At 48.3% G+C, this 68,621-nt stretch overlaps 1 protein-coding gene across 1 annotated transcript; it reads right to left on the bottom strand.

Annotated features, from left to right (window-relative positions):
* Positions 1–14,731: 14,731 nt before the first annotated feature.
* Positions 14,732–54,197, bottom strand: SYT13 (synaptotagmin 13; the record flags this gene model as incomplete). Its single annotated transcript, XM_079708673.1, has 6 exons — positions 14,732–15,036; positions 16,852–16,981; positions 21,195–21,496; positions 22,970–23,104; positions 25,728–25,953; positions 54,018–54,197. 6 exons carry the CDS (start codon positions 54,195–54,197, stop codon positions 14,732–14,734), a joined length of 1,278 nt encoding a protein of 425 aa, XP_079564799.1.
* Between the last annotated feature and the right edge of the window lie 14,424 nt (positions 54,198–68,621).

Here is a 68,621-nt window from a genome sequence, read left to right as displayed (position 1 = left end):
CCCAGCAGGGCAGCGATTTTTGGCTAAAAACAAGTAAAATGAAAAGTATGTATTCAATTTACATGAATTATTTATACTCTGTCTTTATAATCATATAATGTGTTTGGGGGTATTTTTTTTTTTCCCTTTAATAATCAAGAAATGCCTGCTAGAGTTTAGTGGCAGGAGATGTCAATGCAAGTTGTGCCCTGGGTTATGCATAACTCCGATGAGAGTCTCTAGAGATTGAGTCCTTTTGCAGTGAGGCTGATGACAAGCCCTGCAGCCTGGCAGGAAGGTAGTGGGAAAGTGGGTAATGCATCTATGCCAGCGAATGCTTCTTTTTTTGAACAGGGTAGACATGTCCTAAAAGAAAGGAATACACAAGAGGCAAGACAGGACTCTCAAGGCATCAGCCTACACACACACACACACACACACACACACACGCACACGCACATGCACACGCGCACACACACACACCGAGATATAAGCTTTAGAAATAGCCACTCGCCTACTCCCTGAGGCAAGTAGTGGTTTAATCTAGAGGAGTCTTGATCAATGCTCTTTTGTTCATTTAATTACCAGTATACCTCGCAAGGGAGTTTTTTTTAAAAATGTGCGTGAGCTGTTAAAAACTTCTGTCCATGTTTCCACATCTGATGTATGCATATCTGATATGCAGAGATCCTACATCGTGGGTGCAGGTTATATTGGGGGGAGAGAGGAAGAGCTGCATTGTCTGTGGTCTGTCGGGAGCCATCCCTCTCAGTTGGCAGAGGGTGGGCAAAGGATGGTGTGATCTGGCCACAGGCATGGCTCCAGCGTGCCCCACCTGCTCGGCTCAGACATTAGAAAACTGTGGTGGCTTCCTTCCTTCTTGGTTTATCTTGTCTCCGAGGGCTCATGCCACCGTTGAGAACCGGAGTGGAACTGTCATCAACACTGAACATGTCACCCCCTCCTTCCTTGTCCTGCCAGACCTTCACCCCCTCCAGATCCCTTCCCCCCTCCCCATGGTCTTGGTGCTAAGATAACTTTAGAGTCATTGCTGCTAGTCGATAGCTTTTCATTATATAAATATATATATATTATATATTATTTTTGAAACTTTTTTGTTTGTTTTCAACAGTGATGTAGCATGTTAAAAAAACAAAAAACCAACTGGTTTTCTCCGACTGTCCCACTGCCAGGCCTCATATGCTGCCTTCTTCAACAAATCAATGCACCCCTGCCTGGTGACATTCACCCCTCACCCCCCTCCCCAGTCGCATGTACTTTCCCACCCTCCTCTGAACAAGGAGAGGGTTAGCAGGAACTTGCAAGGAAAGACCCAGAGCCCTTCCTCGTGCTTTGAAGTTCCCAGCTTCATCCACTTCTCCACTTTAGGCCGATGTCTTCTCTCCCCATCTGCCTTCTCCCATCAGGGTCAGTAACTGTGGTCGAGTGCAAAGCACAAGGGTCCACCTTTCCCTCCCCAACTTCCTCTCCACCACACACCCAAACCACCGTGTCTCTGGGAGCTTCCTTTGAACATCGCACAGACTAAGATGCGTTGAGGGCAGAGATGGCTGGCAAGGTGGGCCTCCGTAGGGGTCAGAAACAGTAGTCGGGATCCTTCCTTCTAGCCAACAGTTGCCTTACGCCTCGTCCTGCCCTCCTCTGCACCTCCCCACCCACTATGTCAGGAGATAGGGAGTCCTCCCCTAGACCACTCATTTGGAAACCAGGAGGAGAGAATCGCTGATGGCTGCCCGAGTACCACATCAAGGCTGCTACTGTTTCCTCTCAGGAGGCTGTGGCCAAAATTAGCTCAAATTTTTATCCAGAGGGGAAAAAATCCTTTGGGCCAATGCCAGTGTCTACCTTGTCTTTTTAGAGGGGCAGGAGCTGGCCACCTGCCTCTGGGCCAGAAGCATGAGCAGCTGCTAGCAGCATGAGGCTGCTAGCCATCACCTGCCCAGCTAGACTCCAGACCTCAGAGAGGATGAGCTCTCTGGCAGGTCCTGAAGTTTGGGAAGGCATCTCTAAAACTCCAGATGCCCATGACACTCTGAAGGCCACTTTGCCCTGGGACAGGGAGCAATTTGGGTGACACACCACTGCAATTGACAGAGTCTTTACCCCTTGGAGGCTCCAGTGCTTCTATCCTGTGAATGCTGCATGCAATTACCCATGATTTCCACCCCTGGCGTTTCCACTCTTCTGCGTCCTTGAGAAGGACTCTTGGGCTGTGGGGACCCTCAGGGTTTGGCCCAGGGAACCGCATGCTTGGGCAGTCTAACCTCCCTTTGATACGTACAAAAAGCTGTGGCCAGGCGGTCCTTGCATCCTCTTCCCTTCGGACGAGACAGAGCCCTTAAACTCAGCCCCTGGCTTAGGAGTGACAACCATTGGCTTAGAATGAAAGGTCTGTGTCTCTAGAACTGAAACTTGTCCTCATTGGGTTGGCTGATTAGTGACTTTCTTTGGTTCATGGAGGGGGCGGGAAGTGAGATCAGGTTCGTGGCCAATTGTGCCAAGTAGAGACATCGCAAAGCTCGGGAGCCAGAAGCCCTTGTGATTAAAATGGTCTGCTTTTCCTCAATGGAAGAAAAAAAAGACCCATTGCCATTTTGTACCTATCTGTGAGACCCGAGGACAGCCCAGCCCTGTCTGTAACTCTTGCCATGTCCCAATTTCCAAGTTTTGCCTGCCTGGTTGAATGTGAGAATCCAGGCATCCACAACACCAGCTTTTTTTTTTTTTTTTTTTTTTTCTTTCTTCGATGGCTGCGGGCAACATCCTATGGTGCTGAGCAGACCCTCATTTCCTCATCCTCACTGGAGGATGAGACCAGGCTCGACGTCCTGGATCCCTGGATGGTCGCGTTCGGTGCTGGGCCCTGAATCTAGGGCAGCTGGAGGTCTCCACCCTGCCCCTGCTACCTGTTTCCATGATGAGTTGTCTTGCTGAGGCCCCTCTCCTTGACTTGCTTATGTTGACGCTTTGATTTGGAGAAAGGACCTTGTAATTATTTAAGATGACGTTTAAATGTTTTCCAATCGTTTAGAAGTGTTATCAAGAAGGAGAAGTGTTATCATGCCAGGCAAAAGCATGTAGAGTGCTGAAAATGATCGTGGAGAGACTGAAATGGACCAGACGTGGCCCAGCTTGGGCTGTGGGGCGGGCATCATTTTAGCTGTCCACCTGGAGCCTCCTGGGGTCCAGGAAGTGGCTTGGGGGTTGAAAGAGAACTTCTAGATGCCTCCCCGCCTTGTTTTTTCTCCCACCCCACCGTAGGCACAGGAATTCTGTATCTAGAGCTGGTTGTGGTTTCCGGTCTGGGTGGATTTCCAAGTAGAATTCGTGTTCTTTCTTGGTCCCTGCACCCAGTTTGGGGAGAAGGCTCTGGATCCCCTTGCCTCTTCAAGCAGCAGGCCCAGCCAGGCCAGCCTGGGACAGCCAAAGTGGGGAGTGCCTTTTCCTTAGACAAGAAAGGCATGTTCAGAGGGCAGGTGAGCTTGGGACAGTCCCATTGCAGATGCCGGCCTCTGGGGGACGTGGTGCTGGGTCATGGGTTCTAGGCTGGCTCCCTCCTCCAACCTCGAGGAGGGAAGATTATGTCCAGAGATACACAGGGCCCTTCTCCTGCTTGGAGGAAGGCCTCTCTCTGCTCTCTGTGGACATGGTGCTTTAGCTGAGTGGATGGAGCTGTGATATTTTAAGAAGACTTTGAGGTGATCTTTGTGTGTTAGCCAGAGGGAGGAAAAGTGCCCTTTGGGGAGGAAAATGGTACGGCCCTCCTCTTCCGTCTGGCTCTCCCCATCCCCCCATCCCTTCAAGTGGTATCGCCCTGGAAATACCTATGCAATCCAGTCTCCCTAGGAGAGTGCATGGAAGCAGGGGTATGTGCAGTGTATGATACAAATGCTACAGCATATATATTGTATATATGGACATATGCAGTACGTATACACACAGAGTAAGAGATTAAATCCCGTCTATATATCTATGAATAATATCCTATATATTTATACATTTCTATGTTTAAATAGATATAAAAATAGAGTCTATAGAGAGCTGGGAGAGCAGCGGGAAAGCCTGTCGCTTGAGAAGAGGGAGGAGGCAGAGCCTTTGCAGGGGGGCCGGGGAAGCTGAGCAGGCAGGGTTTGCTGGGGACGGGCCTCCGAGACCCGCAGTGTTGGAGAGGAGGGGAGCCGGGCCCTGGCCCTCTCCGTGCACTTTCTCTTCTTTCCCACAGGCTTGGTCTGAGGTTGGAAGGAGATACTCAGCCCCTGAGCTCCCCCTGAAGTGCCCCTTTAGTCCCCACCCCCCACAAGCCCACGCTTGGGTGGTCACTGCTGCTTGGCAGTAGGATGTGGTCTCTGACCCCTGGTGGAGGGACCACTGCACAGTTTCCCCAAATACCCTCCCCCTCACAGGAATGAGCAGAATTTGTGGCCATAGGAAAGGTGCAAATTGGACCAAGAGAGGTCCAGGAAAGATGCCACCCGCTCCCCCTTTAGATGCTTTTTGCTGCCCCCTAGAGGCCAAACCTCTGAACTACAGCCGTCCTGGCCTCCCTCACCCACTCCATCGCTGTCTGCCAGGGCAGCATGGCCAGCCAGCGCTGCCCACCATCCAGAGGCTTTCTGGCCAGGGCAGGGGGCATCAGCTAACGGGGAAGGGTGAGAGAGACATATCCGCACACTCATAAATTCAGTAGCAACTCAAGTTCAGAAGCAGGGCTTTGGCCCAGCCCACTTTGCACAGCTGCTGCTGGCTGTACTCAGGACAACGCTCTTCCCTCTCTTGCACGGAGGCCCAGCGACCCCTCACCCCACCGGCACCGTAACAGGCAGGTTTAGTTCACATACACTGTTCTGATTCTGTGACTCGAGGCAGAGGCTAAGCCGGATGCCCCAAGCTCGTTCACTTCCTCTGGGGAGGGCGCCTTCCTCAGTTTGTCCCTGTTCCCACCCCTAGATGGCAGGGATGTCTGGGGGCCTGAGGGGGCACTGGTGCCACTGGCAGCATGACGAAGGGCTTGTGCAGCCCTGACAGAATCAGAAACCCGTTTCACTTCCAGGTTTCTCTCGATCGTTTCTTTCCCTGGGAGGTAGGGGAGGAGGGGTTGATGGGGCTACAGATGATGGGAGACGGAGGGCAATGGCATCCTCTGCTCGCTAGACCGGCCTCTGCCTTTTGGCTTTCAAAGGCGCTTATCTCCCATCTCCGAGCCTCCCCTGACCTCTGTCCTACTCTTCCCTACCATCTTACCAACGTACCTCAGTCCCCAGCAGACATCCCCATACCTACGGTCCGGGGCGGGTCTGTTCTGACAGTGCCCACCTCTTCTCCCCTCCACGTCCACCTGGGTCTCCTTGAGCCACAGCTAGCTGCCAACCGGGCCTCCAAACACCCTCCAGTGCCTGGCTCAAGAGAGACCAGGCCCGGCCCGAGCCTTCCTCCCTCTGCGGTGGACCAGACCCGTGGCCAGGGGATGGGCATCCCCGGGTAGCAATCCCACAATGCACTGTACCTCAGAGAGAGAGCATACCATGGGGCATCAAGGGCGCCGGGCCCTCCCTCCAGAGGAGGACAGCCGGTTACAATACTGCTCACAAAAAGACAAGGGCCAGGCTGCCCTCGGGGCACCCTCAGTCTTCACTTTTGTCTCTCTGGAAGAGCCAGCAGTCTGATTCCGTCTTTTTCAGCCCCGTCTCTCTCCTTCTCTCCACCCCCCACGCTGCTGAACCGTTTCATTTCAATCACAAAGGAAAAACACAGTGGGGGTGGGGGGAATACCTAGGAGTCTATTATCACATACATATTAATATGTTAATACTTTCTTTCTTAAAAAAAACAACTCTTGATGTTATTATTTTGCAGACTACGCTTTATAGTACCTGTGTGACGGGACCTAGAACACTGGATACAAATAGAGCTATGTTGGTTTATCATAATATGTACGCAGAAACTTTCCTTTTGTCATATTATCCTTGTAATGTAAGGAGATTGTTAATAAAAGCATTTAAATTTACCCACGGAGGTCGAATCTCTGCCTTCTTGCCTCTCTCCCAGCCTGTGCTCAGGGCAATTCAGAATGAGTCCCATGCTTGGGTGTCAGGTGAGATGCCTACTGCCTGCCACATCAGAAGGAACTGGAAGAGGCCTTTCAAGTCCCTTCCTGCTGTTCTCACTTTTCCCCCATTCGAGTCCACTTCCACCAGGTAACTTACATGCCTCACCCACCAGTCAGGCCAAAAAGAGGTGTCACCAAAACCATTTAAAATAAATCTCTCTGCCCTCACACACATTTAGCCCACAAAAATCTCAGGTTTTATTGCAGGTAAACAGTGTTCTAATTCTCCCTCCAACTACCTCGCATGATTCTCCACTGGCAGACTCAATCCCCAAGGAGGGGTCCTTCCCCAGTAGTTTGCTAATGGCAGTGGTCTGGGGGTGGGTGATAAGTGGTGGGGTTTTTTTTTTGTTTTAATTTTAAAAATTTTTTAAATTTTATTTATTTATTTTTGGCGGCATTGGGTCTTTGTTGGTGCGCGCGGGCTTCTCATTGCAGTGGCTTCTCTTGTTGCGGAGCACGGGCTCTAGGCGCGCAGGTTTCAGTAGTTGTGGCTCGCGGGCTCTAGAGCGCAGGCTCAGTAGTTGTGGCGCACGGGCTTGGTTGCTCCGCGGCATGTGGGATCTTCCCGGACCAGGGCTCGAACCCGTGTCCCCTGCATTGGCAGGCGGATTTTTAACCGCTGTGCCACCAGGGAAGTCCCGATAAGTGATGTTTTCCCCAAATTGTTTTAGAAAGAAGATGGGCATACATTCAAGAAAAATATGGAAAAGTGGTTGTATTGTTTCCTCCCGGATGCTGAACCCTCCTCCTCTCAGCCCCTTCTCACCCCAGCCCAGCTTCCTGTCATGGGCCTTCCCTCTCCCTTTTTCTGAACCTCCGCCTTCTCAGTTCCCACCATCTTCCTCCCAGCCTGTGTCCCTTCCAGCCCCTAGGTCACCCAGAGGCTTCCTGTTGTGAAAGCCTTTCCACAGTCTCCATAGAATGTTGGGGTTCTCTTCTTTTCCCAGGGGAGGGGGAGTGGGAAGGAAGGAGCAAAGGGGCACAGCTGTCCATGTCTAACCAGCTCCGGTGAAGCAGAGTCAGCCCCGCCCCGCTGCTGGCCATCAGATTGGACCCACATTTGCAGCTGGGAAGCAAGGAAAAGAAAGATATTCCATCTGCACTTGGCTGTGAGCTGGGTCTTCCCAAAGTGGGGCTTGGAGGATGTGGCAAGTGGGGAGGTCTAGTCCACTCCCTCCCCTCCCTCTTCTCCCCAACTGCCCCAGCTTCCCTCTCCAAGCTCAAAAGACAAGTTCACCCCAGAGAGAAGACTCAGGAGACTGGCCTGAAGACCCAAAGTTCTGCTGTGTGACCATTTCTACAGTGATCTTTTGAGAACACAGATCTAGTCATGGTATCCTCTCTGCTTAGAAAGTTCTAAGGGTTTCCCATTGCTCTTAGAGTTCAATCCAAAGTCCTGACTGTGACCCATCAGCCCTGCATTGTCCAGCCCCTGCCTACCTCCTGGGCTCCTGTGCCCTCCTCTGCCCGAGCTCCCTGGCCTCCTCTCTGTTCCTCAAGCTCACTGGGCTCTTTCCCACCACAGGGCCTCCCAGTACCCTGTGCCCCCTGCCTGGGATGGTCTTCCCCAGGATGGTATCTCTTCTCATCTTTTAAGTGTCAGCTAAAACACTTCCTTCTGAGGGGGTCTTTCCTGACCACGCCCTCTAAATAGCCACCCTCAAGGCACTATTCATTGTTTCTCCTGGGATTTTCATTCATAACACTTATCTCACTTTGGAACTGTGTAATTATCGTGTGTGTGTGTGTGTGTGTGTGTGTGTGTGTGTGTGTTCTATGTCTGGTCTTCCTCCTCTGTATTGTAAGGCCCATAAGGGAAAAGTAGAGCCTTTTTTTTTCTTATTTTTTATTTATTTTTTGCAGTACGCGGGCCTCTCACTGCTGTGGCCTCTCCCGTTGCGGAGCACAGGCTCCGGACGCGCAGGCCCAGCGGCCATGGCTCACGGGCCCAGCTGCTCCGCGGCATGTGGGATCCTCCCGGACCGGGGCACAAACCCGTGTCCCCTGCATTGGCAGGCGGACTCTCAACCACTGCGCCACCAGGGAAGCCCAGTAGAGACTTTTTAATACCACTGTGTGCAGTTCCTATCACATAGTAGGCACCTAATCAGTGTTTATCAAAGGGATGAATGAATGAATGTAAATTTCATTTGCCTGATAAAAGTACAATCCCAGCAATGCTGTATTGGTCACAGTAGAAATCCCAGATTCTTCCACTTTGCCTGTCTCTGTCTCAGTTTCCTCATTTGACTAGGATGCCCCAGCACTTGACACCCGGCTACACCTGGCCTTGACCCAGCCCCTTCTCTACAAAGTGGAGGCGGCCCTTCAGCTGCTTACTTCAGTTCTCCTCCACTCCAACCTGCTCTTGTCCTTTGGATAATGTTCCACCCCACCCAGGCAGGTATTCCAAGTTCCCCCAGGAAAGAGAACTTTTCCAGCTCCTTCCAGAGTGGCAATTCTGAGTCCATGGTTCCAGGTAGCATTGTGAAACTACTGCCTATGCACCTGTTACATTTCCAATAAAAACCCTTGGCCACTGGCTCTAAGTCAGAGCCTGAACTTTAGGGTTAGAGTGGTACCAGATTTAAGTCCCCCCTCTGCCTCTTACAAGCTGTGAGACCTTGGACAAGTCATTTATCTGAGTCTGCGTCTTCAGGGCTCAGTACAGAGCAGAGGCTTAACAACATGGTGACCAGGGTCATTATCATCGTTACTGTTACCTCTAACATCAGGTTGAAGTAGATGCTAGGAAGTTTAGGGTTCCCTTCTTTCACCCTGAATCCCAGGGTCTACCCTGGATGAGGGGTTGCCTGTGACTTTTTTTTTTTTTTGCAGTACGCAGGCCTCTCACTGTTGTGGCCTCTCCCGTTGCGGAGCACAGGCTCCGGACGCACAGGCTCAGTGGCCATGGCTCACGGGCCCAGCTGCTCCGCGGCATGTGGGATCTTCCCGGACCTGGGCACAAACTCGTGTCCCCTGCATCGGCAGGCGGACCTCTCAACCACTGCGCCACCAGAGAAGCCCGCCTGTGACTTTTAATACAGAGCTACCAATACCTATGCCACAGCTGGCTTGGAGACCTCTGCTTGACTCACCTTTTCCTTCTCAGCCTGGAGAGAGAGCCTCAGGGCACTTTCTTCTGGTCAACAGCTCAACTCACCTGGCTCTCGAGGGAAAAGGGACTGCAAAGACGGTTGGTTTGTTTGTTTTTGGCTGGAAGAACAGATTTGTCTTCGTCTGTCCCTGGTTTGAATCCTGAGTTTCTGAAATAGGATTTCTACCATCACCCACTTGCCCTGAGCCACCAAGAATGAGTGCTGGGAAATTGGGATGGGAAACCAGGCTCCAGCAGAGTCTGCCTTGAGAAGAGACCTCACCTGGCTGAGGACAAGCCACCAGTAGACTGGTTTCTGTGGTAACATCTGGCTTCCAGTCTTAAGACAGGCTTCCTCCCACCTCCTCCCAGGTAGGCACCTGCCCCCATCCCTGGCTTCGGGAAGCTGCCAAGGTCCCTGCCAGGGACCATCTGTGCTGGCTCACCTGCAGAAGATGAGGGAGGGGCACAGGGGGCCTTCTCCAAGGCTGGTACCAAGAAAACACCCAACCCCCTAAATCCATCCACAGCCACATCCCATGGCTCTATCCTTGCCAGGCATCTGCCCAGGGAGGGAGACAGAACAGATGCCAGGGTTCCAGGCCCTTGAAATGTTGGGCTTCTAACTGGCTCCGAAAAAATAGAAACTCTTGGGTGGGAAATTACCACTGGCTCCATTAGCAATTAAGCAAATGAGAAGAGGCTGACTCAGAGCCTCAGGTAACATCGCAAACTGTCTGGAGGAGCAGGTGGCTGTCAGGACACCAGGCCGGGGGCAGGGAAGGCAGGTACACGTGTACGTGGGTTTAGTCCATTTTATGCATGAGATTGGAGGCCAGAGATACATGTGAAAAGTCTCAATTACCAAATCACAAAATGTTCAAACTTGAAGAGTGACCATTTGGTCCAAATTTATTTTACAGATGCGGGCACAAGCCCAGAGGCAAGTGACGTGCCCAGGGCCATGAAGGTGGCAGTGACAAAGCCCAGCTGGGTTGCAGGTTCTCAGCTCCTAAAAGCAGTGCTCTAGATTTGAGTTATTGCATAGGCAGGAGCCGAGTTTGTTATTTAAGGCGGTTCAGGGGAAAGCCCCATATAAAACGATTCCTGAACTCTTCTTGCCTCTTCCATTTCCCTTTTATATAAATCCAGACTCTCAAATATTAGGTTTGGGCTCCAGGAGCCATATTCATAGTTCCCTGTGAAACATAGTCCACACAGTATTTGGCTACGTGGGATAAAACCCACTTCTATTTAATTATGGAAATTTAAATCCTGGCTGTAATTAAAAGATAACAAATATGTATATGATATAAAATAAGGAATTACTTGCACAGACTTGAAAAGCAAAGTCTTTCTTTATGGCTCATTTATCCTTTTTAAGAGCCTTTGGTTTTAATTCCATGTGACCTGGCTGATTGCCTACTGACTTGAAAATTCAGGCCCTTCCCCTGGCTTAATGCCTGAGCCCCTTCCGGAAGCCAGGACTGCAGCAGCCACCAGGAGGGCCTAAGATGACAGGATTCTGGAAGCTCCCTTGTCCCTGCCCACCACCTGGAGCACAGGTGAACCCCAAGCCACTGCCCTGACTCTTCCAGTGATGGGAGTACTACTTTGGGGGATGTTAGAGAAGGTCTCTAGTTTCCACCTGATTTTTCTTCTCAGGAATAAAGTTAAATCCCCAAGAGGCCTTGCCCAAGAATGTTCACAGCCGCATTTCCTCTAATGGAAGAAAAAAAAAGAAAAGAAAAGAAACATCTAAACATACGTCAACAGGAGAATGGGACTGTGGTATATTCATGCAATGGAAAATAATACAGCAGCAAAAAAAATAAAGGAACTAGAGCTAAATAAATGTGCATGGATAAAGCTCAAAATTTTAATGTAGACAAAAAATAATGTGATGCAATTTAAAATTAAAAACACGAAATATTCTATAGTGCTCAGGGTTTACATGTACAGGTAGTAAAAAGATAAAGAAAGGCTTGAGGTGAGAAACCCTAAATTCCAGATGGTGGTCTCCTGAGCGAAAGGCTGAGGGGATTTCAACTGTATTTGTCAAGTTTTATAAAACTTGGCAGGGATTCATGATTGTTTATCAAATTATTTTTTCTACATTTTATATGTCTAAAATCTTAAGTAAAAGGGAATAAAAGACACAAGGCAGCTGACCCTGTTGGAAATTATTTATTTACCACTGCAAGGTTTTTGCTCCAAAGTGTGACACCAGACACGTGACTACAATATCTCATGCGTCTTTTTGTGCTTCGGTTCATGATTGCAAAACAGACACACACTTAGAATTGACAACAGGAACACAGGCAGCAAAAACAAATCACAAGGACTAGGTCTCTCTTTTGGTGGTCCTCACCTCCATTTGGCTTAAGCTGCCCAGGACTCCTTTACATCCCAAAGGAATTGCCCCTGAAGAACTGCTCTCCCAAATTGTTCTCTCTACATAGCTTTGTTTGGGGTGATTTGCCACTGAATCCACACCAAGAGTCCCATCTTAGATCGAAATGGACAGATGCGTGCAAAGCCTTGATCAATAGGCCCTCAACAAATATATACTGATTTGAGGCAAGGAGTGAGTTGCAGATTAATGAGATTAGACTCCCAATTCTCTACCCCATCGCCGCGTATCTATGACACAGCCAGATCATCTTGTGGGCGACAGCCCAGTCGGAGATGGTTTCTCACTTTATTTTCACCTCTGATTCATGCACTTCTTAGAAAACGCTTCCTGGCAAAGGACAAGGTGTTCTTTCAAAAAAAAAAAAAAACATCAGATGCGTTCACACAGACTCAATTACTCTAATTTGGTAGTAAATTGCAAGTGTATCTGGTACAAGGTAAGCTGATGCAAAGATTAGTGAAGTTTTTTCATCTGGCAATCTGATATCTCTGGATAATTTAAAATTCACTGAGATGGAGTTTTGGTGGAAAAGCACAGCTTTTAAATCTTGTCTATCGTTAATTACATTTACATAGTGAGCTATAAATTGTCATTAGGTGAACGGTAATACTCAATGTCATGAATTTCTAGGCCAACTGCTGAGGTGTCTGATGACTTTACCGTTGAGAACTCAGCTAGGACTCTAAAAATGTGTCTTTTCCTGCCTACTCCCCTATCCAGTCTTCATTCATTAATTCATTCAACAAATATTTATTGAGGGTGCATGAGCCAGTTCTATTCTAGGCATTTGGAATATACCAGTGAACACAACAGGCAAAATCCCCTGCAAAATCTGTCTCATTTCTATACAACCTTGTTAAGTGAGGTGACGGCTGACATCTAACATGTTAAGCAGTGACATCTGACTCCCATCAGAGGCAACTTTCAGTTTGGATTCTGGAAAACTAAACCTTTGAGATCCAAAGAAATGAATGCCTCATGATAGAATGACTGTGGGTGGAGCTGATATTCTTGGATTAGGGGCCCCATTAACTCACCTCAAACATCCTTTGGTGTGACTGTAAGGCAGGCGAATGGACTTATAAGGAAGTAGAACCCATGTCTCCTGATTTTAAGTCTAGAATCCAGACTTTTTTAGATTGGAGTAGAAGATGTTACCAAGAAGAGAGTACTGGTCAGCTTACATAGGGAATGTTTTGTTCTGTTTGAGCATGCCAACCAAAAAAGGGAGACCAGAACGGTGAGGGGGATCTCCAAAACACGGCGTAGGAAACCACGAACAAATGTCTTGCCTAAAAAAACTTGGCAGACGGTGGCAAGCCTTAATGGGAGAGATTTCCAGTTACGTGAAAGAGTTTCCCATTTGAGAGGGATTAGATATTTTTCTGTTTCTTCAGGGGCTAGGTGGAAATTATTTCTAAATGCTTTTCCACTTCTGTCCAGAAAGGGAAAATAACGACCAAAAGGTGATATGTCTCTACTCAGATTCTCAGGGAGAGACCGAGAATGATTTGACTTGTTAAAAGGACTGAAGGAAAGGAATTCATTTTTAGGTCAGGGGCCTGGGTGACATCTGAAGGCCCAGAGTTTAGATGTCAGTATTAAAGAGTCCAAATGTAGAATCCATGGTTCTGGAAATGCCTGGGATGATTCTGGCACTTTCCAGGCGTGGTCAGTTGCCAGCATGAAGCTTAAAGATGATCTGCTGGTGGCCTCGGAGTTTGTCTCTAGCCAGGGATGCCTATAGCTCTCAAGCACAATTTCATCTATCACATCATTCACAGAGACAGAGCTGCCACGTCACTAGTCCTATTTTATGGATGGTCAGCAACAGAACCCAGGAATCCTCGTTCCCAGGCAAAGATTATAACCACCCAACAAGTCTCATAATATTATTAATGATGTGAACAGCTATTTGGAATAATCAGGTAGTGATTTGAAAGCTAGCTGCTCATAATTTACTAATGAAAGTGATAGGTCCTAAAAACAGAGGGACGGGGGCACATTTGCAAAAGACCTCTTTCCCTTCTCTACCTCCACAGAGCCAGACTAAATTAATATGTGCCCCAAACTGAATTCCTCCTCAGGTGGCTGGTATACTGAGAAGGGATGCGTTTGACTCAGAGGGTCACTTCGGTGATGCTGGTGGACATGACGACCAGCATCCAATAACTCACGGGGGATCCCACCTATTCCTGGTCAGGGAAGGTCTCCCCAAATATAATATAAACTGATTTTGAGATGAAACCATACAATTATTCAATAGAAAGCACAAAATTCAGTCCAAGAGCAGGATCTGAAAAGCACAGGTGAAAACATTAAGAATTCAAAGGATGACATTAAAAACGGAGGCTCCTAAATTTTACACCAACAGTTGAGATGTCCAGCCTTGGCACTGTCAGCCCCAGGGTGTTGGGGGCCTGACGAGGACTGTGAAACCCTGTCTGGGATGTTGTAAAAGGAATCTCTCCAAGTGCGGTGCTCCAACCTTGGCATGCAAACTACTCTGTGTTTGTTCAAAAGGCAGCCTCCTGGGGTTCAGCCAGGATTAAGGATTCAGAATGTCTAAAAGAGGGCCTGGGAATCTGCTGGTGATTCTTCACACACTAAGGTTTGAGAACTGCTGGGTTAGTTAGTGCCTTGGGTCAGTAGCACGATTTCATGCTGGCTAAGATTCCATCCGCCCTGACAATCTCTAATGCTTATGAGATGATCCAGGATACATCATTTCTGTCATCCTTTTTGACACACTTTTTTTTAAAAAGCCACATTCCTTGCATCCATTGTTCCCCAGATGAAGCTTTCTCTGCATCTGGCCTGACCCCCACTGCAAAAGCTGCACACAGACCGTATATGATAAACATCTCTTCAATAACACAGGTAAGCAAAACGCATTCCTCCTGACCCAAATGTCCCGTCTCTGCCCTGCCCTGCCTTGCTTGTTTTTAAGAGAAACAGGAGTGTGATGGGAGAGGAAGAGGGTCCTGCTCTTCACACACACATCTGTCTTCTGGAGTCAGAATGCGAATGGGGCACAAGAGGAGGTCGTAGAGGACAGTGGGGCTGGGAGCGGGCTGTGCCCGAGGAGGGTGGCGGCCTGGGCGGCTGGCTACAGGTGCAGCTGGTGCCACATGGCAATCTGCCGGCGCGGGTTCTTCAACATCTCTTCCCAGTGGCTGCGCTCGGAGCCCGAGGCGTGCAGGCCCAGGCTGCAGCGCCCGAGCGGGCAGCTCTGCCCTTCGGCGCCCTGGCCCAGCACGTCCAGCTCCACACTGGAGGCCCGCAGCAGGTCATCCGGCAGCTCAAACATGATCATCTCGTTCCACACGGGGTTGATCTTGTGCTTGGCGCGTTTCGTCTGCTTCTTCTTCAGCTTCCGAGCCTGGTGCTTCAAGGTCACCTTTACAGAGACATCTGGGGAGAAACAGGGAGACAGAGACAGAGAGAAGGGCCGAGAGTGAGCTTCTGGGGTGTGGTGGGGCCTGGGACGATATTCCCTCTTGGGGATGGAGAGACAGGGCCTCTGGCTCAAGATCTGCACTGAGGCACCCTCTCTACCACCTCTCCCCCACTTCATGGGCCATGTATTCATTCAACAGCTATTAAATGCCCACCGTATGGCAGACACTGATCTAGACATGGGGATACGGCAAAAGCTCCTGGCTCAAGTGTGGAGAACAGACCATAGCACGATATATATGGCTGGTCATCAGGTGGCCTATGACTGGGTCACGCTAAGGTACAGCCAGGAAGGTTTGTCATGAACTCTTCCGAGTGCCTTCATGTCCCACATCAAACCAAGCCCGGGATGATGGCTCAGACGTCCTGCAGCTTGATTTTAAACTCAGACCAGAAACACTAAGCCATCCCTGTGTCTTCATCCCCTTGGTTCTCCGTCGAAGCGTTTTTGTCTATTCCTAAGATAGTAGGTCTCCTGCTGGTTGGTTGAGTTCTTCTCATCAGTTCTTTTGCAGGTTTTACTTGAGGGTCCCAACCTCATGGGGAGGGGGAGGGCAGCCTGCCTTGACCCCCAGTAGAGCTCTTCACCCCAGGAGACTGGCCAACAGGTCACTAGACAAGCTTTCTCCTAACATCATGAGGCTCAGGACTCAGACTGTGTTTTCATTAGTCAGGGTTTCCGAAGCAAATGTGAGAATCATTGTTACTCTGTATTTATTGCTATAATTATCACTCCCAGGTGGTTAGTTTGTTATTTCAGCAGAGATATTTGAGAGATAAAGTGTTGAGCTGTAATTGTCCTGACAGGAGCTATAAAAATTAAAAAAAAAAAAAAAAAAAAAGAAGTAGGAGACAAAGTATTGTCTGGAGGGGATGAGGAAATTGCAATGAATTCTGACCTTTGGCTCAGGAATCTGTCAGCCAGACCAACTCTTCTGATTTCATTCGCCAAAAATCTCTTGCTCAAAGGTTCTGAATGCAGAGGCAATTCTTTATGTGTTTGCTGCTATAAATATCTATTTATTTATATCCTGCTCTGAGCACTTGGCTCCGGGTCCAGGTATCATAGGGCTGACCAATGTTGCTTTTCTGCTCTGACAAGAGAGGCTGTTTGGTCCTTAAGACTTGGGGCCTGTGCTGGGGTATCCAGAAGGAAAAGCCAAGGCTTCCAGAGTACTGAGGGGATGTTTATTTGGGTATATGCACAGACGCCTCCTTAGCCTGTGCACCCACACGCCGTCTGCTGTCACCCACGCTCAGCTGGTGTGGGGATGGCAGGCTGGCAAAGGCTGGGAAGAGAGGGGAGCCTAGGGTGGGTGTGGGGAGTAGAGTGGTGGCCAGCTGGACCTGGGGAAGGAGCACCCTGGCTTCCTGACACCTGCCTGCCAGCCAGGTCTGGTTGACGAGGGCTGGGCTAAGTTTTCCCTACAGCCCAGACACTCCACTCCCTGGCTACAGTCTGATCCCTGGCTTCCTATGACCCATGGGTAAGGCTGATTCTTCTCGTGATGGATCTACAATGTAGGGAGCCCCAGGTAGCTCATTCCTGGGCCCCAGTGGGTGGGATTGGCCCAGGAGTGAATGCATGTGGATTTAGAGAAGTGAGTGTGTCCTTCCAAACTGGTTTGTATGTTTGGGGTGGAGGACACAGCTGAGGCTGACTCCACAGACGTACTCACGTTCCACATCCCTGCTCACCTGTGCCCACTGCCTCCCAGCTGCCACCCGCCTCTGCACATATTCCTCCCAGTGGGAGGGGCCCTCACTCACCCTTCCCCAGGAGCTCCTTGGACTGATTAGCGTGGAGGTTTTTGGCCTTAATCAGCACCAGTAGGAGGCGGTTGGCAGCCGGGAGGTAGCTGATGGAGAGAAGGACCTCTCCCGTTCCTGCAGACGGCGCCTGAAACAGAAGAGGGGATGCAGGAGGTGAGTCTCATTTAGGGATGCCTTCCGACCCCCTCACCATCGCTGAGGCTGGGATCACACTAGCCTTGTATCCAACGAGCATCCTAGAAACCATTTACCCATCAGTACAGCTTTCTCCACCCTCGCAGAAGGGAGGAAGGCACAGAGGAATTCTGTGTAGCATGTGTTTCAATACAAGTTTTTTTCATTTGCCACAAAACGTGATTTTCCAAATAGTTTATATTCAAATCCAACATATAAAACAGATCAAAGAGATGCCATTCAGGATGTGGCAGGGCCAGAGGGCCTGGACCCCCTCTCACCTCCATCACCCCCACCCCCGGCTCCTGGGGAATCTGTATAGAGCCCTAGGGTTCTAGGGAACAGAGTTTGAGAACTACTACATTGACTGATCAGGTCCCTGGGGCAGCGGGCTGCTGTAAGACATTACTCTGCTTGAAAAAATAATCCCTTCCAGGCCCTGCAGGGCTGAGAGAGTCAATAATGCGATGTACTAATGCTGAGCAGGGCCTGGCTTGGTCAACAGAATGGCCAACCATGTCAACAAGAGGCCGGGCATATGAGGGGAGGTACCACACCAGAGACCCTGGCAATAACTGTGATTTGCAGGAGGTGCTGATGCCTCCGGGAAGCATCCAGCATGTCCAACCCCCATCTGCAGCTTTACAGAGTGTCTCCACTGAAATTCCTACAAGAGTTTGCTTGGAATTTCAACAAATCCATTGAGGGACAAAACGAGTGAAAGAGACACCACAGGAGGCAGGTCACAGCCCAAGGGTAGTGCTAAGAGTATAGACTCTAGAACTGATTGTCTGGTTTCAGTTCCAATCTTACCATTTACTAGCTGTGTGACCTTAGGCAAGTTATCTCTCTTTCCAAAACTTCCATTTCCTCATCTGTAAAATGGGAACAATAGTATCTCCACCCAGTGGGGTTGTGAAAATTAAATGAGTAATTATTTAACGGCTTAGAACAGTGCCTGGCACACACGACAGCATCTGTCCCCTTGCTTTGACGATTAGCATTATTTATCAAGGAAGGACAATTACTACTTCTTAAGATGATTAAGTGGGAACATTGTTTCTGGGTGAATGGGAGCCAGTCTGTGTTTAGGGATGGAGTAGCTGGCCAGCCCTCTGCCGGGGTCACACCTTTCATCCAGGAGACATGTCTTCAATAGGACCGGAACAATTCAACTAGCCCTAAGTGGCTAGTCATGTGATGGAATGATTCTGGGAGATGCCAGGAATTTGGAAATGGCATTAAGGGTAGCAGCTAACATTACACACTCTGTGCTGGGTGCAATTACAGTATCTATCCCCCGAGCCTTCATCTCCACAAAGCCAGCCCCAGCGCCTAGCACACAGCTGACACACAATACATATTTGTGAGAAGGAAGGGTGAGACATCCCATTTAATCTTGACAACAAGGGTAAGAGGGATGCTGACCTGGTTCCCATTTTAAGCATAAGACCCTGATGCTCAGAGAGGGCACTTCACTGCCTGAGGTCATGTAGCCAGTAAGTAGCAAAACTGAGCCTTGAATGGGGGTCTGGTCTGATCGCAAAGCCCCAGTCCTAAACCCGTGGTCCTCCAGCATCCTCGGTGGACAGACCTCTCATTTCACAATAAAGGAACTGAGTTCAGGCATGTGTACTGAGGGGTGGCAGCTGAGCTGGGATGGGCACCAGCCTCCTGATTCAAGATCACTCATTGGAGGTCCGCAGTTGTTGGCCTGGGCTGTGGCCACAGGGTGACCAAGTGAGAGAAGCCTGGACCCATCAGCCCGTGAAGGGCTCATCACCTCTGCCTAGGGAGCCAAGAGCCCCAGATGAGCCCAGCTGGCTGTGCCACAGCTGGAGAATTTTAACAGCCTCTGCCCCCTCGGCTGTGCTGACAAAAGTCCTGCTGACAAAAATAACCCTCTTTCCTTCTCCATCTTTTCTCTGTTTTTTCCCGCACCCACCACCCCTGCATCTTTCTCTTGGGCTCTCAATGAATCATTCCAGCTGCCCTTGGAGTGGGTCACTCTGTGGTCCCTGGTGATGCACATGACACTGTTGGCTGAGTGTCTTCCGGTGAGAACTGGGGCACTGCTGGCACCTCCCTTAACCCATTCTGACCAAGAGAAGAAAAACATGTGGGCTACAGCAACTGATGGCTCCACCCACTTTGTTCACATCAGCTCGCACCCTCCAGCTAGTGGGGGTAAGGGGTTCCCTAACCTGGCCTTTGGGGCTCTCTCATACACTGGGAGCCCCATCTCAGACTCCTGACTCCACGCTGCCCTCTGAGATTGTCCACATTCGTGGCAAGCCGGCTAGCGGTCCAAGTGGATGTGCGAGTATATTTGCGGAACAGTGACAGCTACAATGAGTGTGACGATTATTAAGATGGATGACCCGTGAGGGCAGGTCTTTTGTCGTCATCACTGCTGTGTCCCCAGCTCCTGGCACTGCGCCTGGCGCATGGTGGGAACCGGGCAAGGTATTTGTGGAATGAATGAATAACTTTTGTTCTTCTAGGGGAAAGGTTGGAAACAGGTTAGGTGCCTGGGGTTTCTGCCCAGATAGGCTGCATTTCTACCATTTTGGAGCAGCACGAAACTCTCCAAAGCCCTGGGGTGGAGCCCCTCCATCTCCTGAGGAAGCTGGTTTACCAGCTGAATAAACCAAAGTGTCGGGTTCCTCTTCCCTGGGGGGGCCCAGGCTGTGATTCCACACAAGTTCCAAATCACACACTAATTAGAGAGTGTGCTTGGGAACAGCCTGGGTCCAGCTGAGAGTGGCTGTCCGTGTTTATCAATTTTCTGAGGCTGGGAAAGAGAGGAAGATAAGGCGAAGAAGATATCATAGCAAAAAGTGGAGCAGGTACGGAGTGAAAGCGTAGTCCCCCCTCCCTCGGAGTTCATCAGGAAAGGCGCCTGCTGACTGCGTCTCGTGCATTGTTGGGCACTTACATCCCACAGCGGCAGGGGGACGACCCGGGATTTACAACCAGACTGACCTGGCCTCAAGGCCAAGCTTGCCAGGTCCCAGGTGGGCGACCCCACGCGGGTCATTGAGCTACTCTAAGCCTCAGTTCTCTTGCCTGTAAATGCCATAGTCCTGGTGTCACTTCCACCTGGTTGATTAGGGACAGAATTTTGGTAAAGTTCGAAGCATAGCAACTGATAGATGGTAAAAGCTCAAAACTTAGTGTCTTTGTTAGTATTTTTATTACTCCAGCATGGGGGTCAGCAAACTTTTTCTGACCAGATTGTAACTCTTTTAGGCTTTGTAGGCTATACAGTCTCCAGATAAGGCACTGACCAGCTGGTCGAGAGACTGGTCATCCAGAAGTCTCCCTCTAGGCACCATCATGGCAGACCCTTGGATGAGGCCTGGACCTGGGGGCCTAAATAGCCACACACTGTCCTGCAGCCCTGACCTTCCTTGACCCCCCTCAGTGTCCTGGCCTGTGGGGAATGACGGTTTGCTCTCCAAGGAACCTCTCTCTGAACAGCGAGGCATCTCAGCAGACACTTGTTTCCCACTCATGGCTTCTGCAGCAGCAGAGGGGTGGAGAGAACCATCCCAGGCTACAACCAACACCCCCTAGCCCTGGTCACTCCTTCAAAGCCCAGCACAAGCACCACTGCACACCAAGCCTTCTAGAACTCCCCGTCAGAGCGCTTCAGTTAGGCCCCTCTTAGATGTCTTATGTCAGATATCATCATCATCATAGCCATCATCACTGTCATCATCATCTGTTCCAACTTCTCCCTCTGGCCTGTACTTTCTACTGGTAGAGGGGCTCTGCCCGGCGCTCCTCTCCCCTGCACTGCCTGGCCCACACTAGGTGCATGGGGAGTATGAATGGTTTTAAATGGGGATAATATTGCTAGCACCAGAGCCAATCCACTCACAATGCTATGTTTTCCATGATGGCGAGGCCAGGGGTGGGTGTGTGCATGGCAAGCTAGAAGCAAAACTAGACACCAGGAATCCCCAGTCCTGAGCTATCAGTCTGCTCCAGCCCTCCACCCTATTCAAGACTCCACCTTACTTTGATATCCCGCCTCCCTCTCCAGACCCCCGCCCCTAGCCTGGGAAGTTCTCCGAAGTTCGTTCCATGAGCACTGGCCCAGTCCTGCATCCCATGCGCCACTAACAGGTTTTACCTTTCCCGGGGAGAGGCAACCCTACCTTAACTGAAGTCTTCAGCTCGCCCCACTGGGCGGCCCCTAGAGGCACTGACACCCCGTCGAGGCCCAGGCGCAGCTCCCCAGCCACACTGTGGCGAGAGAAGCGGTCGCAGGTCCTCAGGGTCAGTGTCAGGGTCGCTGTGGGGAGCTCCCCCTCTGCCAGGGGGAGCACGAGGCCTTCCTCCCACGTGGTGTGCAGCTGCCGCTTCTTCAGGGCCGTCTGGGCCTCCACGGAGCCCATCGTGTTGGCCACGCTGCCCTGGATATAGCAGTCACAGCCTCCATCATGGTCACTGGTCACAGCTGTAGCCGGGGAGAAAGCAGCCAGATGTAGGGCTTGTTGAGGACCAGGGGAAGGGAGAAGTAGGGCCCTGCTGTGAGCTGCAGAATCCGGCTTAGTCGTCATGACCTTGGGTGTCTGAAAGACCGCCCCCCGCCGGGGCTGACGACACTGGCTTCCTGGAATCGCCTTTCAGTAAGACATTTAGAAATCGGAGATCCTCCTCATGACTCTGAGATTTCCCCAAGGCGCCAGGGCCCACAAACTGCTGATGATTTTCATTAGTCTTGCTGCTGATTCCATAATTCGTTTGCTCTCTACATTAAATATTTACCACACAACTACCTGTGATATAAATCACTTGGCCGCTACCTCATGACTGCTGTTTTGCATTCTGAACTTTGGTGTTTTTAAGGCTTCCCCGTGTGGAAATTTGCACCTGTGGAGCTTTTATGACTGGTTCCTCAATGATAATTTGAGAAGTGGTAGCTGGCGTTACCCAGGCAGAGAAGATGAAGAACTGAGGCCATGTGTCCTAATAGAAAGAGCCCTGCACTGAGCTTCAAGGGAACTGGGCTTCGTCCCGGCTCTGGCACCAGTTAGTTGGAGTGATCTTAGACAAGTCACCTGATGTTCCTAGACTTCAGTTTCCGAACTGTAAAATGGGACTACTGTGAAGCCCAAATATAAGAAAGTATATGAAACACTAAAAAAAATCTTAAAAGAAGTAAAGATGAAAAACACTCCCTCAAAAAAATAAAATTAAGTACAAAAGTCCAATTTATCCTGTCCCCAGCTTCTAGCTTCCAGGAACCACAGAGCAGTGCATTTTTAGCCCCAATTCCTTTGCAAAGTCTTAGCTTTGTTTGCTGATGGTAAAGTGGATTGTCAGGGTAGGGAGACCAGGGACATCCTGACCCTGTAGGAAAGACTACCTGGTTCTAGGACTACAAAATCTTTGCTGACCATTCAGAATACCCCCTGTGTCTAGCACAGGCCCTGTCCAATGTCAAAGGCATCTATGGCAGAGATGACTAGCTGTTCACCAAAACCCATTCCTTCTTTTAACTGGGCACCTGCTAAGCCACATTTCCCAGCGTCCTTTGCAGTCAGTGGTCATGTGACCAAGTTCCAGCCAATGGGAAGTGAGCAGGCGTGATGCATACCTTACGTAGGATACAGCTTTTAAGGAACAGTTGTGCCCTCTCCCTGTTCTCCCCATCCTTCCACCTGCTAGATACACATGACAAGGAGGCCTCAGTGGAAGGAGCCTGGTCCCTGAATCACTATTTGGAGGAAAGATGTCCACCAACCAGGCATCTCCACTTTGGACTGGTATATGAGAGAGAGGAAAAACCCCTGTGTGTCTGAGCATCACACACGTCAGGGTCTTGTTTGTTACAGAGTGCTAATCTAGTACCCAGTGCTACCTCCAGCCACAGATGCTCTGGGGAGACAAGCACACAGAAGGCCGTGAAAGTCAGCTAAGAACATACCTTCCAGGTGAGTCACAAATAGTTCAGCCTTTTGCTTGTCGTAGTCCAGACAGTAGTGAAGTTTGGGAGCTTGGTTCCATCTGGCAGCCTTCTCTGGGTTCCAAGTCTCCATGACACAGACATCCTCCACCACACCTGTTAAGAAGGTAAAGCCATTACTCCCACCCACGCTGGGGTCCTGTTTTCCAGATCATGCCTTTTCCACCTCTGCCACAAATCCAAACCCAAAGCTTCCTAACCAGGTGCAAAATCATGGTGGCTGCACCAGGGAACCACCCGTGGTCCCGGGCATTACCTTTCAAGGGACCATCACAGCCCAGTGGGCAAGACATGGGCTTTGGCGTCAGACATGAGCTGTTACATAATAGTTATGTGACCCTGGACAAGTTACTTGACTTCTTTGAACCTCAGTTTCCTCATCTTTACAATGGGAATGATAGCGGTTCCTTCTTCCTGGAGTTCCTGTGAGCATTAAATGAAATAAAGTGAGAAAAGTATTTAACCCAGGGCCTGACCCCTGGTGAGCTTTCAGTAGGAAACTGTCACAGACTGTGTGGTCCTGATCATCCTGTATTAAGCAAATCATTCCCCAGCTCCATCTCTCTCACAGAGTCCAATCCCTGCTCCCCAGGAGTTCATGGCTGGCAATAAATGTCAGAGAATTAGTCAGGCGGGAGTAGATACTGGAGGGCAAGCTTGGAGATAGTGGATTTGACTTTAGAGCATGTTCAGTAAATACTTGCTGAATGAATGAATTTAATTCAGAAGTCCTGAAAACTACAAATATTGCTCACTCTGCCCCTCGCTTGGACAGGAGCCAAACATCTGGAAGATTCTCATTAGTCAAGCATAATGAGAATGAAAGGATCCAGCAGCTGAGGAGACTCCACTTGTAGCAAATTGGAATTTAAATTTTTTTTTTGATTTTCAGGACTAATCCAAAGGGCAGAAATATAAAGGAGTATTTAATGGTTCATTATTGGGTTCCTGCAAGCAGTGAAGAATCTCCCTGGTGCGTCTAAGCAAGGAATGGGTTGACCAGGATGTGAGCAGCAGTGTGTAAACCCAAACAAACACCCACCCAGGACCCGGGTGGCTTCCAAGGGCAGCACATGGACAGTGTCAGAGCGGGCTTGCCTGGCACCCAGAGCTCTCGGGTCTCAGACTGCTTCAGCCTTCAAAATCAAAACCAAACCGAGACCAAACCAAACCCAGAACCCCTGGGAAATGCGGAAGCAGTTTCAGCTTCAAAAATCAGGACCCCGTATATGTATAACTGATTTACTGTGCTGTACAGCAGGAAGTAACACAACATTGTAAATCAACTATACTTCCATAAAAATTAAAAAAAAAAAGAATTGGGACCCTGAGCTCTAAAAGGGGCTGATGAGGATCATTGATGATGGGAGTAGACTGAGCTGCGCACATCATGGGGACAGTGTCTAATCTGGCATCCTCTCCCTCTGCACACCCTGGCCTCTGGTCAGTATTTGCTGAACCAATCAGCTCTTAGATTTCAGCAGAATCAGAACTTGCTTGTTGCCTTCTGTGGTGGGGAAAGGAATGAGGAACCAGAAAGAGAAAACAAATGGATGTGTTCTGAATTCTTCAAAGTTTCAGACTCTGAAGTACTCTGATGCTGTCCTTGGTGGAGAGTGTCCAAGCCTGGCTTCATCCCAGCCTTGAGAAGTCTGGGGCTCCCAAGAAAGAGGAGCCCTCCTGTGATTCTGCTTCTGATTCTGATTACCACTCCCAAGGGGCCTCATGCAAATTGTTCCCCACCCTCCAAGCTTAAGCTCCCAAGGCCTCAATGGGTTTATTTTAATTTAAAATGTGAGCTGACAAACCTGAAGGCTAAAAGCCAACCAGGATTCGTTCCTCCCACCAGCACTACCTGTATTTGTTCTTGAAGAAATGCCAGCATAATCACTGTGGTTCTGGGCTGGGTTGGTGGGGGGCACCTGTTCACTGGCCAGCGTGGTGCTGGACCCAGGCTGGAAGATGCCTTAGGAGCCAGTTACGCTGCTTCTGTTTGCACCATCTCCCTCTCCAACCACACAAAACAAAACCCCAAACCATGTAACAATCCATTCTCCTGGCTGGATTTATTGTCTCCTTATAAAAGTCTGCATGCTCCCTTGGTGTAGGCACTGTCTCTGCCTCCATATCTGCCCCAGCGTCCAGCCTAGCACTGTACACAGAAAGGTGTTATATTCTTGATGTTGATGCTGATGAGGAGGAGAATAGAAACAATAATAATGATGATGTTTTGATTACATCCTTGGGCCAGGCTCTGAGTTAAACACTTTCTATGCATTATTATCTTTACACTTTACAACAACCCTACTGGGCAGGTGATAGTATGATCCCATTTTATATACGAGGAAATTGAGGCCCCCAAAAGATTAGCAACGTCACCAGGGTCCCACAATGGGTATATAAAAGGGGAGAGATTAAACCCATGGCTCTGAAGCCCGTCGTTTGACCACAGCTCTTTATCCCCTCTCTATAGTGGTGCCCACGTCTTGAAAGGGACTCTCTATTTCCCAGTGGAAAGTTGGAGGCCTTGGGGAGATGCAATATGGGAACATGCAGGGAATAAAGGGCTAAAGGGCTGTAATTCCAAGGTGCTGTGCCCACTGCTTGCCCAGCGTCCAATGCCGCGGACACTGGGGCTGGCCATGCCCGCCATCTACAGAGATGCTTTCACCCCTCGCTGAGTACTGCCCACGGAAGAGTGAGGGCCCAAGAGCCCTACCATTCTGAGGAAGGACGAACAGCTCCTCTGTGACCTGCCTCTTGAGGCGGCTGTCGTTCGGGGCCTGGGGGCTGGCAGGTGCGGCGGGCTCCGCTGTGGTCCTCAGCGTGTAGTCAGCGTAGTTGATGACCTCGGGGGCCGTCACAGCTGGCCTGGGGCCATAGATATCTGGGAACTTGAGGAGGGCTCGGGGCTGAACGGGCTCGGTGGACTTTTTGACGTTGAACTGCACACACAAATCACTCTGATTAGTCCACGAGAGGATCTCCTGCCTGTTCCCACCCCCAGAAATGACAGTAGATGACCTGAGCTTTCAGGGGAGGCAGGGGGAGGGCTGTGGCTCCTTTCCGCTCTGAGGACCATGACTTGGGAAGGCAAAATGTCATCTCCAAGCGCAGCAGAACCCCCAGCATCATGAATCATGCCAGGGCCTGCTGAGATGTCAACACTGTTCGTCCATCCCCCATGCATCCATCCCCTGTGCAGCCTACAGCTGTGCCCCAGGCCTGTCACGGTGGCCTTCCCTCCACTGCTCTCATCTGTGCCACCTGCCTCTTTGTTTTCTCTCCTCCTAGTCTTTCTCTCTTATTCCTCCTCCCCCTCCCCTTCTCCACCCCATGGCTCAGAAATGTCTGTGGTCCCACAGACATTTACAAGACATCCAAACTCCTTGCAGTGACCTATAAGTGCTTGCCCAGCCTGGCCCTGCTCATCTTTCTGACATTGCCCCCAAACCCCTTTCCAGCCACTGAGCAACCTGCTTCTCAAACAGGCAGAACCCTTTCTGGGTCTGGCTTCTGGCCCCCAACTCCTCCCCGCAAACCACTCACCCCTACCTCCACCAGCTCTAAATTAAGTCCCTCCTCCAAGCCTGTGCCTCCTTATCACCACATCTAGCGCTTTGCTTTACAGCATCTCTCTCCCCCTGTATTGTTTTCACCATAGCCTGGCCTGTTTGTGGTCAGTCTCTCCCACTAGTATGTGAGCTCCATAAGCACAGGGATTATGTCTCGCCTTGCTCCTGCAGTGTCTGCTCACAGGGAGCACACAATACATACTTGTGCCTAGGGCTGCCATGTTCAGTTGTGTGTTCTGTGCACTGCACAAAGATGTCTGGATGAGGAGCAAGTGGGGGCTGAAATGCAATTTGTGCACCCATTGCCCAGCTATGTGCCCTGGGGTAGGGCTGAGTCCACCTGGAGGAAAGCGCACCTTTTCTTTGCACAAAGACCCCCCTGCTTGTCAAGTCTTAAGTGAGCAAGGCTGCCTCATACAGGAGTGGAATCTCCTATCTTTGCCTCCACTGGGGACTGAGATTTCTCCTACTTGAGGGATTCAAAGTTATTTAACGGGCAGCAATACTGAGGACCGGCCCTGTCCCCAGGAAACTGAGGGTGGACGACCAGATCTAGAGCTTGAGTTGCTGGCACACTGGGTGGGCAGCCCACAAAACGGCCCTCAGTTTGAGGCAGGTAACAACCCACAGCAGAGCCCCCAAGGAGCTGCCTGCCCTCCATGCTGTCCTCCTGCCCCTCCCTGCTCTGCGGCTGCTGGAGGGGCTGGCCAGGCGTCGAGGCTGCTCTACCCAGTGGCAGGAGTGACTGAGAGGCTGGGAAGAGTGTGCAGTCCTGGAGGGGGGCGGTGGTTACACTGTTTCAAAGTTCAGGGTTAGTGTGTTTGCACTCTGTACCTTTCACTGCCCCAGGACAACTCCTGGACATTCTTCCCTGGTTGAGACTCTGTCCCCAAGCGTTCCTGAAGGAGGCTGGAACTTGATGACAGGAGCATTCCTAACTATCCTCATTGACTGGACAATGGACGGAGAGTCCATGAGAAGGTGCGAAAGGGGTGAGAAGCACGAGCCAGCCTCTCCTGAACACCCACTTCCTGCGGGCACCCTGAGGGCTGCAGCCCCTGCATTGCCTCACGTATCCTTCAGAACTCCCTAAGGGGCTTAGAGAGGATAAAACCTTTCATTCCCCGCTTGGAAACACTGCCCAGTAGGCTATAATGCAGCCCAAGCTAGGACACCTCTATCTTGATCTCTGCTGAGTGCATCTGGCACGCATGAGCTCAAAAAGCACTTCCAACCTCAGTGGACCAAGGTTGCCCTGGACCAGACAGTGCAGGCAGTGACAAGATCAAGCCTAGACCAGCCTGGCCCCAAAGCCCACTGCCCCAGTGGCTCCCAACCTTTCTTCTGCCTTCAAGCCTTTGCCAGGCAGCACCCACCCTTCAGAGATGCTTGTCATTATTACACATTTCGACTAGGCACCCTGGGAGGTGCTGTATGATTTGTAAAGTCAGGCCCCCTTTGCACCTCCACCACATTGAGGGTGTCACTGGGCATCCAGGGGCCTGGCTTCTAGTACTGACCCAACCGTCTGAGCTTGAGTAACTTTTGGCAGGTCATTTCACCTCTGAGTTATCACTCAAGAGACAACGTGATTTCAAGGCTTGCTTCACTCCCACAAGCCGAGCTACAAAGAGGTGGGAGACGCTGTTCTTTATTTGCCGGTACAGGTGAGTTGGGGAGACCATCACAAACAGGAGAGTAAATAAGAGTATATCTGGGGCTTCCCTGGTGGCACAGTGGTTGAGAGTCCTCCTGCCGATGCAGGGGACACGGGTTCGTGCCCCGGTCCGGGAAGATCCCACATGCCGCGGAGTGGCTGGGCCCGTGAGCCATGGCCGCTGAGCCTGCGCATCCGGAGCCTGTGCTCCACAACGGGAGAGGCCACAACAGTGAGAGGCCCGCGTACCGCAAAAAAAAAAAAAAAAAAAAAAGAGAGTATATTTGACAGTTTGGGATTCCCATACAGAAGCAGGCGGCAGACAGCCTGTGTAAATAACAGGTGGGAGAGAGCAGAGGACACCTGCAGGGGTCAGGCAGAGGAGTCCTGGAGGTCAGGGAGGAGCCAGGGCGTGAGCTAGACCTTGAAGGAGAGGAGGTCTGGAAGGCGTCGGGAGGGCTGGGGAGGGAGGCTGGACCCCGGGAGGAGACACGCAGAGCAGTGGCCGATGTCCCCATGTCCTTTTGTCCTCCACAAACTGGTGTCTGCCTCTAATATTGCGTCTGAGTTATGCTAATTATACTATTTCACAATAAAGCAACGGAGAATGGAGGAAGTTCAAGGTCATACAATGGATGAGCAGCATATCATCAAGCCTCCAGATATTTTTCACTTCCAATTTGTGTCATTTCCACTGCCTTGCAGCTGTTTTTCAAAAAAACAAGTCCTTGTTTGTTTTGGATGCTGGATTCTAAGTGGCAATTGCAGCATCACAGGCTTCGGGCTGCTAAGCCTCCCTCCCGCGCGGCAGCTTCCCGCAGCTTCCCGCAGGCCACTGGACCACATCCTCTTCTCAGAGTCACCCTGTTCCGTCACTTGTTGCGGCCAGAACTGAGGCTCTTGGGCTGGTCTAGGGAACACTTTTATATTTACACTTGGTTTCATCTCAGTTCAATCATTTTAGAAAAGGGCTATGTTGATTAATTCCCAGTTAGATAAAATTTGGCTGACTTTGCTTTTTTTTTTTTTTTTTTTTTTTTTTGTGGTACGCGGGCCTCTCACTGTTGTGGCCTCTCCCGTTGCGGAGCACAGGCTCCGGACGAGCAGGCTCAGCGGCCATGGCTCACGGGCCCAGCTGCTCCGCGGCATGTGGGATCTTCCCGGACCGGGGTACGAACCCGTGTCCCCTGCATCGGCAAGCGGACTCTCAACCACTGCGCCACCAGGGAAGCCCCTGACTTTGCATTTTTAATAGGGAAATAATCACTGGGCTCAGTTTTGAGTGAGGTCCAGTCTGTGTCACCTCAAGTCTCTGCAGAGCCTGAGTTTGAATTCCTCCCTACACAGTGGGTCTCACTTTGTGTGGTGCCCCTGAGAACCTCAGGAGCCTGCAACGGGCTAGGCTTTTCTCGGGTGTCCGTCAATATCCATTCCCTGCTCCCTCTACCTTCCCTCCAGGTCACCGGGCTTTCTGGGTCCCACCCCAGCTCCGGGGCAAGGGTGGGAAGGGGGGTTCTCTTTGGTCTGATTCTATTCGTTCTTGGCATCATCTTGGGAACTGTTTCTGCCCTGGGGAAGCCACCCCAGACAGAATGAAAGGACTTGCTTTGCACGGCACCGGAAGAGATTCTCTCCCCTGCTGAATAGGAGGTATGTGGCCCTGCCTCGCGACAGCAAGGTGAGCCAGTCTTAGAACAGAACCAACAAGGTGGACCACAGAGTAGAGAGGCAGAAGGAAGCTATGTCTTTGATGACAGTGTCATTAAACCACCGACTCAACTGAGCCTGAAAGCTGTCCTACCTTTGTACTTCTGGTTACATGAATAATGTTGTTCTTATTGTTGAAGCCCGTTTGGATTGGGGTCTTTGTGAGTTGCAGCCAAAAGCATCCTGAACTGATGCAATGCATTTTTTTATCGAGCATCACAGGAGATCATGACCTTGGTGTAGAGAAACTCTACCTAGGCTCAAACGTCTCCCTGAGCCCCTCTGCATCCAGCCAAAGGCATCCTCTTTTACTGTTCATCCTTGTCCTGCCTTGGTAAGATCCTGTACGGCAATGGCTGCCTTTAGTGGAGAATGATTTGTAGCCCTTGACCAGGTGAGAAGCAGAGTCTGCTGACCACTACATGAGCCTCTCCAAGTAGTGAAAGCAGGAGCTGATTACCTATCTCGTTCCCTTGTACAATCTTATTTGTTGAGTTTCAAAACCCTGGTTCCACCACATCTATGTTTCCACTTAAATAGCTTAAACTTCAATGCCCAAGAAGCAGAAAAGAAGTTTGGGACTTGAGGGAGGGAGCCTGGGAAGGGATTATGGGTGGAGCGGACGAACGCCTGGGAGGAAGGAGGTGCTCAGCAGGGCAAAGCCCGTGGGAGGACCTGAGTTCAAGCCTTACACCGCCAATGTAGGAGGGGTAAGATTTCAAAGTGGGATTCTCTTCCTAAATGCCCCTTGAACCCAGAAAAGAAGGTCTGGAAATAGAGGTGCAGGATGAATCAGGGAAGGTTTCCAGTGGAAGCAAGTGTTCAACGATTAGGGAATGCCCAGCTGTGCTTGGCATTGCAGGTACAGAGATGGGAGAGACACCCTCATTGGAGCATCAGCCCCTTCTGATTTATATCCTTGGTTTCTCCCTCCTCACCTGTCTCCGGGGCCATGAGCCACTTGCTTCTCCCCACGTGGCCAGCTCTGTGTGGACACCGACCACCTTCACATAGGCACAGCCCCAAAGTGTCTTATGTTACACCCGTGTCACACTCCTCTTGCACCTGCCCTGGGCTTCTCTGTGGCTGCTGAGGTGTGAGACACCCAGGGACACTCTGGGTCCACCCAAGGGCAACCCGGATGTGTCAAGAGTTAAAACTCCGTGGGGGGAATTCGACCACTGTGGGCTCCTCCCTTCGTCCTCGCTAATCCTCCCAAACAGTTCAGTGACATTTCAGAAGATGACACCTCGAGATCCAGCAGTCGCCCTTGACACCAGCTGGTGGCCGGCTCACTAACGCTCCCTGTGCGTGCCTCCTCCCTCCTCTCCTCCCTCCTGCATCCCTGGATGGCACTTGCTGATGAAGAAAAGCCCGGAGGCCTCTGGCAGGCTCAGCTTTCCTGTCATCCAGGCTAAGACAGATGGTATGGGTGGGGAGGCACAAACCTTCATTTAATAAACAAGTATTTATTGATGCCCTACGACAGGCCAGGTCCTACGCTAAGTGTTAGGAACATCGAAGTGAACAAGACAGATGCTGTCCTTTTTTATGGGGCTTATGTTGATAAAAAGGAAATTAATTATGTAGTTAATGATCTGTAAACAAATGTTTAACCTTACTAGAGATGTTAGGTGACCCCTTTTGTGACATGATTAATTTTTTCACCTAAAGACTGTTTATTAATTCGGGTTTTCACTCTGGGGCATCCATATTAAAGCATCACAGCATCCAGAAGTTACGGGTGGGGGAAACAGTCCCAACTGGAAATGGAAACGGATGGCTTTGCCCTTTATACTTGAACTTTAAAAAAAGAGATGGCAGAGTAAGAGAGAGTTGAACATAGAGTTTTCAGATGAGGCCAAACACAGGCCATTGTGGCTGGGGTCTGAGGCTCAACACAGCAAAGTCTCCTTCAGAGGGGAGCTGGGTCAGAGGACAGGGACCTGTCAGCCAGTGACAGAGGACAGCCCCTGTCACTCTGGGCTCTGATACTGGTAATTATGCATACTAACATGCGTACAAGAGTTTGAAATACAGCCTTGTGGTCAGAGTTCATGCTCTAAAACAAGACAGCTTGGTTGGAGTCCAGGCTCTGCCAGCTACTCGCTGTGTGATCTTGGGTCTGATTAATTAACCTCTCTGTGCCCCTGGTTTCTTCATCTATAAAAGGGAGTGTTAATAATAGTACCTATCTCCTGAGGTTGGATTGAGGAGTAGAAAAGACAACTGGGTGTAAGCTCTTAGCACACAGTCTGGCATGGCAAGCCCTTGGCGAATGTTGGAAATATTTATTTGACCCTGGAGTCTATGTAAAGTTTTTGATTTATGCATTGGGGCCAGTATCTATATTCTTTTTCATATTTTTTAGCACAAAAGAATATATATATTCTTTTTCATATTTTTACCATTATGATTTATTATAGGATATTGAATATAGTTCCCTGTGCTATACAGTAGAACCTTGTTGTTTATCTATTTTACATATAGTAGTTTGTATCTGCTAATCCCAAATTCCCAATTTATCTCTCTCCCCACCCCAATTCTCCTTTGGTAACCATAAATTTGTTTTCAATGTCTGTGAGTCTGTTTCTGTTTTGTCAAAAAGTTCATTTGTATCATATTTTAGATTCCACATATAAGTGATATCATATGGTATTTGTCTTTCTCTTTCTGACTTCACTTAGTATGATAATCTCTAGGTCCATCCATGTTGCTGCAAATGGCATGATTTCATTCTTTTTTATGGCTGAGTAGTATTCCATTGTATATATGCACCACACCTTCTTTATCCATTCATCTGTTGATGGACATTTAGGTTGCTTCCATGTCTTAACCACTGTAAATAACAACTGGTAGTTTCTTAAAAGTTAACATATATCTACCCTATGACCCAACAATTCCACTACTAGGTACTTTTCCAAAGAAGATTAAAATACATGTTGACAAAAAGACTTATACATGAATACTGATAGTAACTTCAGTCATACTAGCCAAAAACAGAAAGCAGCCCAAGTGTCCATCAACAGGAGAATGGGTAGGTACATTGTGGCATATTCTTACAATGGTAAACTCCTTAACAGTAAAGAAAGGAATTGTGAATATACTCAACAACAGGGAAAAATTGCAAAAACATGGTAAACAAAAGAAGGCATAATACATAAGCATCTATACTGTGTGATTCCATTTATATCAGTGGTTCTCAACTCAGGGGACATTTGCAATGTCTGGAGACATTCTTGGTTGTCACAGCTGGAGGTGGAGGCTCCTATCGGGTAGAGGCCAGAATGCTGCTAGCCATCATCCTACAATGCACAGGACCGCTCCCCACAACAAAGAATTATCTCACCCCAATGTAAATAGTGCCATGATTGAGAAACACTGATGTAGATGAAGTTTTAGGACAGGGGAAACTAATGAATGATGATAGAAATCAGAACAGTGGTTCTGATTGCTACTGGGGAGAACTGAGTGGTAAGAGGCATGGTAGAAGTGTGGGTTAGAGCCTAGAGGATAGCTTTGTCAAAATTGATCAAACTAGTGACTTGGGATGTGTGCATTTCACTATATGACAACAGTACCTCAATAAAATTTAGATAGAGATACACACACACACACACACACACATACACACACACAAAAACACATGCCTCTTGCCCACCTGCTGAATTAGGTTTTCTGGGGTGGGCATAAGAATCTGAATGTTGAGTGAGTGTCCCAAGTGATTCCTACACATGGCCAGCCCAGAACCTGTCTGTGGACCTGTAGTTAGGATCCACTGGTCTCTGGGTCAGTGTTTCTCAAACTTTCCTTCCAAAGCAGCACCAGAGGCAGACAAAGGTAACACGTACTCCAGAGAATGGGAAGTCTTCTGGAGTAATTGGGATTCTTTCATGAAATCTCCAGTTCTATCTTAAAGTTCACGTGACTTTTTGTATTTGACTCCATATGATTGTTTTAGTATTAAAATGTTTTAAATTACCATCAGGACAGAAAAGTTTCGCTTATTTATTTTGTGACTTGGGATATTTCGCAGGACACTGGCTAGTACCACATTCCCTCTGCTCCCCAACACACACACACACACACACACACACACACACATATACACACACACACACATGCGTACCCTAGTGGAGAAGCAGGACTCTTTCTTCCTATGTTGGACAACATGCAATAAATCAAGCTAGAAGTTAACTGAGAAAAACAGTCATTTTGCTTCCAGGGAAGGATGAACTCCTAGAGTCTGTGTGAACAACCATCTGTCCAAATTTTCATTCCAACTGTATAGATAACTCCTCTAAAGAGAATTTGAGGTGCGGCTATAGAAGCTCTTAACAACCCAAAGCCTTGATCCTCTCTGCCCATTCCCTCTGTGGAGCATCCTTGCAGGCACCTACAACTGATTGAACCTTCTTGGCTAGCAGGACACTTGTTCATGACCTTGTATTAGTCAGGGAAGACCACCTGCTATGTAACAAACAACCCCCAACCTCAGTGGCTGAACACAATAAAAGCTGATTCCTCTCAGTCTTAAAGGGTCTGCTGGCTGTTCTCCAAACTCAGAGTCCTCCCAGCCTCTTCCATCTTGTGGTTCTGCCCACCTGTGCCCTGTACTGTTCCAATATGAGCTCCCTGAATCCTCATAATAACCCTATCAGGAAGTGCTGCTATGATCAATCCCATTTTACAGGTCAGGATGCACAGCCAGCTAGTGAGCAGTAGAGGCAAGGTTCAAACCCAGGCTGGCTCTCTCCAGAGTCCTCTGTTTACCCGCTCTGTGGTGCTTCCAGCCCTTTCCCACCTCCTCATATCTGTAGTCATCCTTCACTGTTCACCCATGCTCTGTGCCCCTTAAACTGTTGCTTGGGCCACTGCCTGGCCTCTCCACCCTTTACTCTGCCCCTGCATGCCCTTTAGTCAGAGGAACAGAGTTGAAGCGCTGGTTCCACACTTTGATGTGTAGAAATTTCACCTGGGAGAATGTAAAAATCAGATTCCCAAGTGCCTCCCCTGCCTTGACTCAGAGGTCTTAGGTGGATCCTAAAGAATCTGTGTGTCTAAGAAGCTCCCTAGGGTGGCTGTGACACAGGTGGTCCCTGAGGCTCACGTGGGAACGCCCTGGTTTGGGGGAGGTCCTAGAACGCCAGGCAGGGTAGATGGAGAAACGTCCTCTTGTGTGGTGAGCTGCTCACAGGCACGACCTCCTTCTGTCACGTCCTCTCAGCTCCCCACAAACAGCTCAGTGATGATTGATGGAATCAATACGTGGATGGCTGGTGAAGGAGGGTGGGCGGTGGGGGGATTAGTATAATAATAACCACTATGACGGAGACCAGTGGAAACACGAGACAGAGTGCGTAGAAGCACATCAAACTTTGCCCGGGGAAGGGACAGGGTGGGGTGGGGTGTATAATGGGAGGAGAACTTCATAACGATTCAGAGACTCTGACTTTTGGTTGCTGCCCCCCCAGCCTCGCCCCAAAGCCCGGGCAGCAGTTTGACAGGTGCAGAAGTGGGGGAAGGGCTTTCTGGGTCAAGGCAGCTGCATGAAAGTCTGCAGTGTGTTCAGAGAACAGTGGGTACCACCAAAGCTTAAAGCCCTATGAGAAAAGGAGGGGCAATGAGTGTTGCCATTATCCCCATTCTTCTGGAAGACACAGAATTCAAATGCAGATTTTAAAAACAATAATTCCACAGGGCTGGAAACCACACAATGGCAAGACCCCACCCAGAGAATCTTGTAGGTAGTGCTGCATTGACTCCATCAGTTACATCACAAAGCCTGAGAGGGCAATATGGCCACCATCTCTCTACCACTTCCTCTGCAGCAGACGCTCTGCAAAGAGCAACAGACTTTACTTACTGCATTTGACCCTCACACAACCCTAGAGATAAGTGCCTACTCTTTTCTCTTTTCTATACCCTAGTGTTAATAAATAAAAATAACTTAATTCCTTTCTCTACAGAGGAGGAAGTTGAGACTCAGAGACATTGAAACTTGTCCAGGATCCCACAGCTAATGTATGACAGCTCTAGGCTTGGACCATGAGTCCACCACGAAGCCAGTGCTGCTAAATGACATTTTGCAACATGTTTCTCTGCGGACTATGTCTCTGGATACCAACCATAAACTGGTAAAAATGGAAACGTCCAGATCATTGCATTTGATGTGCTGTCACATCTCACATCATTAGATTGATGACCCCATGTCCCTCCCCACCTGGTTGTTGTGTAATGACCTGCCTGGGTGTTTGGGCATCAGCTTTGCTCCTGCTTTCAGTTCTGAATCTGGGTTTGACATTCCTTTTGCAGAAAATGTGTTTCACTTGTGACCTGAGCTACAACAAGGTCAAAACTATGTTATAACCTAATCAAGACTCGTCAGAAGCGTTGTTTCAAAGCTAGGTTATTTTAAAGGGGCACAGAAAACTCCCCTGGTCAGTAAACTGGGGCTCAAACCCAGCCTTCCCTTCCCATCTATCCATCCTTATCCTCCCATCTCCAGCTATCATAGCACGGCTGTTGACAATGGGTTTCATCTCTGAGCCAAGTCCCTCAACCAGCCTTTAACTTTTAAAATTCCACTGCCCCCTCCACTGTATTGGTTCACTAGAGACTTAAAAGTCTTTCTTTAAACTGAGTCCATGTGTAGGAGGGGGATCTCAGCCCTGTATCATCATCAATTTGGATAAGATGGGAACACACATGCTTACTTGGTATTGGTCTCGTGGTCTTAAGCAACAGTGTCCATTTGGATACTTTAGATTTTTTTTTCTCAGCTTCTGATTTATGGGAGCCATGTTTTTAATGTAAGACAGGCAGTTTGGTATTAAAGGTTGGAAAATATGGTTATATACCCTCTTGACATTGAATTCAGGATCTTGTTTCAGAATAGTTACAGGATTTCTTGATTCTATGATGCTTGGATAATTGATGAAACCATTGACAAAAGCAACAATTTCCAACCTTGTTATTATGCCACTATACTACATATGATGGCTGAAGTACTGAAATTTGATAGTTTTTGACTCATTTAAAAAATTGATTAGAGCACATTCAGGGTTTTTCTTATAACAATACCTCTTTCACACATTTGTGTTCTAATATGCTTTTCTTTCTTTTTTTTTTTTTTTTTGTGGTACGCGGGCCTCTCACTGTTGTGGCCTCTCCCGCTGCGGAGCACAGGCTCCGGACGCGCAGGCTCAGCGGCCATGGCTCACCGGCCCAGCCGCTCCGCGGCATGTGGGATCTTCCTGGACCGGGGCACGAACCCGTGTCCCCTGCATCAGCAGGCGGACTCTCAACCACTGCGCCACCAGAGAAGCCCCTAATATGATTTTCTGAGTGGGAGAGAAAGGAGATGAATTCTGCAGAACCCGTCAAGTATGTGAATAGCACCCATCAAAGGTGATGCAGCTCAGAAAAAACGTGCAGAAAACCACTAATTGAAGACTTCCTTCCACTCATGTGTAGACATTTGGAAAGCACATCAATTTCTAACCCAGTGGTATAAAAACTGCCAAGTTGTGAAACGAGGCTTCAAAGCTAGATTCTCCTTATATTTTGGTTTTAAGCCAAAACCCTCCAATTAACCAACCTTCAGATGTCTGCCCAAACAGAAATCAGCACACACTTGTTGCCTGCTAACTATGTAGTCAACCACCCTATGTACCACAGAATAATTCTCTGCCCTTGGGAAGTTTATCATCCAATGGTGGAGGTGAGATATTCCATAAATGGAAATATGAGGCTCTGATGCTACAACTCTTCTACCCTTTGCCCATGGCAGACATGACTAATCGATCAAAGTGTTCTTTCCTGCTGTGATCAGACACAGCTTGTTCAGATCAGGGATCCAGGAAGCCACTACCAATTAATAAGAATTGTTATGCAAGATGAAAGCTATTTGCTCCTCCTGACGCATACGTTACAAAAGGGAAATAAGTAAAGAAGGTAGAATTAAAAGGCCAAAGGTCTGGACTCTGTGCTACAGAAGACCTAAAGAGGAGTTCCTCAAAGTCAGTGAGATCAGAGAAGGCTTCCTGGAGAAGCAGCTTCAGCCCAACATTCAAGGATAACTATGGAGAGGAGAGGCAGAGGTATCTCAAATGGAGAGAAAAGCAGCAGCCTGAGTACAGAGGGGAGCATGCTCAGGGTGTGGTGAGTCTGGCAAACCAGCTGAAGAGAAAGGTTGGGGCTGAGGGATGGATTTGCAAAAGAATTGTGAGGCCAGGCTGTGAAGGGCCTCCAATGCTGAAGACTTCTCCCAGGTAGTAGAGTTGACAATGCTTAGGGGTGGAGCGATGTGTAGGGAGAAGGAAGAATCCAAGAGAGCTGCATCAAGGAAAAGTACCTCCATTATTATCTCTCGAGTCTCTTTCTTTTTCCAAAAAAACAATCCCTGAGTGTCACTGGATGTCTACAGTCACAGCAATGTTTGGGCAACAAATTGGTTCTTCCATGTGACTTTATTTATTTATTTATTTATTTATTGAAATAGAGTTGATTTACAATGTTGTGTTAGTTTCTGCTGTAAAGCAACATGATTCAGTTATATATATACTTTTTTTTTTTTTTTAATTCTTTACCACGGGACTTTCATGGAGATTTCAAGGGACAGCAGCAAGGAGATTTCAAGGAAGGGACAGCCACTAAGGGGCTTCTTCTAATATTCTCTTCCCAGCTGTCACTTTGGCTGACTCAAAGCTGGTGAGTATCATCCCTAGATGTAGCTGTTCCTTCTCTTAAATGGGATCCAAATCGATTGGATTTCCCTTCTGCATGACAAGGGCCAACATTCGAGCAGTCTACACAATGTTGTCACAAAGTATGATTAGATCATGGAGGTCAATAATATCAGAATATTTGATAAAGGTCCGATTTACTATAAAGATCAAATATTTTTCCTCAGCTCATTTCAAGCTTCAAGCCCTGAAGCTTCCAACTCACAGGTGTGTCTGTTTGGCAAGCACATATTAAAAACTTCGAGAGAGGGGCTTCCCTGTGGTGCAGTGGTTGGGAGTCCGCCTGCCGGTGCAGGGGACGCGGGTTTGAGCCCTGGTCCGGGAGGATCCCATATGCCGCGGAGCGGCTGGGACCGTGGGCCACAACTGCGGAGCCTGTGCTCTGGAGCCCGCGAGCCACAGCTACTGAGCCCACGTGCCACAATGACTCAAGCCCGCATGCCTAGAGCCTGTGCTCCGCAATGAAGAGCGGCCCCCTCTCGCCGCAACTGGTGAAAGCCTGCGCACAGCAATGAAAACCCAACACAGCCAAAAATAAATAAAAATTTAAATCTTTAAAAAAAAAAAAAAAAAACTTCGAGAGGTGCAAAGCACCATACTATATACTGGATCAAATGAGAAAATGGGCCATGATGTCAACAATACCCTCCCTTGCCTCCCCATCCTTTCCCTGATGCCACATGGTGAAACTCCAGTGGTGGATGAGCCCCGCTAAACCATGATGCTGCATCAAATAGCCCTGTGCTGCAAGAGAGTCACCTAGACAGGGTGGATGGTTCCATGATAAATTCAGGATCTCCAACCTGAAACTCAGTCCTCTCCAGAAATCCTACTGTTTCCCTAACTCCTCCTTCAAGCCCACATTTTGGAATTTCTCTCTCTCCTCTGACTTCCTTCATAGAGAAAAAGGAAACCAAGAGAACGGAAGCCCCTTAGTGTCCTGTTAACAGACACAGCGAGCTGCCCTTCTTCTCCAGACACATGCTGTGCCCGTCCCTGTCCTGTGACACTGCAGGAGGTGTCTCCCACTCTCCCTCCCTCCAGGACCAGTTCTTCCATCCGAGCCTTGTGACCCATCCGCCCATGTGGGATCCTTACACTAGCTTTTTTTTTTTTAATCTCTCTCTCCCTCTCTCTTGAACGTTCATCCTGCTCTTTCAGCTGGCTCCTTCCCATTCAGCTTTCAACTGTGCTCAATATTCCTTTGACGTCTTATCCCCTTCTCAGCCCCAGCCCTAGCCCTCTCCACCCCTTTGCAGTCATGCATCTCAAAAGAACTGCCTATACTCAATGCTGTTCTCATTCCTCACTTTCCAGCCACTCTACAACACTTTCCCAGAGGCCCCGTCAGCCCACTGAAGGTCACTGTTGGTCTCCAAGGTCACTGGTAACCTTCACTGTCTCATTCCTATGGGTTTTTTCAGTCTTACCTTACTTGATTTCTCAGTGATTCCCTTCTTCTTCAAAAGTTTTTCTCTTGTTATTGTTATTATTTTGATATCACATTCTCCAGGTTTCTCTCCTTCCTCTCTGGCCACCCCTCCTTGTCTCATGAAATGTTGGTGCCCTCAGTACTTGTTCTTAGGCCCTCTTCCCCCTCATTCTGCACTCTTCCCAGGCGGTCTCAGCCATGCTCATGGCTGTGGTTGCTATTCCCCAATATATATCACAGCCAGACTGTGAGCTCCAGACCTGTGGAACCACCAGCACAATTGACATCTTCATGGAGACAGGTCAAAGGCTCCTTACACTTGTCCTGCACAAAGGTGAACTCATGACTTAAAATCCATGGCCTCATCCTTGTTTCATTGATTGCAACCACCATCCTAAGTGAAACACTTAGCATCGTCCCTAACTCCTCTCTCTTCCTGAAGCCCACACCCAACCCACAGGCAAAGCCAGTCAATTTATCTTCTAAACATCTCTCCAAACTACTGCCACCATCATAGTGGCTCAAGTCATCATGGTCTATTTCCAGGGTTTCCTTGGTATCCCCAGTTCTATGCTTTCCCCACCCAAAAGGATGTTTTCACGGCCTAAATCTGACCACGTCACATCTTGCTTAAGACCTTTCAGTAGCTTCCATTGCTCTTGGGATAAAGAGCCAAATACTAATGGTGGCCCAGAAGGCCCGGTGTGGTGCTCTCTGGCCTGACCCACCTCTCTTGCTTGCAGTCACTCCCTCCTGTGCCCTCTGTTCTCTACCCACTTTGGTCTTCTTTCAGTCCCTCCTAAGTGATATTTCTTCTTTCCACAGGGACTTTGCACATGCCCTAGGCCTAGAAGACTTCAAACGCTCATCCCCAATACCTTTACCTAGTAAATGGCACTCACTGTATGCTACAGGGGTGTGTAAGACAGTCCATCTGGTGTATGGAAGAAAATTACAGAATCTCATTTTATAATTTATTTTTGCATTATTGTTTTAAAAGGTCCATGTTTGTGCATGTTTTATTATGGACACAATATATTAGTAGAGCAACATGTATACATAATATGAAGCCTATATATGCTTCACAAAGAATTAAATATACATGTATAAGGGGTACAAGCTCAAAATGTTTTTACTGAAGTGAGTCTCCAAATATGTTAAGATTGGAGCACTAATGAGTTATCACTTCTTGAGAGAACTCTTGCTTCCCTTACCACACATAATACAGTTAGATTTATATTCATTTGTACGACGGGGTAATGAAGATCTCTACCTGTAGAACATGAGCTGCAGGAGGTCAGGGATGTTGTCTGCCCAGTCACTGCAGTGTCCCTATTGCTAATTCAGTGTCTTGCACATCATAGGTCATCAAGAAATATTTTTTGAATGAATGAATATCCTAGAAGTGTAATGTTCATGCCCACCCTTCCCATCCCAACAGAGGGCTTTCATTTTTCACATCTGGAATACTTTTTATGAACTCTCTCTTTCCTATGTAACGAACATACAGACAAGCCATTGTTTTGGTAAAGGATAAATAAGAAAAGGATTCAGAGATACCTAAAATATACTCTGAGTAGTGACTGGCACTGACAGTGTTGGGCACTTTCAAAAGCATTATCTCAATTAGTCTTTAATATTACCGTAGAGAACCTTATTGATATCACCTCTGTTTTGTCGATGAGGAAAGTGGGATTTGGAATGGCCAAGGTCATTTAGCTGGAGAATGCTGGAGGTTGAATTCACATTCAGGTTTGGGGTCTAAGTCTAATTTGCTTCCTGTTATATCTCAGTGGCTTGATCCTGAAATGAACATTTTCATTCTAAGAGGTAATTTCCTCTTTTGAGTTGTCTCAAAAAACTAGATTGTTCTTACCTAAAACTAATACTGGTGGGTATCCAAAAACAAACCCAAGTCTACCATGTAGTGGTTACCAACGGGATACCTATGCTCCTGTTCATTCCTTGCTCCTGTTCATTCCTTTCCGTCCTTTGGTCCTTTGTCTCTGCAAGTTTTGTAATGAGGCTGTCACACAAAGGGCGACAGTCCTGTTGCTACTTAAAGGATCCATTGCAAGGTAAGAGATGGGCTTATTAGATGATGCATTTGCAGGGAATGTGCCAAAATGCCCTGAGACCACGTTGACATTTTCCTATGGAGTTTCGTCTCTTGAGGTACCATCACTGCCTTCACTGTATGTACATCTCTCTGGTATCCTTGCCCTTTCTTTGTGAACAGACTGTGCTGGAAATAAAAACGCATTCTAAGATGCTTGGGGAGTGCACTGTGAGAAAGGGTGGAGGGGAGGCGGGATGTGAAACACGGAATGAGCTTAGAGCTCTCTGAAGTTATTCTAAGCTTCATTCTGCAGCTGTTTCCAGCAAGTCTTCTAGTTGCCCAACCAAACTGCTCTTCCCCAACTTTCTCTTCATCTTCAAACGCACTCCTCTCCAAAACATCATTCTTTTTTCTTTTTTTGGCCGCACTGCATGGGATCTCAGTTCCCCGACCAGGGATTGAACCCGCGCATGGCGGTGAAATTGCTGAATCCTAACCACTAGACCACCAGGGAACTCACCAAAACATCATTCTTAATTCTGTTTGAAAAGCAAAGTCTTCACTCTCCGTCCTCAGTAACTTACATCTCTCTCATCAGGCCACTCTTAACAGCAAGTCCAAAACTACGTGGTTTATAATGATTTTCCAAGTAAAACGTGGTCCCCCCAGGGCATTATCTCATTCGTCTTTGCAACGGGAGATTTTTTAAACTGTCTCCAATGTCAGCTGCGTGAACAGAGGCTAGAAGAGAGGGAAACCAATACAAAGTGAAGACACCACACCCTCCAGGCTTGTCTTGATCCCATGCAGTGTCACTGAAGCTGAGCACAGAGATTCTTCCACAAGCTCAGCACCTTCCCCTGCATTTCTGTGCTTGTGATTTTTATTCTGGCTGCAAGCAGAGGCGGTGGCCCCATGAGTCTCCTCCCCATTCATCTATCCATCCGTCCAATGACTCATGCAGTCATTCAACATTTCTCCTCACCTCTCTTGCTCTCTGCAAAGCCTGCTCAGTTTTTCTATGAAGGAAAAGTATGTCTCGGATTTAATGAGTGGAGGGTGGAGGGAGTCAATGAAATATGTCAAGGTACCCTAGGGTCTCTGCCAGATGGACTAAGACTCAGTTTCACAGATTTTCCATGGGCTGTTCCTCCCCTTTCTCTCATTCATATATGCATATGTGCATATTCACATTTACACATGCATATGCACATATTCATACATGCAACCACCCCTCATTATTTGACTCTAATCTGCTCATGGAAACGTGCTGGCTAGTGAATTTCAGAGAGCAGTCACTTGTATTCCACTATTTTAAGTGGGGAAAACTATAATGCATTCCAAGTCCACCCAAAAACCTCAGTCAGCTTCCCAAAATATCACTGTGTATTGCTGTAATGCTCTTAAACACCATGTAAAACTCTCCCAGGAATGTTCTATAATATGAATCAATTAAAACACCCTTTGTTTAATTAGCACTTAGGGAACTCCTTGGTGGGAAAGTTTGTGTGTGTGCAGTGAATGGATACGGTAGGGGATCAAGGCTCCTCCTCCTGGCATCACACTGCCCTGATGATGCCAACGTGAGGAAATGATGTTGAAAAGTAGTAAATAGCACCTCAATTGGACCTGGGTTTGTAGGGCCCCCAGGAAACTAGGTGAAGCAGATTGGGACCCATGAGGGACTAAAGCTTGGGGCAGAGAATGAGGAAGGTGACAGTGATAACATGCATCATATTTAAAGGATGGAGTAGCAGGTGCAAATTTGCTGGGAGAGCAGGGCAGCCAGCACCGCTGCACACTCCACTCCTCTTGTGAGACTCAGGAACCATAACATGATTTTACGGGTGTGCCCATGTGGATTCGCTGTAATTGGCATTCAATACAGAGTAGAAATGCTCATCGAAAACGTGCAAGATACTGATGAAGATTTTAAAAATAAGAGTTTGGATTTTTTTAAAAAATTAAAAGCCTAGAAAGTACTTCACACCCACTAGGATGGCTATAATAAAGAACAAAAAATAACAACAAAAAATGGGAAAATAATAAGTGTTGGCAAAGATGTGAAGAAACTGGAACTCTCATGCCTTGGTGGTGGGAATGTAAAAGGTGCAGTTGCTGCGGAAAGCAATTGGAGGTTCCTCAAAAAGTTAAACATAGAATTATCATAGGACCCAGCAATTCCACTCCTAAGTATATACTTGAAAGCATTGAAAACAGGTACGCAAACAAATACTTGTACAGGAATGTACATAGCAGCCCTATTCCAATAACCAAAAAGGTAGAGTCAACCCAAATGTTCATCAACAAATGAACGGATAAACAAAGTGAGGCATGTACATATAATGGGTTATTATTCAGCCATAAAGAGAAATAAACTCCTCATACACGCTACAACATAAGTGAATCTTGAAAACACTATGCTAAGTGAAAGAAGCCAGGCACAAAAAGTCACCGATTTTAAAATTCCAAATATATGAAACGTCCAGAAGAGGCAAATCCATAAAGACAGAAAACAGATTGGTGGTTTCCAGAGACTGAAGGCAGAGAGAGAGAGGAATAGTGTCTGCTTAATGGGGATGGAGTTTTCTTCAGGGGGAGTAAAAATGTCTTAGAACTAGATGGAGGTAGTGAGTGTCCAACATTGTGAATGTACTAGATGCTACTGATTCGTATACTTAAAAATGGTTAACTTTATGTGAATTTCACCTTAACTTTAAAAAGCTTTGAAAATAACTGTAGCCTTCACACTGTCAGTACACAGGTCAGTGTCCCTCACGTAGGCCTTAATAAATGTTTGATACATAAATGAATAAAGGAATGGAGGAACCTGCCCATGGTCTGCAATACCCTGCTTGCCCAGGCTCCTGTCCACCTCCCAGCCTCATCATACACTGAGCATCCTTTCTCTCTGCTCTCAAGGCACACTGACTTTTCCCTGGGCCCTCCTAAGTGCTAGGCTGTCTCCTGTCCCAGGACCTTTGCACGGCCTCATTCCTATCTGAAACCCCTCACACCCCTCCCCATTGCCCTGGTTAACTTCCCCTCCTATGCCAGCTCTCAGCTTGGCCATCACTCCCTCCAGGAAAGCCTTCCCTGACCTGTTCACCTGGATCAGTTCCACCTTACCCTCTCATAGCACCAGAACTTTCTCTTTAGGTCACTTGCCACCATCACACATTTTCATTGATCTGTGCTCTTCTTCTGCTAACTCTGGTTTCCCCCATTACAATGTAAGTTTCATAAAGTCTGAGAAAGGTCACTGTGTCATTGAGGAGGGGGCGGTTCCTGTATCCCCAGCCCCAGCACAGTACCTGGCACAGGTCTGCACTCAATAAACATAATTGAGAGAGATAGGAGGAAGGAATAGATATAGCTTTTTCATCTGTTTTCCTTTAGAAATCTCCTAACTCATGATTTCTTAACAAATTGGCTATAGGGGGCCCTTTGTATGCACATGTGTGTTGATTCAGACACGTACATTCAGAATCCCTAGTTCTCTTTTTTTATTAAAGCTTTTTTTAAAAAATTAATTTATTTTATTTTATTTATTTTTGGCTGTGTTGGGTCTTCATTGTTGTGCGCGGCCTTTCTCTAGTTGCAGCGAGACGGGGCTACTCTTCGTTGCGGTGCTCAGACTTCTCGTAGCTGTGGCTTCTCTTGTTGCGGAGCACGGGCTCCAGGCACGCAGGCCTTAGTAGTTGTGGTTTGCTGGCTCAGTAGTTGTGGCTCGCGGCCTCTAGAGAGCAGCCTCTGTAGTTGTGGTGCACGGACTTAGTTGCTCCGCGGCATGTGGGATCTTCCCAGACCAGGGCTTGAACCCATGCCCCCTGCATTGGCAGGTGGATTCTTAACTACTGTGCCACCAGGGAAGTCCAAGAATCCATTAGTTCTTAAAACCTGTTTCTGTGAAGTTCTTCTCCTCCATCCTCAAAGCAGGGTTTCCCAATGTTAGCAGAAATAAGCTCCGGATGTAGTGAAGGCAGTAACATCAAGGAACAAGTCGGAGATGAGCTGTTACTGGTTTTGGGGAAATTGTAGATCAACAGCATGGACAGTGCAGGGATCATCCACACATATTCTGATTTCTCTCTCTGGTCTCTGACTCTGGGACGGTCAGTCACTCTTTAACTTGTCTCCTCTTCTTTGTCTTCTGGGTCTGCTGCTTCCCCAACCTGCCAGTCTCTCCCCTTCCTTCTGCCTTCAACTTAAGCCCCTCTGATTTCTCGTCCAGGTGTTTCTTCCATTGTGCTCTGATGGGCTCTCTATTCCTCTTCTTGTACCCCAGATAATCCGGGCTAGTATCTGAAAATCTAAAAATGTCAAAAGGTGCAGCAGTACTTTCCGCTGGAATTAACAAAAGGTGCTAGTGAACCGTCAATCACATGAAGAGAAGAGCCAGGAACATGAATTATCTACATGCTGAACCAGAGGAGAAACTAGACAGGGAAAAAGATGTGATGGGTCTGGGACCTGCCACCAGGAAGGGATTGATGGACACAGACCAAAAGTCCACATTAAGTATGTTTCAAAGGGCCAAGCATTACCAATGGGTGTGCGCTCATCTCCTTGAAATAATCTATGCTAATTTCTTGATGCAAAATTCATACTGTCTTCCCTGTTGCTAAGTGACCAGCCCAAACATGTTTACTGTGTAAATTTCTCTGGAGGGCCCAGGGCTGCACCCAGTGATTGAAGCATGGTAGAAGCAAGAGGGAGCAAAGACATCCAAAACTTTGGGAAAGGTTTCTGCAAATCTTTGACCTGCAAAGATTCATATATTGTAGACACTTTTATGCCATATCTGGGGAAACTCAGTGGCTCAAGTAAAATTTTGACTAGTTTTTTCTGCTAATCTTCAGCCTAGTGGTCAGACGTGTGGGCTCTGGAACCAGAATTCCTAAATTTGATTCCCAGCTCTGCCACTAAGTTACTTAACTACTCTGTGTTTTACTTTTCCCATGTGTAAAACATAAGTAGGGCTTCCCTGGTGGCACAGTGGTTGAGAGTCCGCCTGCCGATGCAGGGGACACGGGTTCATGCCCCGGTCCGGGAAGATCCCACATGCCACGGAGCAGCTGGGCCCGTGAGCCATGGCCGCTGAGCCTGCGCGTCCGGAGCCTGTGCTCCGCAGCGGGAGAGGCCACAGCAGTGAGAGGCCCGCGTACCACAAAAACAAAAAACAAAAACGTAAGTAATAATTATGCATATTTCATAGGGCTATTGTGAGGATAAAATTAATATGGTTAAAGAGCTTAGAACAGTGTCTGGCACACATAAAGAACCCAATAAATGTTAGCTATGCTATCACTATTCTTTATTATTCTGTGGAAATGGATCTATTTTTTGTTTGTTTATATGAACAGGAAAGTTTACCAGCCAGGAGATCAGCTGAGAAATCAATTATTTAAAAGGACTGAGAATCCAAGGAGGTCAGACCTTACGTCAGTCCAGAGTCAAATTAGTTCCAGGAGTGGTGTTAGCAATTCATGTTGGCTTCCTGCGATCACTGACGTAGAGGGGAGACCTCGTCAGAGTAGCCAGCGAGAACTGGAGAAAGTTCTACTTTGGGCCAAAGGTGGGGATTCCCACCCTAAGTGTTTCCCATGGCCCCTCATACCTCGCCTGTCATGGTAGCACTGTAACACTTCACGGCAACTGCTGGCTTCACTGTCTACCTCCCCACTTGCAGGGAACAGCATGCACCTGTCTTTTTATTGCTGCATCCCAGTGCCTAGCACGTGTTCATTAACCTTTAGTGAGTGAGCTTATTAGCTGATGAAATGCAGATCGGGGCTCTGATCCATCCTCACTCTGACAAGTCTGCATTCAGACAAGTGATCTGAGAGGATGTTGCTCCAGTGGTCTAAGGAAGAGGAAAACAGGTGGGAGAGTTAATCAGGCCACGTTGATGTTCTCCAGTCCCTAGTCTGAAGGAGGAGGTGGCTACAGGAGTAGCAGAAGAAGGCAGACAGGGCCGGAGAGGTGATGTATAATGGACCACAAAAAGGAGGGCCATGTCTCTTGATTATAGTCCCCAAATCATCCTGGTATTAAAAACACTAGCTTGACGGGGAGGTGGAAGGGTAAGCTGGGATGAAGTGAGAGAGTGGCATGGACTTATATACACTACCAAATGTAAAATAGATAGCTAGTGGGAAGCAGCTGCATAGCACAGGGAGATCAGCTTGGTGCTTTGTGACCACCTAGAGGGGTGGGATAGGGAGGGAAGGAGGGAGGTTCAAGAGGGAGGGGATATGGGGATATATGTATACATATAGCTGATTCACTTCGTTATAGAGCAGAAACTAACACAACATTGTAAAGCAATTATACCCCAATAAAGATGTTAAAAAACAAAATACTGGCTTGATACTAAATCAGTGTTCACAAACATTACATCACAACTTGACAAATAATAAAAACTTTACTGAGTTATAACTACATACAGAAAAGTACACAAATCATAAATGTAGAGCTGGATAAATTTTCTTTCATAAAGTGGACACAGCTGTGTAACCAGCACCACATCAAGCAGCAGAGCTTATAAACAAAAGCTGGGAAGCTCCCCGACTCTGCCCTAGTCATTATCTGCCCCCAGCAGAAAGCCCAGACATAAATGGGCTTGAATTCAAATCTTGTGGAAATGGATGCTTAACCACGTGCATTCTTTTGCATCTTCATTCTCTTATTCAGTGTTATGTCACGATATGATGATTTCACTCAAAATATACATTGAGGGGTTATCATGTGCCCGTTATCACACCAGCTATTGTCAGGGATACAAGGAAAATGAAATACTCTCCTTGATCTTGGGGGTGTGGGGGAAGACTCCACTATACATATGTTGTTTGATAAAAATACAGCATATGTTTAAATTATTTCTTAAAAACGTTGAATCTATTAGTGTTTGCTGTAGTCTGAATGTTTGTGCCCCCTTAAATCAAAGATGACACAAACAGATGGAGAGATGTACCATGTTCTTGGATTGGAAGAATCAATATTGTGAAAATGTTAGGAGGTGGGGCTTTAATCCATTTTGAGTTTATTTTCATGTATGGTGTAAGTGAGTGTTTTAATTTCATTCTTTTACATTTAGCTGTCCAGTTTTCCCAGCACCACTTATTGAAGAGACTGTCTTTTCTCCGTTGTATATCCTTACCTCCTTTGTCATAGATTAGGTGGGGCTTTTGGGAGTGAGTAGGCCATGAGGGTGGAGCCTTCATAAATATGATTAGTGCCCTCATAAAAGTGGCAGGAGAGAGCTCCCTTGCCCCTTCCATCAGGTAAGGTTACATCCAAAAGTCTAGGAAGCAGGTCCTCATCAGACACTGGATTGGCCAGAACTTTGATCTTGGACTTCCCAGCTTCTAGCTCTATGAGAAATAAATTTTTGTTTATAAGCTACCCACTCTGTGGTATTTTCTTATAACAGCCTGAATGAACTAACATGGTGTTCCATCAAAAGCCACTTCCCGGGCTTCCCTGGTGGCACAGTGGTTGAGAGTCCGCCTGCCGATGCAGGGGACACGGGTTCGTGCCCCAGTCCGGGAGGATCCCACATGCCGTGGAGCGGCTGGGCCCGTGAGCCATGGCCGCTGGGCCTGTGTGTCCGGAGCCTGTGCTCCGCAATGGGAGAGGCCACAACAGTGAGGGGCCCGTGTACCACAAAAAAAAAAATCCACTTCCCTTCTCAACTCTGCTGGAAGGAGGGTAGGATTTTATTGTTTGGTAGTAAGTAGCATTGGGAGCTAGGAGCTTTTGACCACATAACTTCAAGGGGACAGCAGCAGGGTTACTCTGGGAACTCTGAGACTCATTTGAGAAGATTCATGTAAGCAAGGTAAGCACCAGAGGGGAAGAAAGATCAGACCTGAAACGAAAGCTTTCTGAGAACAGGACTGCAACTCGTGCTAAAGTGTCAGGGCACTGAGCCGTGGGAAAGGGCAGTTCCCCTTACTTGCTCTGTAGTTATTTAGGTTCGCCAAAAGGAGGGCTTCCTCTGCAAGGACCCAGAAATGCTGTGAGTGACAGCCTGTGCAGACAAGCATGAAAAGGAAATTCTGGGGGAAGGAACCAGTGGGTCTGGCTGCCTCTTGCTAAGAGATGCGGCAGCAGCGGTGAAGCGAAGATGATTACAGACACACACACACAACCCGTGTCTGTCTCTCTGCTCTGTCTCCTGGCTCAAGCATCCAGTAACCACTGAATAATAACCGAGCTTTGAAAGCTGGGCTGACCACAGGGAGGGAGGTCCCAGGTGATGCTGCCAAATCACAAGGACAGTGTAGTGAAACTGAATCCCTTTCCTCCCTGGAAAGGCTGCACACAGGTGAGGGTGAGGGATTGTGTAAGAAGGCAGGATAAAGGGTTCACAGTGTATGTTTCAGAAAAGCCAAGAAAAATTATGAATTGAAGCTAGCTGGAGGCACGAATGGCGGTGACTGAGGGTTTCCAACCTCTGCCCCTCCCACATGGTGGAGATGCTGGATGGATTCCTTCAGCTGTCTGGAGAAGAATGTCTGAAAAGCAGCAAATAAAAGACATAGGACTACAACAGTACATCTAATAAAATCAATCGGGGAAATGGTTATATGTGTGCCTCTTTATTCTTTCATTAAATAATAGGATCTAGCAGGGGATTTAATAAGTACATAATTTAGAATTAGAGATGAGCATAAATGTTATCGTAAAGCATCTGCAACAGCTGTGATGTGCTCTGAAACTATCTGTGATTTCCCTTGAGGACCAAGTCACAGATATTGCTAATACTCCTGTGGTGTGTTGTTTATACTCCTACTTACAGAAAATGCTAAGTTTCATGTAGAAGTTAATGAAAAGAAAGATACAATTTTTTCCTCTCCAAGACCAAGAACCCCTTACAGTTTAGCTACAGACTCCTTGTTGGGGTCTGTGAACCTCAGGTTAAGAACCCTCAGGGAAAGCTTCAAAGTTCTTTTCAAAATCACTACAATTCATGACCAGAAATTGGATTCCCAGGCATGGCCAACAAATCCAAGGAATTTTTCCAGCAACCACAATCAGCGACTTATAGAGACATGGGCGGTCACTCTATATCCCAGAGAAATCCCAGTTCTCAGTGGCTACAGGAATCTAGAACCCTCTTCCGTAGCCCCCATGCCCTCTCTGTTTAAGGAACATCTTCAGAGAGCCTTCCTTACCTGACTCTCCTTCTCTTTGTCAACATGTGCCACGCCCATCACCCTGCTGCCATCTGCCACCCCTAATACCCACCTCCTTTACTTTTTTTGAAATGTCAACATAGTGTCTTTTCTCTGTGTACTCTATCTGGGTCAGCAGCTGAATCAGTCTGAGAACAATGGGAGCCAAAACAGCATTGTGAGATCTCAGTTTCATCACATTCACACCTACAGATTCAGCCCCAGGGGCCCAAATCCTTGTCACTGAGGGAACCAAGTGAGGGATGTGAATGGATGGGTCTCACATATCAACAAATGTTTATTGTGTCCCTACGAGCTAGCCCTGGGTTGCACAGTGGTTGCAAAATGCATCCACATTTTAAGAAATAACTCAACGGCTGGGCACTGGGATGCCTTTATTTGTCAACAATTGCTTATTGGGCACCTACTAGGTTCCAGACACTGAGTAGGTGCTGGGAATAAATATTGTACAAGTGAGCAGATACGAAAAATCACATCCAACTGTCCCAAGTGCTCCAAAAGAATTGGGAATGTATGGAGAACATATGGGCGGGAGGACTTTGTTACATGGGGCCGTAGACAAAATCCTCCTTGATGAGGTAAAATTCTAACAGAAAGAGACCTAAAGGATGAGAAGGAGCCATCTGTGTGAAAAGCCAGAGGAAAATGGGAAGGGTTGATGTCTTCAAGAAGGATCAAAAAATCCAGGGAAGCTGAGGCGGCCCATGATGCGGGCAACTGGCATGAGCTTGGCTGGAGAGGTAAACAACTGCCACATCAAGCAGGTGAGGAAATAGAGTGGAGTGGCTAACAGCACGGACTCCAGAACCAGACCAACTTGGCTAGAATCCGGCTCTAAAACTTCTCGAGCTGTGTGGCCTTGGGCAAGTCACTCACCCTCTCTTTAGCTTTTTCAGCTTTAAGTTGGGCTCATCGTATATGTCCTTCATTGAGTTGCTAAATGCATTAAGTGTAAAGCACTTAGAATGGAGCCTGGCACAGAGTACGTGCCAGGCTCCAGTTTGCTGTGTTTGTTCCAAGCTCAGTGAGAAGTTGTGGAGGATTTTAAGCCAGGGAGACACATGATCTTGTTTGTCTTTAACAGATCATTGGCCATTGCGCCATTGCGTGGACTACTGGTCCTCAGTAAGACAAAGAGTTGGAAGGGGCCCCGGAGGTCACTTACACCAACACTGTCCCCAGCGGTTCTCTCTGGGAAGGGGAGGAGACGGTGCCTGAAGAGCCACCATTGTGAAAGGCAGACGAATGGCTGTCCCTGAAGCGTGCCGGATGGGAAGGAGGTTGAGGACCCAACGTCTAGAGAAGAGCTCATTCAACACCCCCTCCTCTGCCCTGTGCCCGCCTGGAGTGGGTAGCCCACTACTCCCATTTCAGATGGTTCTGGGTCCCACATCCCACTGCCCAGTTGGCTCCTGCTCTTGCCGGTGTCAATGTCACTTTTCTCGGATTGTAAGTGGGTCAAGGACAGCAGCCATTTCCTTCCATTCTCAGTGACTGACACAGGCCCCGAGCCACTGGGTCTGAGCTTTTGAATAATTAATTGGCAAAAGGAAGGTGGAATCACAGCTTTATAGTGCCTCCCCTGGAACTCTAAGCTCTGGAAGGAATCTAGAGGGCCTTGGGAAGTCATTAAGTCACCCCCTGCCCCAGGGCCTGCCTTCCTCCAGTCTTTCCAGCCAGACTTCCTCCCGGGTCTCCAGAGGACATTTTGCACTCGCCCCCTTGGGAATGTGTCCTGGAGATCACAGCCCATGTAGCGCAGTCCTTCCAAACCTTTCCCAGACCCCTTCTGCTGCTCTGTACAATGGGGACACCACCCATTTCCTGCCCAGAGAGTCTCTGGGGACAAGCTGAGGCATGGGACAAAAGCCCTCCTGTCTCCAGGGGCATCTCCAGACACACCTTCGGGGAGGTCTCAGCTACTCGCTCAGTCTGGCTGGAGCTGAGAGCTGCTAGGACAGGGTGAGGGTCCTCCAGGCCCCTCCATATTCATCTGCCTCTCCAGACCCCAGGCACACCCAGCCCAACTGCCCCTCCCCAGCTCCCACTGCAGCGACAGCGGCCACCTCCTCTCTGGATTGTGGTGGATTTCCCCCTTCTCGACTCTGTCAATGCTCTCCCTGTGCCAGCCCGCACCTGCCCCCCTGTCCTCCCTCTCACAAGACCCCCTTCTTCTTCCCCCCAATTCGAGCTTCTCATTCTGCACATTCCCTTCTCAGTCTCCCCTAACCCTCACAGCCCGCTCCCCCGGCCCCCTCACAGCGTCCCGGTCTTATCACTCCTCCCAGATCCCCACGCTCGCCTCCCAGCCCCCAGCTCCCCTCCCAGCCCCATTCCCATCCAAGCCCGCTTTCTCATTCCCTCCCATGCCCGCCCCTTTAGCGTTCGCTGTCCCGGTTCCTCTCCTGTCCCCCCCATACCCTTCATTATCCTCCCCGACCCCTCCTCCACCCCCAGGCCTTCAGCATCCCCCCCCCACCAGGGTCCCCGAGCACGTCCGCCGTCCCCACACCCCGCCATGCTCTATCGCGCAAAGAAGAACGCCGACCATTCCCTGCCACCCACTCCCGCGCCGCTGCCCGGGAGACCCCACCCGGCCCGGGGAGACCAAGGCGCCGCCCCCGCTCACCTGCTGGGACCGGAGCACGCCGGGCTTCGCCTTCTCCGGATCGGGGTCCAGGTCCCGCTGCAGCACCCCCTTCTTGGGATGCATGTGCCGGCACAGGCAGGTGACCCCGCACAGCGCGAGGATGCTGGTGGCCGTGCCCAGCGTGGCGCCCAGCGCGATCACGGGCACCGACAGCACCATGGTGCCCGCTCCCCGCGCGGGGCTCTGTCCCGCCGCCGCGCACCTCCCGGGCCTGGGATCCGGGCGCGCCAGCCGCTCCCCAGCCGCTGGAGGGGCGGGGAGGGAGGGCGGCTCGAGGACGTCAGAGCAGGAGGCTGGACCCGGAGCGAGCTGGTGCGCCCGCACTCAGCTCCGCGTCAACCAGCGTCCCTCCCCTCCAGCATGTGACCGGACCCCCGACCCTAACCGGAGCCGGAGCCGTTCAGGTGGAAGGAACGTGAGGGTCGTCTCGGGCCATCCTTCACGCTTTACGTAGAAGGACACTTGGGTCCCAGAAGGGCAGGAGCTGGCCAAGGTCACACTGTGCGTTAGGTTAGCAGGGAAACCGGGGCTCAAACCCAGGCCTGAGACTCCGTCGGGGTAGGGGGTCATTTTACCAGACTGCTAACCCTTTGTTCAACCTCTCTGGCCGAGGAGGCTGGAAAATCAACAGGAGCTTTTTCTAACACACAAAGCTGGAGATTTCCTATCTCCCAAACTTGCTGTGTGTTTACCACCAGGGAGAGGGGCTGTCCGGGAGATGATTGCAATGATTCTTTTCACATCTGCACTTCCTTTAGCCGTGACCCGGTAATCTACCTTTTTTTTTTTTTTTTGCGGTACGAGGGCCTCTCACTGTTGCGGAGCACAGGCTCCGGATGCACAGGCTCAGCGGCCATGGCTCACGGACCCAGCCGCTCCACGGCATGTGGGATCTTCCCGGACGGGGGCACGAACCCGTGTCCCCTGCATCGGCAGGCGGACTCTCAACCACTGAGCCACCAGGGAAGCCCAATCTACCATTATTACCTAATCAGATTTGCAGGTATTCTCATCTCCATTTACAGATGAGGAAGCCGGAGGCTCAGAGGGGATGTGGGGCAGCTAGAAAAATCCAGTCATCCTGAACCCAAACTCAGGTATGCAGATTCCAAGTCCACATGCCACCCTCAAGGAAAGGACTTCTCTTAGAATGATAAAAGAGTATCACATGCAGCAGCTAGGAGTACACACTTTGATTCAGAGAGGGGGAAAATAAGTGTGCTTAGAGTGAGGGGAAATTAGAATTCCAGGCATGAGGAGGACTGTCTTAAATCACAAAACAGGGATTTCCAGTGTTTTTCATTATGCAGGGTTTCGTTTAATTCAGCAAGCATTTGCTGTGAGTCGGCTGTGCTCTAAGCATGCTGGACATGTGTGAGAAGAAGTAGAGGTGATTTCATTTGAAACAGGGTTCTCAACTTCCCGTGAAGCTGATGACTCCCAAATCTATGATCATTCCAACCAAACCTTTTCTGCTGAGCCCAAGACATGACCACCATCTGGTACCTCCCAGTGTTTGTCATCTACTTCTGCAGAATAAACCCATGACGTGGTAAATAAACCCAAGAACGATTCTTTTGTGACTTCTCATGTTGACTGGGCTCAGCTGGGCGGTTTTCCTACTCAACTTGATATCTTCTGGGGCATCCAAGATGGCATACCTCATGGCAAGCAGTAGGTGCTGGCTGCTGCCCAGAGCACAACTGGGCTGTGTATTGAGCACTTGGGTTCTCCTCCACGTGGCTGGAGCTTCTCACAGCATGGCAGCCAGGTTCTAAGAAGAAGGAAGCAGAAGCTGCCAGTTCTCTTAAGGTCTGGGTTCAGCAGTCCTAGAACATTGTTTCTTTGGTCAAAACAACAGTCTCCCTCTAATCCTTTCCCTACAGGGCATCAAAAAGGATGTTTCTGAAATGCAGAGCGGATCCTGTCACTCACGTGCATAAAAGTTTTCAAAGTTTCTGCAGCAATAAACCCGAGAGACTCCAGTTGAATCCAGAGCCCTTTGTGATGTGATACCTGCCCTCTACATACTTCCCAACTTGCCCTCGAGCCCAAGACAGTCCCGGGGACATGGGATTCATTCAGCAAATGAATACCGTTAGAGCCTCCATACTATCACCCATGGGTGCATGCAGCAGGCACTCAGGAACTGTTGAAAAGGGTGAATGGTTCACATGATCTCATGCAGGACTTCCAGTGGCTCAAGAGGAATCCCATTTGCTAAATGAGCTTCATTTGATTAAACGGACTCTTTTGCAAGTATTCATTTTGTGCCTGCTGTATGCCAGGCATATTTTCCTACTGAGCTTCATTTGCTGCCAGCTGTGGAGCTGAAGTGCCTCTTTCCCTGGTGGTAGAGTTAGCATTCTCTCTCATAAGAGCTTCCCTGGGAGGTTTTCTTGGCTCCTGGGCCTGGCAATGCAAAATGTTCTGGGGAAATAAGATGTTTAATTAATGCTCTCAGTCCAGATTTCCCATGCCTGAGCTGGTCCCCTGGGAGAACTTCAATGCCACCTAACAAGATCTGGGGTGGGGGTGAGGGAAAGGATGAAGAACACTTAATACCAGACATTTTCTGATGGAGATCAGACATCTGTCATGTGGTCCTCTGTTACTATGGTTACTGAGATGTTAGCAGCTGCAATGACCTTCATTTTTAACAGGAAGAGGGACCCCAGCCCAAGTAGAGCAGCTGGGCTTTTGCCTCTTTCACACACAGTGAACCCATGGCAAAGCTAGGCTAGACCTCAGGAGATTTGAAACACAGTTAAGTCATTAGGACTCTGGGTCACCCTGGCTACATCTCATCAAATATGTGACTTTTGCTTCTTGGTTACTGATATCCAGGCAGCAGCCCTTAATGACAACTCTCTAAGAAAATGCATTAGTGGGATCCTTTGAAAAATGAGATCGTCTCTATTGAGAAAGGCCGTTGAGAGAGTTGGCTAAACACAGAGTCTGAGGATGAGGCTTGCAAATAATTGGAACGCTGGGGCCACCAGACTGACAAGGGAAGACAGAGCAGGATGCTTGTGGGGGCTTCTGGAAGGCTGAGGAGTAGATCTCTGACAGTTCCCCAGCCTCTTGATGAGGATACCACCATTGTGATTTTAATGGATATTTTACTTGCTGGATGCTGGATGTTGTTGTTTAAATATTCTGAGCAACTGCTTTGAATTTCTAAGATACTAAAATGCTTTTATCTGTGGGGAAGGATTTCAAATGTAAGAGGTACTCTTATTTAGCAAACATTTATGGTGTCTGCCTATAGTGTTAGGCAGGAGGGAGGAAATATACAAACAGAACAACTGGAATTTAACGTCAGAAGGATTTCAGAGATCACTGTGTGGAATCCTTTCATTTTTCCAAGAGGAAACCTGGGGCCCAGAGAGATTGTGGCTGGCCGCAGGGTAGAAGGAGTTAATGGCAGAGCTGGGAAGGTGTTTTACGTTACGGTAGATTAGGTTGTGCCACAATAAAAAATAACTTCAAACCTCAGGGATTAATTCAATAAAAGTATATCTTGCTCCTATCATAGTTTAAGGAGGGTCAGGGGACCTGTGTGAGCAGTTCATCTCTAATCAGTGACGCAGGAATTTGGGCTTTTTCTGTCTTGTAACTCCTTTGCTTCCAGACATGCAGACAGAGAAAAGAGAGGGAATTGAAGACCACTCGTGACATTTCAGAGGCCATGGCTAGAAACAGTACATGGCTTTCTCCCCATTGATCAGTCAGAATTTGATAACATGACATCCCATAACATGGCAGAGGAGACTGGGAAATACAGAGGAGAAACAAGTAAAAGTTGTCTTTGCCACAGAAGCCAGAGCTTAGGACTTCCTGTCCAGTGCATATTTCTCTAACTCATTCACTCACTCAACAACATTTTTGAATTTCTACCATGTACCAGGCACCGTGCTCAGTGATAGAACAAAGCTAGGGGACAAAACCAAGCATGGTCTCTCTTGCCATGGAGTTTACATTCCCACGGGAAAGACAGACAATAATCATTCATCACACAAATACATGTGAAATGACAACTGTGATACAAGTTAAGAAGGAGAGTTTCAAGGTTGAGATTTGACTTTGAGACACCAATGAAGGCTTCCCAGAGGAAGTAGCACTTGGACTTCGGTCTAAAAGAGTTAAGTTAATGCAGCTAAGAAGGAAGAGTGTTCTAGGCAGAGAAACAGTACATGCAGGGACCCTGTGATGGAACTGCACAGCGGGCAGGGGGCAGCAGTGTGCTGGCCAACCAGCTGGGGGGCAGGGATTGATTTTTAGCATTTGTTGATTTCTCTGGTGTAAATACTTCCACCATGGTCAATTTCCAGCTGTCAAAAGATTCCTGAGTATTCACCAATAGGAGCGGCACACAACTGGCAGAAGCTCCACGTGAGATGAGCCTGGAGGGAGAGGTGCGGGCCAGGCTACAGGGCCTGTGGGCCATGAGGGAGGGGCACTCAGTGTTTTCAGGCAGGGGAGCATGATGCGATCAGATTCGTGGGTTTTTTTTGGTTTTTGGGGGGGTTAGCGGGCCTCTCACCGTTATGGCCTCTCCCGTTGTGGAGCACAGGCTCCGGACGCGCAGGCTCAGCGGCCATGGCTCACGGGCCCAGCCGCTCCGCGGCAAGTGGGATCTTCCCGGACCGGGGCACGAACCCGTGTCCCCTGCATCGATGGGCGGACTCTCAACTACTGTGCCACCAGGGAAGCCCCAGATTCGTGTTTTGAAAAGACTCTTCTGGCTGCAGTATTGAGCACAGATGGAAGAGGGACCATGTGGATGCTGGTGCACTGGAGAGGAGGCCACAGAGGGCATCCAGGAGAGGGCTGCCAAGCTTCCTCCACGACACGTAGAGCCGTATGATGGGCCGGCAGTCTGTGGCATGAGCAGAGGGAGGTATGGGGGGCCAGTCACTTTCCCTCTCTGCCGGAGCCCACTTTTCAGCTCTGCACTGTTAGCTTGCTCATTTGGTGACCTTGTGGTTCTCCAAGCTGGACCACTGCTAACTGGATGTTCCCCAAGCCCTGGGCCCCGCTAAAGGCAAGATGTGCAGTAGGAAGCTGCCTGGGATAAGGGGGTGGGTATCCTGGCCCCCAGCTGAGTGATGCAGCCCCCAGAGGGCTAGACACTGGCAGAGGGGCAAGGAGGTGAGGGGCTCCATCGAGGTCCAGGAGTGAGGCCCACTCCCAGGACAACTGCCACCAGCTTCGAGCAATTCTGGGGCCACATCATAAGGCAGAAAGGAGGAAAGGGTTGGATCTGTGGGTCCCTGATACAGAAATCCAAGTCGGCGAAAGGTAGAAAAATATTCTGGAGTTGAGCAAATCACAGCCTCGCTTATTGACCACTGCTGATGCCACATGCCCTGGCAGGTCACCTTTAACAGCCCAGTGTTCTTTCAAGACCCCGATTCCATATCAGCACACGATGAAGCAACATATTCCTATTCTCGGGGTAGAGTTCCTCAACTACATCCAATATCTCATGGAGCTGACCTAATGGCTCCCTTTCTTTCTAGATTTCTGGAATACATGAAGATGACAGGGCTTTGTCTGGAGGGTTTTTCCTGCCTGGCTGGGAGGAAGAATTGAACAAGAGCTATTTCCTTCTTCAGAAAAGTGTTTGTATGCAATATATATGAAATTTTGTATGTCACTCTAAATTGTTCAAGGACCATGTGACACCTTCTAGAAGTTCATGGACCCCAGAACCCCAGAGAAATCTTTGGCATGACTGAAAGAATAGTGGACTTGAAATCAGAAGAAATAGATTCAATTCCCTTGTCTTTGTGTTCGCTAGACTATATGATCCATTGGCAGATAAGCTTAAGTTTTCTGAGCCTTGATTTCCTTATCTGTAAAATGGGGACAATCATCTTCACTTCATGAAGATGTCGTGAGGATAATCTAAACCTGTGTAAATAATAGAGGATACTCAATGAATATTAAAATGATCCCATTTGCTCCAGACCCTTTAATTTCTCAATAAAACAGCTTAGCTTAGTGGAAAGAGTAGTTATTGAAGTCCCACAGGTAAGTTTTAGTCTATCTTGGTTGCTTATGAGCTGAGAGACCCTGGATAGATTAGTCAGCTTAACCTGCTTGAGCTTTAGTTTTTTCATTTATAAAATTAGTGTGGTATATTTGCAGAGGTGGCTGCAATTATTCCCCTTCCTATGCCCATAGTTCTTTGCAATAGTGTGACTTTCCAAAAAAGTGAGGGTCTCTTGCTCCACGCCTTCATCTGGGCTGGCCTTGTGACTTAATCTGGCTGATAGACTGGTGGAAATGACATTGTGCCAATTCTAAGCCTAGGCCTAAGGAGACCTTGGATGCTTCCACTCTCTGTCATGGAATCCTGTCCAGCCAGCGTGTGAAGAAGCCCAGGCTGGCCTTTTGGAGGATGAGCGATCAAGTGGCCCAGTTGTCTACATGACCCCAGCCCACACAGAAGCAGAGCTGTGCAGCTGCCTGACAACTTGCCACAGACACAGGACTGAGCCCAGCCAACACTAGAAGAACCACTCAGCTGGGCCCAGCCAATGTGCCAATCCACAGAATTAGGAGCTAAATGAAGATTATGAGTCATTTTAAGCCACTGACTTTTGGAGTGTTTGTTCCACATCAAGAACTTCAAGTGGTTGATGATATTTTAGCACTCACAGAATTAATGGGAAGATGTGGAAGACACCTAGCACAGGGCCTGGTGCACAGAAGTGGTGTAATGAATGACTTTGATCATTATTCCTGGCTCCCAAAGGCAACCTTGCCAAGCACTTTCAGCAATACCTGATGGGTGCACTAGCCCATTAATAATCGTGTAAGAATCAATCCTGGGGACCCAAATACTTAAAATGGTAAGTAATAGCTCTCTAATGCAACCTCCACGGAACCAACTTCCCAGATTAGTCCAAGCCCTCCAGTCCCGTTGTGTTCATCTCCAAATCTTTTTATGCCAGTTGATCTCATTATTGAATTATATACTTTAATTACTTTATATGTCAACTAATGAGATAGAAGCGTGAAGAGAAATACTTTGGAAAGACCTATAAAGGTAAGTTACCTTCAGAACTTCTATTATAATAAGTATCAGCAAGTTATCTGCAAAGGGTTGGGAGGAATTGTAAAATTCTAGGATTCTGCCGTCAAATTGTTAGGCAAGTGTATCTAAGCTCTTCCTCCACCGTAAAGAAAGTGAGACTGGACATCACAGGTGACCCATCATGGTGTGTACAAAAGGAAACGGTGTTGGGCTTCCCCGGTGGTGCGGTGGTTGGGAGTCTGCCTGCCGATGCAGGGGACGCAGGTTCGTGCCCCGGTCAGGGAGGATCCCACATGCCGCAGAGCGGCTGGGCCCGTGGGCCGTGGCCGCTGGGCCTGCGCGTTCGGAGCCTGTGCTCCGCAACGGGAGAGGCCACAATAGGGAGAGTCCCGTGTACCGCAAAAAAAAAAAAAAAAAAAAAAGGAAACGGTGTTAACGTTTATGAAGTGCTTCCCACATGTCATGCAGGGCTCTGAGCATTTATCTGTACGAATACGTTTCAGAAAGTTTAAGAAAGATGGCACGGAGCTCTAATTAACAAGAGATGGGATAAATAATAAAAACTATGATTTACATTAAAATAGAATCCTTAAGTTGTGTGTGTCATTTTTAACTTTTTATTAAAGTATGACTCATGGGCAATAAGAGCACGGATCATAAGTATAACTTAGTTCATTTTACAAAATGAACACACCCGTTCTATCCAGCACCCAGATCAAAACACAGAAGAAAACTCACACCCCAGGAATTCTTTGTGCATTGTTTTCTAGGATTCCCCATTTTAACCAGCGTTTTTAGATGGGCCCAGCAGCCCTGGTTCCTAAAGTGTCAGACTTAGACAAGCTTCCCCGGGATAGTAAGGGGGGCTGTGAAGAGGACCCGCCAGTGCTGTCCACGGATGGGAGGATGCTGCCACCTGGAGGACACAGGGGGAATGGACTCTCCCTTCCAGGGCTTCACTCCCTGCATCACCCTCTTTCTCTCTGAGGCCTCTCTGTTCTAAAATGACCAGCCCTCTGCCCTTTGCCCCATCACACCCTACTCCCCTTTCCTGCCTTACTTTTAACATTATTTAATAGTCCACATAATTTTCCTTACCCTTCTTATCTGTCTTGATGGCCTGAGTCTCCACTTTGGAATATAGGCCTTAGGAAGGTAGGGATATGGGTCTGTGTTATCCGCTGATGTATCCCAGCCCTGTAACAGTACTTGGCACATAATAGCACCTCGGTAAATATGGGGAGTGGGCAAAGAGGACCCTGATCTGCCCCACAGCCCTGCCTGAGGGCCTTGACCCAAGCCCTGAGGCTTTGCTGCACCCTCGTGCACAGCCCTATGCAAGTTCCCTTCACCACTCCACTCCCTCCAACCCCGGCCCTATTCCCCACCCTTGGGAGGGCCTGGAACCCCTGGACACCTGGTCTGCGGCGGTCTGGGCCAGTGGTCAGTCTGGTAAGTAGTACCATGAGTGGTCAAGCCAGAGGGTGGCACCAGCTACCCCAGAGGGAATCCAGGCCCCATTTGGGAACCAGCTGGGTGGCCCCTGGCAAAGCACTTTATCTTAATGAGGCTCATTGACATCTGTAAACGGAGAGAATTAAGTAATATAACGGATGGGAAGTGCTTGGCCCCATGGTTAGCACTGGACTGTTAGAAATTATTACCTTTCTACTGAAATGCTAGGGCTGAAAGGAAAACTAGAGGTCATATGGTCCAGGAGAAGCACTGTTTTTTGTTGTTATTGAAAAACATTTCCCCACACACAGTTTTATGTGGAAATTCAACTTGTGAACCAAAGCCAAGCTGCTCTGGTAGAAGGGGGAGCGTGGAGAAGAATCACGGCGGGGCCTACATTACACAACAGCACCTCCGAGGAGCTTCAAAGCTGCTCCTAAGCACCCATGAAGCCACTGATGGTGGTTGATACCCTCACTTCACAGTTGGGGACACCAAGGTCCAGAGAGGAGAAGGGCCTTGTCCGGGTCACAGGACGTGGTAGCTGAGCTGGGCCGAGCTTCCAGACCTTGTGACTTCACATCCAGGGTTCCCCCCAGGCTCTCTGCTGCCCCCCAGACCTTTCACAAATTTATTTTTTGGCTGTTTAGTGAAGGGCCTAAGGGGTTCTCATGAAGGAAAATATCCTTTCCCCTCATTCAAATCACCTTGAGCTTCCAGGTAGAGGTAGAGCAGGAGGAAGTGAGGAGGTGTTTTGAAGGAGACTTAATGTCATGTTGGAGAAGAAATCTCAGAGGCAAAGTCAAGTTGGTGAATTTGAGGACCTCTTTAGACAAAGCCAGAGTCAATCTGATGTCACAGAGGAAAGACACCAAAGGAGGTTTGGGGAATTATTGTGAAACTAAATTGAATAATCAGTGAAAAGTACTTTGAAGGTAGCTAGGTGCTAAATAAATAACAAAACGTTTACTGTCATCAATATCATCTTGACACTTTATATTAATCAAGAGGCCTGGAAGGGATTCTAATTAGGAGAATTAATGCTATGAATAAAAACCGTGAATAAAAATGACAAAATGCCAATTTCTGGGCCCCATCTCTACTAAGGAGGCTGCTTTGGGGTCACTGGTGCACCCAGTGTTAAAGATGAATGAGATCTCTCCCTTACTTTGCTGCTCATAAGGAAAATTCCTTACCATCTTTTGCTCTGGTTCTGTCAGAGAATTGAGAGTTATTTATTGATCGCTTGTAACACTAATTACATTCTAGGTGTTACCTTCAAAATTTGAAGTGTTCATAATTAACAAAAGTATCTCAGAAAGGAATGAAGGTGACGTCCCCTCTTTTCCATAATTATAGCAAGAGTGAGGTCTTTCTTCTGCAAATAATCTCACTTGATATGATGTAAAACTGAGATCATTTATGAAGATACCAATCTTGGTTCCATGCATTGTGGAGACTGGTGGATGTGACTGTTAATCTCCAAAGATGGCCATCAATTCCTTCCCTCCCCACCATTGCTAGCTGCCCCACATCGAGAGGTGGAGTCTATTTCCCTCACCTTTGATGCGGGCTGGCCTTGGTGATTTGCTGGACAACAGAATGCCTGGTAGTGATGTTCTGAGACTTCCCAAGACTAAATCATAGGAAACCTTCCAGCTTCTGCCTGGGCCTCTTGGAATGCTCACTGGGGATACTCCCTCTAGGAGTCCAGCTTCCAAATTCTGGGAAAGCCACGTACATGGAGAAGCCTTGTATAGAAGCTCCAGTCAACAGCCCAGCCGAGCTCCCAGCCGAGAGCCCATATAGGCTGCTTTGTGAGTGAGCTATGTGGAATGTCCAGCTCAGTCGAGCCTTCAGATGACAGCAGCCCCAGCCGCTATCTGAGTGCAACTGTCTGAGAGAGTCCAAGGGAGACCTGAGTCCAATCAACATAGAGGCATGAGAGATAATTGCAAAGTATTGTTTTAAGCCACTGAGATCTGGGGCTATTTGTTACATCACAATAGATAACCAGAGCATGTCAATATTTGTGAACCTATTGCCCATGTATTCTGTTTCCTGTTGATATAAATCTTTCGCAGAAATACAATTTGAGCAGAAATATAATTTGAACAAAAGGATTTTGTAAAACTCCTGAGACTTCGGAGATTTTTTTGCCATGTCCTGTGAAAATAATCTTCAAAGAGAAACCTGCCATTTGGACCAACCATTTCCCTGATGATAATGCTGTAATGGACATCTCTGTATTCGTAAAGAGCATAAATGCTTGTAAGATGCTCTGTCAGATCAGGACAGGACTGCTGGACTTTCTTCTCCCACTTATATAATGGGACAAATATACAAGCCCATGACTCTGTAAGATTTCTTATTTTAATAAATAAGTCTTTTGTCATTTAAATTCACATGGGAAATATATATTTTCCAGCAAACTGCTCAGGTGGTGCTGGTGTGGGTGGTCCATGGACCATAATTTGAGAAACATCAATACGTTGTCTGTGCCTGGGGAAGGGGGCAGAGCAGAGCCCTGGGTTCTTTCTTGTCATTGTCTCCCTACACTCCACCAACTTTCTAGCTCCATCTTTGCACACTACCCGTATCCCTGCCTGTGTCTGTCTCCAGGCTTTTTCTAGCTGCCCCGAAGGCAAGTCACCTGGATTCAGGATAGAATCAAGGACCAGATCCTCTCTGCTCTCCTGGGGCCCCCACCTCACACTCCGTCCAGAAAGCTTCACCCTCCCTCCACTGCCTGCTGCTGCTATTGCCCTTGCCTCAGTTCTGGGCATCTCACTGTGCCCTCCATCCATAGCCACCTGCTCCTTGGGAGCTCCATCCGCTGACCTCAGAGTCTAAGAGATACCCAGCATGGGCCTGAGCTTGCGCCCTCTCTGTGGGTCTCACTGCAGGAAATGATAGCAAAGTCATTTCCCTCTCCCAGCCCCTGATTGCCTTAATCAACCTCATAGGGCTTTTTTTTTTTTTTTTTTTTTTTTTTTTTTTTTTTTTTTTTTTGCGGTACGTGGGCCTCTCACTGCTGTGGCCTCTCCCGTTGCGGAGCACAGGCTCCGGGGCCATGGCTCACGGGCCCAGCCGCTCCGCGGCATGTGGGATCTTCCCGGACCGGGGCACGAACCCACGTCCCCTGCATCGGCAGGCAGACTCTCAACCACTGTGCCACCAGGGAAGCCCCTCATAGGGCTTTTTAAAAAAGAAAAATAATATTTATTTTATAGTTAAATAACTAGGATTACTCAGTAATGAGAAATGTGTATCTGTGCACACTGCCCAATTTCTTAATCCTCATTTTATTTCTTTTTTTTCAAAATAGATTTTAGGGTATAACTGATATTTTAAAACTCCACATATTTAATGGGCTTTTGTAAGGATTAAATGAGTTAACACAAGCAAAGGGCTTAGAACAGCAATCGTTGCATGTGAAGGGGCTCACGCATGCTAGTTGTTACTATTATTGTTGTCGTTATTATTAATCAGAGTTTCTCTAAGGACTGCAGTAAACGTACACTTTCTTGGAAGTCTCTATAGTTTTATCCTAAAGAAGTAATGTGATTTTGCACTTTCATCCACCATAGATTTTTACTGGCCCTGAAGTAACGTGTTTTAAATTAGACCAGGAGGAGAAACAAAAATTGGCCCCAGGTTTCTTCTATGGCTTCTGTCATTGCCAGCCCAGCACCGGAAGTGGAAATGCTCACTTTTAAATTGCTCACGTCTCTCTCACTAGTTTGCCCTGTGCTTTCCTGTCACAATCTCGTCACAACTTCTTGACATCCTGAGGGTGCAGTTTAGGCAAACACGCTGCTGTTTACAGAGTGTTCATGATTAACAGGGCCAGGTCCGGAGTCAGACTGCCTGGTTTCAAATCTCAGCTACTCTACTTACTAGCTGTGGTGAGTTGCTTAACTTCTTTTAAGCCTCAGTCTCCTCATCTGCCATATGGGGTGAGGATAGTTAATACTGAGGTTGTCACGTTGTAAGGAATAAATCAGGTAATCTATGCACAGTGCCTGGCAACAAAATAGGGTTAGCTCTGGTTAGTAAGGGTCATGATGGCAAATCCTGGGACCCAGCATTTGTCTAAGACCCTCTCTGTGGTGAGCCTTGTGTTAGATGTATTGTCAGGGGTGTGTGTGTATGTGTGTTTCTCCAATTCAGTGGTTCCCAGCTGGGGGCAATTTTGCCTTCCAGGGCACATTTGTCAATGTCTGGAGACATGTTTGTTGGTCGCTATTGGAGAGGGGGAGCGGCTACTGGGTAAAGAGTGGAGATGCTGCTAAACATCCTACAAGGCACAGGACCGCCCCTACACTCCAACAAAAAATTATCCAGTCTAAAATGTCAATAGTGCTGAGGTTAAAAATCCCTGTTCTGATTAGAATATAAGCTCCATGAGGACAGAGGCCGCTTCTCTGTCCACCGATGTATCCCCAGACTGGAGCAAAGTGCTTGGTCCGCAATAAATCCCTGCTGAATGGATGACTGACATGAATGAATGACAGTCAAGACTCTCAGGGGGTAGAGACCTCTGTGGGGCTGGGTGAGCAGCGCACGGTTTGACTGCAGACCTGTTCCCCTGCTGGAGGATTCATCAATCCTGGGACAAAGGGTCCCAAGCCTGAGTCGGGGTAGAGGGCTGGGCTAGGGTGAGCCCCGGGATGCAGGCCTCTCAGGGGACTGGCTGGTGGATCGAGGGTTCATGCAGTCTACACCAAGCATACAATTCCAGGAAACCAGTCAGAAAACTCTCACACAGCAGCCTTCAAGAGCGGAGAGTTACCTCCACGTCTCTGGTGTGCAGGTCCCTGGGAGACATCAGTTGGGTTACTTTTTCATCAGCAATGTTGAGTGGTCTTGATGGAGGCTGGAGTGGGTACTAGGGTTGCTTGCAAAGCACTTAGGACAAATCCTCTAGAATCTGCTGATTCCAGCAATCTCCCTGGTTGTTTTTTGTTTTTCTTTAGTGATCACTTCCTGCCTTGGAAAGTGCTATCTGCCAGCATTTCTGCAAATTTGAGAAGAGAATCCACACCAGCGAGTTCCAGCACCCCCCTAAACTCTGGCCCAGAATCCTTTTCATGGAAAGCATCAGGCAGAGGCCTGGGTCCTCCCAGCCCCAACCCCTCCCTTCCACTTCCTCTGCTCCTTCCCGCAGAACCATGGAACCCAATGCACCGTGAAGGTGCAAGGCAGAGACTAGGGGTGCTGTCCTTAGAAACCGCACCTTCACGACCCTCCTCTCAAGATCACATGACATCGGCTGACAGAGAGGCCTTGGAAGTGGACCCAGGGCATCATTCAGCCAAGTAGTGACTGAGGGCTTTTCATGCTTGTAGTGGGATCCCACTTGCCTGCTTGAGCTTTTCCAGGGGTGCAGGTCTGAACTGATTTACCTTCAGGCTTTGAGAAGTGCAAAGTAAGCTCTGAAATCAAGATGTGTATGCATCAAAAAAAATTTCAAGAACTGAATTTAATTTTACTTGAATTTAACAGAAGAAAAGGAAATTGAGGTTATGCTAAATGAATTGCTGAACTTTGGATAAATTGCTCTTCTCTACAAGATATTAATTGAAGAGATTCTTTTAAGGTGATAAAACAGAGCATGGAAAAATTAGGAGATTACAGTCATTAATAGTGTATTTTTAAAACTCCATGTTTTATTTTGAAGCAGAAGAGATTGATACCCTGCTAAGAAAGAGGAGGAAATTAACACCCTTAACACACTTTCCTTCCCCACCTCTGAATACTATTATTATTCACTTTGTCCAAGTTTATAGCAGCGACATTCTGTTGACACCACGAGCCTTTTGTGACAGATGTTGTTCACCAAATCCTTCACCCTTTCTTTCTTCCCTCACAACTGGACTACACTCCCCAGTGTCCTTTGCTATCAGATGCACCTGTGCTTTAGATGATGGCCTGTGAGCAGGAGTGCTGTGTGCCAACTCCCTGGCCCGTGAAAACGGCAGTGGGTGATCCTCCATTCTCCTTCCCATCCCATTGGCTGGATGTATGCAAACCCAGGGCACCTGGATGCCCATGCTGACTACCATGGGGCAGACACC

The sequence above is a fragment of the Hyperoodon ampullatus genome (genome assembly GCF_949752795.1).
Source record: "Hyperoodon ampullatus genome assembly, chromosome: 7".
In the NCBI taxonomy this organism is placed as follows: Eukaryota; Metazoa; Chordata; class Mammalia; order Artiodactyla; family Ziphiidae; genus Hyperoodon; species Hyperoodon ampullatus.
The sequence above is the reverse complement of the archived record's forward strand: the minus strand, read 5'-3'. Positions and strand labels throughout refer to the sequence as shown.